At 39.3% G+C, this 72,089-nt stretch overlaps 1 protein-coding gene across 1 annotated transcript; it reads left to right on the forward strand.

The window, feature by feature from the left end:
* The first annotated feature begins 16,451 nt into the window (after positions 1–16,451).
* FSCN1 (fascin actin-bundling protein 1) lies at positions 16,452–55,188 on the forward strand. The gene is made up of 5 exons (XM_074281239.1): positions 16,452–17,530; positions 43,062–43,218; positions 44,748–44,869; positions 45,985–46,152; positions 52,115–55,188. Exons 1-5 carry the CDS (start codon positions 16,696–16,698, stop codon positions 52,315–52,317), a joined length of 1,485 nt encoding a protein of 494 aa, XP_074137340.1. The 5' UTR covers positions 16,452–16,695; the 3' UTR covers positions 52,318–55,188.
* Positions 55,189–72,089: the final 16,901 nt, after the last annotated feature.

The raw sequence follows: 72,089 nt of genomic DNA on the forward strand, positions 1-72,089 counted from the left end.
AGTCTCAGGGAGCTAGTCTTGGATGGTTGATTAGCTCTTGTGCTTAAGAGAGCCACAGATGAAGACCAAAGGACATATAGCCCAAAGGACAGTTCCACTGACATCACTGGCCTCCAGCCTGTAAGAAACAGAACAGTCCTGTCAGACTCAGATCCAAGCAGGGGAAAAACGACCCTTCTCAGGGAAAGGTAATGCAGGGGATTGTCAAGTGATTGCAGAATCAGACAATAGTCAGGGGTTTAGTTCTGGATGTGAACAATGCCCAGAGCAAGTCTAGAGGGAATTCCCCCATGCCAGATTCTGCCAAGGTTGCCTCTGTACTGAGATGCCACAGAGACTTAAGTCCTCAACCTTATGGTTTCACTCCTCCAGGGATAAGCATTCCCTTTAAAATGTCCCTTAAAAATATGTAAGAAGAAACAATTAAGTAATGATGAGAAAAGATGGGGACGGTTAGTGTTAGAAGGACTATGGAAAGAAAGATATGCAGTGTTGGTGGAACTAAGGATTTGATATTTTGGAGAGCAATCTGAAATTATGGTAAGAAAGTGACTAAAATGTCCCTACCCTATCACTCAGAGAAAATATTGTTGGGCACATATGCCAAAGAGGTCAATGATTTTTTTTAAAGGTCCTAATTACACCAAAACATTTATTTATTTATTTATCCATTCATTCATTCATTTATTTATTTTATTTTATAATTATAAATTTTTTTTGACAGTATATATGCATGAGTAATTTTTTTTATAACATTATCCCTTGTATTCATTTTTCCAGATTTTCCTCTCCCTCCCTCTATTCCCTCCCCTAGATGACAGGCAATCCCATACATTTTACATGTGTTACAGTATAACCTAGATACAATATATGTTACACCAAAATATTTATAACAGCACTTTTTGTAGCAGCAAATAATAGGAAACAAATAGAGAATCACTGAACAAAGTGCTGTAAATGATTATTAAGGGAATTACTGTTCTATGAGGATCAATGATTATGAAAAACATAAAGAAGCATGAAAAGACTTCAGTGAACTGATGCAGAATAAAGACACAAAACTATAATAATACAAATATAAAGAACAACAAAAGCAAACAAATCCAACTGAACTCTGAAATTAAAATGACCAAATGTAGCCCCCAAGAAGAGATAAGAGTGCATGTACCTTTTATCTTTTGAGGAGGTAGAAAATGAGAAACTATGCTTGTGGAATACTGTACATAAAATGTTGAACCAAGATAAAGTGTTAAATTTATTGATCAATTTTTTTCTTTCTTTTATTAAAAATATTTTTTTTTAAAAATAAGACATAATTTTATAGTTTTTCTTCTTTTTTTATTTTATTTTGTTTGTATTTTCTTTTGCAACATGCTAAAATGGAAATCCATTTTATATGATTTCACATTTATAATCCATATCAAATTTCTTGCTTTCTAAAGGGAGGGGGGGGAAACAGACCTCTTTCTAGAGGTGGGTCTTGGAACTCAAAATTTAAAAAAATGATTGTAACATTTTTTTACATGTAATTGGAAAATACTTAATAAAATAAATAAAATAATTTTAAAAACCAGAGATGACTTTCTGGGAAGGGTAGAGGACAGAGAAGCATATGGGAAATGAAAACCAAAACATTTATAGAAACTTTTTTTTTTAATGACACAGAAATGGAGATTAAGAGTATATCCATCAGTTGGGAAAATGGTGTCTAAATGTAATGGAATAGTATTTTATTTAAGAAAGATGGAAGGGAGAGCTTCAGAGAAACCGGGGAAAACACCTGAAGAAGAATGAAGTATATTTATATAAATTATATATGCATATATATAATTTATATATGAACAGCTATACTATAAAGATAAATAACTTCGAGAGACCTGAGAACTCTGGTCAATGTAGTGATCAACTGTGATTCCAGGGGACTGAAGGTGAAGCATGCTACATACCTACTGAAAGAGAAGGAATGGTCACAAGGTGCAGAATAAAACTTATATTTTTGGACATGAACAATGAAGGAATTTGTTTTGCTTGATTATAAATATCTGTTACAAGGGATTTGTTCTTTTTCTTTTCACTGAAAATGAAGTAGAAATAAAATTTTGTTCACTGAAAAAATTTGTAGGATAAAATATAGGTAATAAAAATATATCCATAAAAATATAGGGATAGGAATGAGTCCTTGTGATTTTGTTAGTAAAGAAAATTGCTGATAAGGAGGCAATGAACTCAAGTTATATACTTTTGGAAAAGGGCAACTTATTTATTTGCTTTGCTTGGCTATGCATGGTTGTTACAAAGGTTTTCTTCTTCAGTGACGGTTGGATGAGTTTACTGACAATGTCAAAGGCTTTGGTCAGATCTACAAATGTTATTATAAACCTCCGTTTTCCTCCTGGCATTTCTCCTGAAATTGTGCAGCAAACACCATTATTGACTGTTACTCCACTCCTTCTGAACCCACACTGGCTTACAGGTAAATGACCTTCCAGGTGTAGGGCATCCACATATGAAAAAACATTAATTAGGTACCTATTAAAAGCCAAACACTGTCTGCTTGAAGGCTAGAGTCTTCCATGCATTTGGTAAGAGAGGAGCTTCAGCCTCCACATAGCACTAATCCATATCTCTGTGAGCATCATGAAAGGGCTTTTAATACTTCCAATTCCTCTGTGGTTTCTCAGGTTATTATTCTTGTTCTGACTTCCTCCTTCCTCCCCAATCTCAATCCTACAGTTAACCAATTCAACTCCACACTGGCATCTACTTTCAAATCTCTTGTCACTTGTCCTAAAGGTTTTCTTTTAATTTTATCAAAATACAGCCCTTCATTATCTCTTCCTCCCTACCCCCACTCCTCACAACTTCCCTTTCATGCTGCTAATCTAGCTGAAGGAACACATTTGCTGACAGGATCCTCTACAAATTTATGTTATACAATCTTAACTGAGCCCTCACTACAGCATGGCAATTGGTTTTTGTTTTTTTTTTTTCTTTTAATATTTTTTTCCATTTACATGTAAAAGTAGTTTTCAACATTCATTTTGTAAGATTATGGGTTTCAAATTTTTTCTCTCTCCCTTCTCTTCCCCCTCATCAAGATAGCAAGCAGTCTGATATAGGTTATACTTATACAATCATTTAAAACATATTACATGTTGTAAAAGGAAAATCAGAACAAAAGAGAAAAAAATCATGAGAAAGAAAAAGCAAAAAAAGAGGTGAAAATAGTATGCTTTTATGTAGCTTCAGCCCCCATTATTTTCCTTCTGGATGTGGATGGCATTTTCCATTTCAAGTCTATTGGAACTACTTTGAATCACCTCATTGTTGAAAAGAGCCAAGTCCATCATAGCTGATCATCACACCATCTTGCTGTTACTGTGTTCAATGTTCTCTTGGTTCTGCTCACTTCACTTAGCCTCAGTTCATGTAAGGCTTTCCAAGTTTTTTTTGAAATCAGCAGGCTCATCATTTCTTTAAAATAATAATATTCTATTACCTTCATATAACTTAACTTATTCAGTCATTCCCCAAGGGATGGGCATCCACTCAATGTCCAGTTCCTTGCAATCACAAAAAAAGGTGCTATAAATATTTTTTCACATATGGGTCCTTTTCCCTCATTGGGATACAGAGCCAGTAGAGATATTGCAGGATCACAGTTCTATAGCCAAAGGGTGTAGTTCTAAATTGCTCTCCAGAGTGGCTGGATCCTCTCACAACTCCCCCAACAACATTCATCATTATATTTTCCTGTTATCTTAGCCAACCTGATAGGTATGGGAGATTCCTTGGAATTGTTTAAATTTGCATTTATCTAATCAATAATGATTTAGAGCATTTTTTTCATGTGAGTGTAAATGGTTTTAATTTCTTTATCTGAAAAGTGCCCATTCATATCCTTTGACTATTTATCGATGGATATGACTTGTATTCTTTTAAATTTGATTTGATTCTCTATATATTTTAGAAATGAGGCCTTTATCAGAAACACTGACTGTAAAAACTGTTTCTCAGCTTTCTGTTTCCCTTTTAATTTTAGCTGCATCGGTTTTGTTTAGCGCAGCAATTCTTTTACTCTTCCTTAATTGATTATTCCACCCCCCACAGATATAGTTCCAAACTTTCTTTTCTCTCCTCAAACCTCCCATACCTCTTCTCCTTCCATCCTTTTAGTTAAGGACTCTTTTATTTTTTAATTTTATCATCTTTTTATATTTATAATATAATATTTGTATATATTTATATCTTTCATTTTATCCATGTGCAGTAAGGTTCCTTCACATCATCCCACTACTTTCTTTTCCTTTCTCTTAGCCCCTCTATTCATGTCCTTAATCCCTTCTCTTCTTGTCTTGTCTAAAAGACTGCTGCCCAATTACTGCCTTCAACTCTAAACTTCAATTTCTCCTTTTCTACTGATTCTTTCACCATTGCCTTCATATATGCTCAATCTGGGCTTGTTTCCAAAAGAAATCATAAAGGAGGAAAAGAGACATGTGCAAAATATATCTGTGGCAGTCCTTTTTGGAGTGACAAGAAGTGGATGCCCATCAGTTGGAGAATGGTTGAATAAGTTATGGCACCTGGAATGTTATGGAGTATTATTGTTCTATAAGAAACAAACAGCAGGATGATTTCAGAGAGGCCTGGAGAGACCGACAAGAACTGATGCTGAGTGAAATGAGCGGACCAGGAGGTCATTATACATGGCAACAACAAGACTATATGATGATGGATCCAGCTCTTCTCAACAATGAGATGATTCAGGCCAGTTCCAATGATCTTACAATGAAAAGAGCCATTTGCACTCAGCGAGAGGACTGTGGGAACTGAGTGTGGACCACAACATAGTATTTTCACTTTGTTGTTGTTGTTTGCATTTTGTTTTCTTTCTTATTTTTTTCCCTTTTTGAGCTGATTGTTTTTGTGCAGCACAATAATTGTGGAAATATGTATAGAAGAATTGCACGTGTTTAACATATATTGAATTACTTGCTTTCTAGGGGAGGAGGGAAGGAAAACATTTGGAACACAAGATTTTGCAAGGGTGAATGTTGAAAATTATCCATGCATATGTTTTGAAAATAAAAAGCTTTTATTTAAAAAAAAACACAAAAAAACAAAAATATGCTGTCTTCCCTACTCTTTCCCCCATCCTTAAAAAATCTCCACAGAAGCTTATCATCCTATCATGCTGCAATCCTATATCTTTCCTCTGTTTCATAGTCAAATGAATTTCTAGGATGTTGAATCCATTTCCTCTTGTACTCACTCACTTCAATCCTTTGCAATCTGGCTTCTGCTCTTATCACTCATTTGATCCTACTCTCTCTAAAGTTACAAAGGATCCCTTAATTGCCAAAGCACTGACCTTTTCTCAGTGGTCTTCCTTTGTGACTCTTAATGTAGGAGTCCTTTATATCACTTGGTACTGGTGACCACATTCTCCTAGATGGATTCCTCTCTGGGCTTTCTGGACATTGTTTTCCTAGTTCTTCTCTTACTTGTCTCACTGCTGTTTCTTGATTTCCTGTGCAGAATTATCACCTATCCCCCAGCTATCCCAGGCCTGTCCTAAACCCTTTTCTCTTCTCTTTCTTCACTTTCTCAGTGACTTCATCAGCTTCCATGGGTTAAATTATTATCCCTTTGTAGAAGACCCTCAATCCTAGTCCCAGATTGCCGACTATGTACTCTAACTGGATGTTTCAGAGACATCTCAAACTCAACATGTTCATTTTTTCTTTTCCCTCCACAATCCCACTCCTCTTTCAAACTTTCTTATATATTTCTATTTTTGTTCAATTGTGGCTGGCTCTTTGTGATCCCATTTTGGGTTTTTCTTGGCAAAGATACTACAGTGGTTTGCTGTTTTCTTCTCTAACCCATTTTACAGAGAAGGAAACTGAAGCAAACAGGATTAAGTGACTTGCCTAATAAGTATTTAAGGCTGGATTTGAACTCAGAAAGATGAATCTTCCTGACTCCAGTCCCAGCATTCCATCCATTTTTGCAACCTAGCCACTCCATATCTTTCTAGGGCAAGATAATTTCTTTAGTCACCTGGGTTTTCAATTTAGTGTCATCCTCCATTCCTAAATTTCCCTGACTCCATATATCCAATCAGTTAACAAATCTTGTCATTTCTACCTTCCCCAATTTTTGACACCCAATCTCTACTCTCTGCTCATACTGCCACCATCTTAGTTCAGTTCCCAGATCTTTCCTAGCTATTATAATAGCCTCTTACTTGGTCTCCCTGACTCAAAATCCACCCTTGCTCCAGGCCATCCTACATATAGGTAGCTGCCAAAGACATTTTCTAAGTGCAGATTTAACCACAATTCTCCTTTCTCAATGTCCTCCATGATTTTCTATTGCCAGTGGGATAAAAATGTGAATGCCTTTAAGGTCCTTTATAACCTGTCATCCTTATTGCACATTAAACCTCTTCCTGCATTCTAAATTCCAGCCAATCTGTTTCTCATTCAGAGACCCCCATTTCCCATCTCTGTGAACTCATCTCCAACCTTAGCACTGGCCATCTCCCATGCCCTGAACGTACTTCTTCAAGGATTCCTCATTACCTTGGAGATGCAGCCTGTACCAGGCACTGGGGATACAAGGACAAAGAATCAAACAATCCCTACTTGCAAGAAACTTCTATCCTAATAGTCCTAAGTGAGAAACAGCATAAAGGCTGTTTGGTTGGACCACAGAATAAGTGAAGTGAAAAGGTAGGTTAGGACCAATTTGCAAAGAGTTTCCTATACCAAAGACTGCAGTACGGTTTTTTTGATCCTAGAGGAATCCCTGGAGTTTTTATTAAGTAAGGGGAGTGACCTGGGGGAGGGGAGGTCAACCTTTGATTTTTTTGGATAGATAGCTGCTTCTGGGTCTATAGGTATTTTTAAGCTGGACTTAAAAATCAGAATGTCAAGCAGGTCTCTGCACATACAAAGAGATCCAAAGTGCAAGTCTCTAGGGTGTAATTGATAAAGTCCACCTACCACTATATAAAGAAGATGTTTGCCTCTAGTAGCACAGGGAAAATACTGAGCTAGGAGAGCAGAAGCTCTCAGTATTAGCCCTCTACCAAATTATTAATAAAAAAGCAGTATCCCAAACCCAAATTTAGAGTCCTGAGATATGAATCAAACCAAAGTTTAAAATTATACCCACAACCTCATCCCCCATAACAGTCATTCAGAGAATTTCTTCTAATCCATATATCTATGCACATACACACCTATTTATGGCTAATGTTGGCCATCTCTAGGGATAGAGGGAAGATAAAAAGGAGAAGTAAAAGATGTTTACATGAAAAAATTGCTGCATATTTAAAAAGAATAGCAAGCTGTACATAGATTTTCAGTTTCATGTATAGTCATCTTTGATTGTGTTATGTCATAGAAATGTTTGTTTTATTCCATAAATAAAATTTAAAAATAATAAAGTAAAAAACCAATTCTTTAGTATACATATAATCTTTAACTGTTGCCAAATTTTTCGAAATCCCCAAATTTAGTTATACAACCCCACAGTTTAAGTAGCTGACCTAGCCTAAGCACCAGGCCTGGAGTCAAGAATACCTAAGTTCAAACCCATCCTTAGTTACTAGATGTGTGATCTTAAGCGAGTCACTTCACCCTATTTGCCTCATTTCCTCATCTGTAAAATAAGCTGAAGAAAGAAATGGCAAAAGTACTCCATTCTTTGCCAAGAAAATGTCAATAGGCTCGTGAAGGGTCAGACATGATTGAAATGAATGATTAACAACAATAATGAAGAAACTCCCTTCACTAACAGTGATTGATAACTGTTTTGTAACTTCTACTCTTAGAATTGCCTGAGAAAAAGGGTAAAGAATCTGTCCAGGTTCACAGAGAAAATATTTGTCTGGAGTCAGGTCTTGAACCCTGGTGCTTTTAATTCAGAGGTAACTACCCATTATATACCTTGTTTCTACACTCTATATTTTATAGTGACAGCAGTTCACATGTATCTAATAGCATTTGTAATTATAAATTACTACACAATCATTTCTTCTGACATCAGTAAGAACATGCTTCTAAGGTCTTTTAAGATTCACAAACCACTTTCTTTACAACAATCCTATGAAATAGAAACCCAGTTTTTATTTCTAGTTTGAAAATAAATAAATTTCAGCTTGGAAAAGAAAGAATTTTCCCAGAATCAAACAGCTAATTAGTCACTGGCAAACTTAGATCTTTTCACTCTAAATCTGGCACTTTATGCACCATATTGTGCTGCCCACCAGGGGAACAATATACTCAATGATCACAACAATGTAAGATGAAAGGACAATAAAACTAAAACTGAACTCTAGTGATAGTGACCAATCTTGGTGCTGGAGAGAGTGGAGAAAATATAAATCCCTCCCTTCTTTGCAAAGCTTTCCCTCACTCAGATTCAACTCACTTGCATGTCACAGCATCACCTGCTTGATGTCATGGTCATCTCCAAGAACAAAGGACAAACAACAATAACAAGAGGTGGGACACTATGGGTATATAATGGTGTATATACTGGAACACTCGGATGATGGGTTGATTGAATTTACAGAATCTTTCATTTTCTTTTTCATTCCTTGCATAAGTGATAATTCACTAGGTGGGGGAAGAATAGAGAAATCCATTTGAAAATGAAGGTAATGAGGGAGAAAATTAAAGGCAATTAGGTTTAACAAAAAAAAGAAAAATGATATAAAAACAAAATACCAAAATAAAATTGATATGTAGGTTAAAGATGAGAGGCAATCTGGCTTAATGAATAGAAAGCTGGCTGTTTAGGGGAAGATGTGAGTTCTTGTCTTGCTTCTAACACATATTGGCCGTGTGACCTTGAAGAAGTCACATAACTTTTTTTTTATTAAAACTTTAAATTTTCAAAACCCATACATGGATAATTTTTCAACATTAACCCTTGCAAAACCTTGTGTTCCAAAATTTTTCCCCCCTCCCTTAGATGGCAAGTAATCTGCTATATAGTCACATAACTTCTTAATGTTGTGGTAACCTCTCTAAGATCACAAATTACTGAGAAGCTACTGTCCTGTATTGGTAGAAGGAGTTTCTTTACTTTAGCTTCCTAGACTAATGAAATCATAGGTCCATTCCCTATCAATAAAATAAGTATATATTCCACTGCCTCCCACACAGTTTCCTGTTTTTCCAAGCTATTGAACCAGAATAAAACTGGAACGCCAAAATATTCTCCAGACCCAAAGTGAGTAGAATAAATATTTCCTGTCTTGGCACAAAAGTGATTTTGACATCTCTAAACTTGTGTTTCCTCACTGATAGAATAGAGGGCATGGCCTGTCTTTACCTCAGTGTTTATACAAACGAATGAGGCTGTGTCTTCCCTTGTAAGGAAGATGCTGCATAAATTACATCAAGAGTACCAGTCACCTTCCCAAACTATTCAGTTATTCCATCTTAACTCCAATCACAACAAAGTGCGCTGACAAATCTCCAGCCCAGCTGTCCAGACTTGTGTTTTTTCCCACTGATAAGGTCTCCACCAGAAATAACAAAACTTTTGTGGATCCAAAAAGGAGCAAAAGGGGCAAACAAATATCTTGCTAGCCTTCAGTCGTCACCGCCTCTCCATCCCTGTTGATTAAAAATGCCAAGGACAAAGCTTACATTATAAGGTTTATCTTTGTCTTCAAAGAAGGAAATAACCAACAAGTCTAGTGTTCTCTTTCACCATCATCACTGGGAGATGACAAAATTTTCAGACAAATGTACTGTGACCTTGAGCTCACCATCATTCATTTGTTCTGTGATTTCTCTTAGCAAGAGTAAATTGAAATCAAATCAACTTTTACCATGAGTTAAAAAATTACTGTTTAGGATTGTTTTCATTCTGTTTTTAATGAAGGTAATAGGGAGAGGAGGAAATAAGAATGTTAATAATAATCAACCCCCCCAAAAAAAGATCACTGAAGCTTTTTTTTTTTTAATGCACAGAAAAGAACATAAGGAAATACAGATAAGCAGAAGTTTTGAAAGGAATGTGGGGGATTTATGATATATTTTACAGCTAGGTGGCCAGCCTCAGACATTTACTAACTGTGTGACCCTGGGCAAATCATTTCACTCTTTCCCCTCAATTTCCTTATCTGTAAAATGATCTGGAGAAGGATCTGGCAAACTATTCCAGTATCTTTGCCAAGAAAATCCCCAAAAAAGTGTGTGAAGAGTTAGACACAACTGAAAATGATTGAACAAAATTTTAAAAAGTGACCTAAAATGGAGATTTGTGGCTTCATATATAACCCTTTTTTAATATTCTTCTGTTTATATGGGAATTCTCTCTTTTTCTGATATTTAAGTTCAGAACAAAATGAATAAAATGTAACTAAAAATTAAAAAAAAATTATTCTGATTGGCAGAATCAGTGCCAAACAACAATCTCCTGGGCCAGTTAAACCAGCCTTAAGAGTACTTCCAACTTTCAAGACATATCAGTGATCAACAGATCATAGATTTAGAGGTAGAAGGAACCTGAAGAAATCACTTAGCTCAACTTTCTCATTTTAGAGGCAAAGAAACTCGAGTCCAGAGAGGATATGCAGGTAATAAATGGCAATGCCAGAGCTTGAACTCAGGTCCTCAGCCCAAATCTGAAATGATTTCCACAGCACTCCCATGCTTCTTCAATCAGATCTGAGGAATGCAGCCAAATAAATAGGTTATAATTGATTTCAGTAGTAATTAAAAAACAAACAAACAACTTTCATCCTTAAAACATATACTGCATTGATTGGCATTAGTGGAAATCCCATCATCTAAGTTTCCTAGATTCTAAATCTAGTTCACTACTACAGTTTAACAATCTGAGTCTCATAAAATCAGAGAATTTTGGAGTTAGAAGGCACTTAAAAGATTATTTGAACACAAGAAGCCCTGATTATAACAATTTAAGCAAGTGGCCATTAAGGCTCTGTTTGAATACCCCTATTTTTTTTTTTTAAAGCATTTTATCTTTTTCCAAATACACATAAAAAAATTAGTTTCCAACATTCACCTTTGCAAAACCTTGTGTTCCTTTTTTTTTTTTTTTTTTTCCTCTCTCTCCTCTCCCCCACAAGACTGCAAGCAATTTAATATAGGTTAAAAATGTGCAATTGAATACCTCTAGTTAACAGGGAACTCACTACTTTATGGAGCAACTCAGATAGCATTATCTTTGATAGAGAAGATGAAAACAGCTTCCAGAGAATTTCAATTCAACAAACACTAAGTATCTGTTTAGTGCAGAACACAGTCCTGGGAGATACAAAATTTAGATAAGGCATAATCTCTACCCTCATGGAGATAACCTGTCTCTCAACCTACTGGTCTCAGTTCTGGAGCCAAACTGAATAAATCATTTTTTTCCCTGAACAACCCTTCAAATAGATTAAGAAATAAATACCCTTTCACTACCCTTTCACCCATCTCTCCCAGTCTTCTCTTGTCAAGAAAAAGAGTGGACTTTAGTTCAAATCATAGTCTTGATATAACAGGATTTGGTAATTCGTGACCTTGATAAAATAAAATCCCTCAGTTCCTTGGTATCCTCCTTAGTAAAATGGGGGAGCGGGAAGTATTAGATTACATTATCCCTAATGCCCCTCCCTTCTAGCTTTGAATTTATGATCCTAGAGGCATAAATATTTCAAATTCCTTCAATTTGCTCATCTATAAAATGGGGCTAATGAAACTTGTTCCGTCTGTCTCAAAGGATTTTTGGAAGGGAGAAAATGTGATAGTAGTTTTTAGTGCTTTGCAAAAGATAGGAAATTTAAAAATTCAGATAAGAATATAAATAAAAAAGAGCAATTTTATGAACACCTTGTTAAATTTAATCTAAACTTAAAAAATAAATTGAACTTAACAGAAGTTCACTGTTCCATATAGAATTCTTCTTTCTGTTCTTTGTATTTTAGAATGTTTTTGTTTCTTGATGAGTGTCAAGTTCATCGTTTTTAAAATAAAAAAGAAATTATAAAGTACTATATGGAATTCAAGAGTTGTTACTGAGGTGGTAGCACTGGGTAGCTTTCCTTGATACTAATTAAATAGTTATTTCCTGATCTTATTCCATCTTCTTTTGTACCTCTTCCTATTTTTATTATTTGGTGATCCAAATGTTAAAAAATGATGATTCATGTTAAAACACTTAAGACATCAAATTGGACTGGCCTTGTTTCAGTCTCATTTCTTCAAAACTATTATCTTCTGTCTGACCAATGGGACAGAGCTGAAGATCCTTATTCTTTTCCTGTTGAGAATCCCATGTCTAATTTTCTCAAAATGTTATGATCATTACTGGGGGATCAGTGGAGAAGAGTGTAAGAGTGACTTGGGGAGAGAAAGGGCAACTGCCTGCTTTGTTTCCAGATTTGGGAAACAGACACTAAATGGAAGAGATCTGCCTAAAAAAAAAAGAAAAGAAAAGCAGTTAGCTGGTATAACAGACAATGTTGAATTTGGAGTCAGGAACATCTGAGTTCTAACACTACCTCAGATCCTTTGTAGCTATTTGTGTAACCCTTGGTAAGGCACTTAAGTCCTTTCAGACTCAGTTTCCTCATGTATAAAATGGAGATAACAAAAAGCATTCCTCTCCCAGGGTCATTTTGAAGATCAAATGAGATAATATATGTAAGTGCTTTGTAAACCTTAGAGTGCTATAAAAATGTTAGCTATAGTAATCTATTGTTATTAGCAATAATTGAAGAGCCACTATATCTGGACTCTACTAATTCAATACTTGAGGGCACTTTTAAGTTGGACCTGGTCAAATGTATAAAGAAATATTACTGGAGATCACAGAATCTTAATTACATTTAGGAACCAGGTCCAAGATGCCTCAAACAAAAAAATTCTAAAAGAATGAAAAAAAATCATTGACAGAACTTTAAATAAAAAACATGTTACTGGGAAGACATCATTAATTACCTATTTGCCTATTTTCTTATATCTAAATGATCTTTATAAGAACGGTCTATTCAAGTGTGAACAGTATCCTTGATGAAAACAAAAACAAGTAGACTTTCAGAAATTAATTTGTACAGCATGCCACATCTTCATGATCACAAAACTGACTGAGAAATAAGAATATAAGATTGAAGGATTGTTCCTTGATTTGGGGGAAGAAAAAGAAGAATCATAGATTCAGGCCTGGAAAAACCCTCAGAGGTTATCTAAACTAGAGATTTCAAACATACCTACTGTAGCCTGAAACCAGATTAAAATATAACCGGGAAATATTTTACAAAACAAATAAAAACACAATAGAATACAGATAATGTTAACAAGCAGTTATCTAAGTTAATATGTGGCCTGGAGGAATCCTTATGTATGATTTAGTAGTCTCAATTCTATTCGTTTGGCACTACTGATCTAAATCATTCTTCTTATTTTACAAAGTTGCCTCATACTGCCACTGACTTTACAAGTTTAAAAAGTTTCAATTCATTTTACAAGTACCTTATCAAAGTCACAATATCAAAGCCTAGATTTAAAATGTTAGGTCCTTTGTCTCCAAAGAGACTTTCATTCTCTAGCTTAGATCATTTTTTTTATCATTTAGCTGTTTTCTCAGTCTTCAGACTCCTTATGACCCCAGGTGGGTTTTTCTTGGCAAAAATACTGGAGTGGTTTGCTATTTCCTTCTCCATCATCTCCTGTTAATTCATAAAGAGAGAGAGAGAACAAACATAATCTTGAAGGCTCTCTTCAAAGGAGAGGTGTCAAAATTACACAAGATCCTGAGACGGGTTCAACTGTAATTTTGTTCAGATATCTCCCTATTACTGATATCAGGCACAAGGTTAAAATAGTTATATACTCAGCTACGATGTATTTGATAATGTGCAAGATTCCTTGTGAAAAGCTGGAATATATGCAAAATTCCATATAAAGATTCCATGCAAAGTTCTCCCAAAGTAGGGCTCCTACTTATTGATGACATTAAACTAACTGCACTGGGCCTCCAGCTGTGAAATATTACAAAATCTCCTTGTGAAATCCAGTGTAACCATTCACATTAAAAAAACAAAGAGGATGAATATAACTCTGGTGTGTGTGTGTGTGTGTGTGTGTGTGTGTGTGTGTGTATAGACATATACATTCTCAAGACTATAACATGTACTTCATTAGACACAGGAATCACAGAATTTGAGAGTTGGAAGGGATTATTAACACATTTCTTGAATAGAAAATAGAAAATAAATTGAAATCATAATTGAGAAGGCAAATTAGATTGCACCACTTTTGGAACACAGTAGAGTTCTTCCTTCCTTCCTTATTTTAGTAATTCCTAACAGTGCTTGATACTATAAAAGTCCATCTTCCTTACATGTTCTTACATCAATGCTATATTTTTTCAAATCAGGTCATTTTATGATCTCAGAAAAACCAAAATGACAAGTAACCCAAAGAGGAAGAGAAATAGATCAAACTAGACTTCAGCATATAATTTTGCTTGTGAGGATACAGGACATATATGATCAGAAAAGAACACATAACTAGAACTAGAACTGAAGACAAGTTTAAAAAAAAGTGTAAAAGTGATATATTGGAATTATTAAAAGAATCAAAACCAGGCTTCTAGCACATTGAATGAAATCTCTAAAGAGCTTGAAAAGGAATAGAAGAATTGTGATCCTATAGTCAGAAAGATGTGAGTTCAATTTTGGCCTTAATAGTGGTATAACCCTGTGCAAGTTACTTTAATCTGTCTGCTTCATCTTTCTTAATTATGAAATGGGGATAATAATAGCACCTATTACCCAAGATTGCTATGAGGATCAAAAAAGACATTTATAAAGCATTTAGCACAATGCCTGGCATATAGTAGATGCCTAATAAATGCTTATTTCCTTTCTTCCTTCCACCAATGAAGTAAATGACCCATATGCCATCTAGGTATTACAATCCCAAAAATAGTACCTTACTTATAATAGCTAATAGGAAACCTTAAGGTTTTCTAAGTCTTTTACATGTATTATCTGATGTGATCCTCACAATTCTGGGAGGTAGGTACTATCATTACCTCCAGTTTGCATATGAGGAAACTAAGGCCCAGAAGGATTAAGTCACTTTCCCAGGATCACACAGCTAGCAAATCTTATGGCAGATGTGACCATGGCTCTTTCTGATTTCAAGTCTGGCACCTTGGCTTGGAGATGAACCAAGTAAGGTTTCAAAATCAACCAGTGGGCACAACATTAAAGCGGAAAAGTTTTGAGACACCAAGAGGTTCTAGGGGAAGTCCCACAGAATCCCATGTGGAATCTACTTCTGAAATCTAGGGGACTTCTAAAAGTAGTCAAAAAAACCAAAACAAAATAAAAAGGGCATGGAGAAGAACCATGAGGGAATATCCAGGGGGAATTTGTAGATAAGACAGCTTGGGTTCTGGTAAAATAATTACAGAAGGGAAATTTTACTGAGGCTAAGTGAAGAAACTTGAAGGCACTAGAAAAAAGGCTACTATTTTAAGATAGAATATCTTAGGCAAAGGGTGGATGGGGTTAAAGGATGGATGGTGGTGGGATCTAGTGTTTTTGAGAAGGACCAACAAACCATGACACCTCGGGCTGCCTGGTTTCGGAAAATCAGATCTAACTTTAGAGATTTTGGATTAGTCTGGGTAGTTCCATTTTACTTAGGTAGGGGGTGTGAGCCCAATTTGATTCTGTCCTTGAGATTTCTGTAAAGAAAAATTTAGATACTCTTTCCTAGCTAGCCACCCTCTCCCCTCCCCCCTCAAAAAGGGTGGAAGCAGGTCAAAAGCACCATTGTGAACTCTCAGGAAGCTCTGGGGACACCTCTTGACCCTCAGCAATGCTTACATTCTCCTCACTTTAGCCGGCCAGTTTGGGCAATAAGGGTAGGTAGAAACTAGGGTGTCTAAGTAATCAGAGCTCTGCAAAAAGAAGGGGCCAAAGGAAAACAGTCAGAAAGACTTGCCCACTTAGACAAGAGGGAGAAAAAAAACAAAAGTAAAACCTGTGGCAAAGAGCCCCCCTCCAATTTGTGGATTCTTCCTCCACAAATCCCCCCACGGATCAATGAAAAGGCTTCTTTAGAATGAACCTCCGCCTCAGATTTCCCGCCTTGCCCAAGCCTTTTTTTTTTTTTTTTTTTTGCAAGACACGGGCTGGGACTCGGAGGGGCTGGCTGGCTAGGGGGTGGGGAGGGGGATCTGTGGGCTGCATTGTGCTTGCCCCCACTGCGAGCTGCAGCTGCAGCCTCCCTCCCTCGCTCCCTCCCTCCTCTCCTTCCCAATCCCATCTCCATCCCCATCCCCATCCCCAACCCTACCGCGGGGGCCGAAAGGCTCCGTCGGGGGGCGGGGCCGGCTGCAAACCCCCTGACATCATCCTGTCTATATAGGCTGCAGCTGGGGCGGTGAGAGGCAGGCTTTGTGGAGTGGAGGGAGCGGGAGCACGTTCCAGGCGAACAAAGGACCGGGCTGAGCTGCAGGGGAAAGGCGAGGCCGGCGGGAGGGGATTCGCAGACCGGAGCGAGGCCGCAGCCAGGGGCTACTGAAGAGCCAGCCCTCCTCTGCGCCCCGCGGCTCATCTCCGACGCCCAGGCCCCCCGTCCCGCCCGCGCTCTCTCTCTTTCTCCCAGCCCCGAGCATCGCCTCCCTCCCGGCGCCAGCATGACGGCCAACGGCACGTCGGAGTCCTTGCAGATCCAGTTCGGGCTGATCAACTGCGGCAACAAGTACCTGACGGCCGAGGCCTTCGGGTTCAAGGTGAACGCTTCGGCCGCCAGCCTGAAGAAGAAGCAGATCTGGACGCTGGAGCAGCCGGCCGACGACGCGAGCGGCGGGGGCCACGCCGTGTGCCTCAAGAGCCACCTGGGCCGCTACCTGGCGGCCGACAAGGACGGCAACGTGAGCTGCGACAGCGAGACGCCCGGACCCGACTGCCGCTTCCTGATCGTGGCCCACGACGACGGGCGCTGGTCGCTGCAGTCCGAGCCCCACCGGCGGTACTTCGGGGGCACCGAGGACCGGCTGTCGTGCTTCGCGCAGACCATCTCGCCCGCGGAGAAGTGGAGCGTCCACATCGCCATGCACCCGCAGGTGAACATCTACAGCCTGACCCGCAAGCGCTACGCGCACCTGAGCGCCCGCCAGGACGAGATCGCCGTGGACCGGGACGTGCCGTGGGGCGTGGACTCGCTCATCACCCTGGTCTTCCAGGACCAGCGCTACAGCGTGCAGACGGCCGACCACCGCTTCCTGCGCAATGACGGGCGCCTGGTGGAGAAGCCCGAGCCGGGCACCGGCTACACCCTGGAGTTCAGGTCGGGCAAGGTGGCCTTCCGGGACTGCGAGGGCCGCTACCTGGCGCCGTCGGGCCCCAGCGGCACGCTGAAGGCGGGCAAGAGCACCAAGGTGGGCAAGGACGAGCTCTTCGTGCTGGAGCAGAGCTGTCCCCAGGTGGTGCTGCAGGCGGGCAACCAGAGGAACGTGTCCACCCGGCAGGGTAAGGGTCCCCGGCGCCCCACTCCCCAGACCCCCGTACTCTCCTCACGCTTGGTCTCGGCGTGGCCACTCCCCTTTACTCCCGCCCTTTCTTTCCCTTCTTAGGGCTTCCAGCTTGCTTAAGCCTCCCGGACTTTCCTTTCTTTCCGCAGCCTCCACCCACCCACCCCTCCCCGTATTCCCCCCGCCAGCTCTCCCCTCGGCTGTGAGCTTCCCCCTCGGAGTCTGCCTCCGAGGACGGGATGGGGTGGGGCGGGGGGAGGAGAGGAAGTGGAGGAAGGGGGGAGGGAAGGGTGGCTGCTGCCTTGGGGCTTAGCCCCATTCCCTTACTCTGCCCCTCCTTGGGGGGAGGGATCTGCGGAATGATGCGTCTGTGGTCGGTGGGGAGAGGGTCACAGCGGAGAAGGCTTTGCAGTCTTGGGACATTCCTGCTCTTCCTTTCATTTCCTTACCCCGGGATCCCAGTTCCTCCCAGGTATTCAAAAGGAAGCCCCTGGGGCAGCTTTGGAGCCCCAGATGCACCACCCTACTCTGTGGAATGCAGAAAGGCCTCCCTTTTCCTTGTCTGGGAACTGGGGAGACGCCAATCCCCCCCTCACCCTAACTCTCCCCTCCTGGGGGTAGAAGGAACGGGGCCGGATTAGATTGGGGGGAGGAGTGGAATACGTGAAGATGCTTCCCGAAGTGCCTTCTTCGACTTCTATCTAAAAGTGTCTGCCTCCTGGGGCGGGGGCGGTGCCTCCATCAGCCATTCTTTGCTGTTTTGGTCGTGGTCTCTCCCCTTTCCCCTCCTCTTATCCTTATTTTCTTATGCCTTAACTTGAGGAAGTCTACTATATCTTTTTTACTTGCCCAGGTAACTCTGCTAAGCCCGTTATCCGCAAAATTCATTGTTTCACCTTCTAAACTTAAAAGTAACAACTGACTAAACATTTCCTCCCTAAAGAGAATGTGCAAACGCCACATCAGCTCACGAGGGGGGCAGGTCTCCTTCCTGAGCCCTCTGACTGGTGGATGGGGGGAGGTACTGCATACAGCTCATACTCTTGTCCCAGAAGGTTTCCTTTCTTTTGATGGACAATATTTCCTTCCTATAGCTGCCACTCATCTTAATTCCCTTTCTTAGTGTCTCTTGAAGCCGGATCCCCCAGGACTGCCTTTGCCCTTCCTTCTCTAACTTTGAAATAGGGGCCCTTGTCCTCTACATTGACTTTGGACATGAGGAAGTGATTCTGGGTAGGTTGGGATGAGACAGGAATGGCTTCCCTCAATCACTAAAAAAACAAACAAACAAACAAAAAAAACCCAACAAACAAACCCAATAAACAGCATCTTTTTAAAAAGCCAGGAATTCGTCTGGATTCAAAGGCCGGTGTATCTTTCTACTGTACCTCCTTTGCAGTTCGCTCAAATAAAACTTTGGATTCTCTTTGTACATTCTGAAATCTAAACTGTTACATGTTGATGTCTTTGGGTATTAAATAAATCTTTTGTCTTTGTGAGGTGGGCGGGAGAAACCAGAGCAGGATTGTGGGGCCTGGAGAATTTGAGGAGAGGGGCTGGCTGAGCTGCAGTTCCGTTCATTCAGCTTTGTCACACAGTTGATGACATAGTCACACTGCAGATGAGAAAACCAGATGTGTCGCGTGGAAGGGAAAGGGAGGAGTGTTAGTGTAAAGGTCAGGGATTTTTTTTTTCTTTCACTGGGACCATAAATCCTGATGCTTCCCTTCTGTATTTAAGGGAAGAGGTAGGGTGGTAGGATCTTGCCCCTAGGAGGAATGAATAATTATGACTTGGCTTCAGGGCGTGTCCTGCAGATTTAAATGTTAGGCTTAAGCAGTTTGGTCTGGGATCTTCTCCAATGGGATGATGAAAAGGAGCTTCCATCTAGGGAAGGAAGAGACCCTTCCTCACCCCTGCCCCACACTTAAAAAAAAATTTACTTGCTCTGAAGGAAAAAAGGGGATGTATGGAGGTGTAATGTATGTAGAATTCAGGATCAAACAGGCAAGACTCCCCAACCTCCATTGTGTGATTCTGACTTCCAGAGTCTCAGAGCTCCTTTTTAGTCTGTTTTAATGCCAAAGGTCTGATTGAACTGGGAGAAGATAAATGGTTAGGGACCTCAAAAAGACCATGGGTTTAGAGGTGGGTGGGGTTCCTACTCCACCTCCTTAATTCTGAAAGCTCTTTGGTGCCAATGAAATTGCCAGCCCCAAACCAAAAACCAAATAGTGACTCCAGGGGCTCTTGAAGGAGGCAACAGTGGTCCAATTAACTGCAATATGATCTCTTGTCTTAAGTGCATTTCAGCTAAAAAAGCTGTTTCCGTTCAGCTAGTCCTGGCCAGGAGCAGTATTCACCAAGCAGTTGTAGAATTGCAGCTGAGACTTTGCTAACTTAAAAAAAAAGAATTTTTAACCTTTTGCTTTCCAGTAGCTTTTTTGGTTTTCTGTAATCCATCTTCTTCAGCACAGCAGATGGATCTGGTTTCTGGACAATGGTGAACGCCCATGCTGAGTTCCAGTTTCTGAGATAAACCCTTTGCTTAGGCTGCGGAGTAATAACTGGATAAGATAAGAGGCTGACTCCCTGGAGGTGATTTCCTGATTGAGCCACATTGCAGCACCCTCAAAGAGAGAAGCTTTATATCTTCTTTCCCTTTCATCTTTTCTTCCGATCTTTCTCTTTTTCCTTCACTCTCATCCTCCTCCCCCAATTCTTTTTTTTTTTCTTTCCAACCTTTGCTTAAACCAAATGAACAGGCTTTTTTGCTTGATAACAGACTTTTTGTCCCTAGGTATCAGGGTTGCCCTCTACCTTCTCCCTTGAAGCCTACCAACTTGTACTTGCCTCCCCCAAAGACATGGGGGGTATGCTAGCATCTGATTCCCTTACCTGGGTACATTGGAACAAACCCTAAAACCAGGGCCTCCGTTCAAATTCTACCTGTGGCATCTGGTGCAAGACAACTCTTAGGGAATCATAGATTTACATCTGGAAGAGACCTTAAAAGCCATAGAGCCTAATTCCTTCATTTAATAAAATTCATTTTATTTTTCAATTAACAAGGATTTATTTTCTCTCCCCTTCCCCCATTGAGAAGAGAAAAGAGAAAACTATTACAACAAATATGCAAAGTCAAGCAAAACACATTTACTACATCCAAAAAATGTATGTCTCATTCTGTACCCTGAGCCCCTCACCTCTCTGTATGAGGTTAATCATCAGTTCTCCAGAATCATAAATCTCTATTTTTGTACAGATGAGGAAGATTATTTTAAAAATGGAGTGGTTCAGCAAGGTGATCAGCTAGGTTCTGTCCAGCTCATATGACCTGGCTCATGCCTACTGTCTCTTAGTGCTAGACTTCCAGGCACAAATCTGTTTGACCAGAGGGACTCCTTACTTATTTTTACTTTCTGTTTCCTTGGGGTACATGAGACTTACAATGATTTTTTGTTGAAAGAGAAAGAAAAGGTCACTCTGATTGGGAGGGCTATGTATCCTAGGGAATCTTGCAATTGAACCAAATTCCCAAGCCCATGTGGCTGTTCTTAGTTTTTTCAGGCCCCACAGGTGAATTAGAATGACTAACCATGATGGGAAACAGGAAATGATGGGGTGTTCTTGCCAGCTGATGAGCTGTGCCTGGTGACTCTTTGGAGGAAGAACTTTTCCCTTTAGCAACCTGGATAGGAGGGGCCCTGGGCTCAGCTTAGCATGAATTGGACTTGACTTTAGTCTCATAGAGCAGATCCAGGAACAGTTGGAGGAAACTGCAAAGAGGTCTATGTAGGCTTGCTATCCAGAGAAACTTTAATAATTAGAGCTATCCAAAAATGGAATATGCTCTGCCTAATGCATGGTGGATTCTCTCTCCCTAAAGGCTACTTGTCAAATATTTCCTAGTGGGGATTCCTTTTGTGTATGAGTTGGTCTAGATGATCACTGGAGTCTCTGTCCAATTCTCAAATTCTGTGATTCTGGTTGCATGATCCTTTAAGCCTAAACAGAGAAAGGAGACTATGCTCAAGAAATTGTTGGGAGAATCCCATCCATCTTGAGAATTGATGACTTCCTTGCTGATCCAAAAAAAAAAAAAAAAAAAAGATAAAACAAAAACTGGAGCCTTTTAACTTCAGGACCAGTTTTCATTTGGAGGAATCATCTGAAACTCTATATTTCTTTTGCCTCTTACCCTTCTTGACAGTCTTCACAGAAAATGCCAAAATAAAAGAGAGAGAAGAAAAATTAATGTTTTCCTAGCAGTCAAAACTGAGAGCTGACCTGGAAAGTTACAAGAATGGGATTAGGAAATCCCAGCTTATTTTTAATATTTGAATGAATGGAAGAGAAACAGTCACCCATAGGCTGCTCATTTTCCTTTCCTCTCCTTTCCTTTCCCCTCATTCCCAAATGATACCTTCTGTCAAGAGATTAAAATAGTTGGTCAAATGTGGAAGACCAACCTTACTTTCTGACGTTGACATTTTTTTAAGAGACAAAAGTTAGGTAGCTATTGTCAGAGGGGTAGCTTGGCTTTTATTTGAATAGGTCACTGGCTGTAGAGTTAGGAAAAACCTTCAATTAGTTGGGTGACTTTGGTCAAGGCATTGTAACTTCTATGCTTCATTTTTCCTTTTCTATAAAATGAAAGGGTTCAATTCAGTGGCCATTAAGCTCTCTTCCAGTTCTGAATCTATCATCCTATGATCCTCAAATGAGCAGAAAATCTTCCCCTCTTCCTCCCAAAATCTTTTTGAATTAAAACAGACTGCCTTACAGGAAATTTGGAGGCTGAGAAGAAATAAAGAAGAAAACCAATCCTCTAACTAAGATTATCTTTTTGGGGAAAATTTATATTTTATTTTTAGTATTTTTTAAATTACATGTTAAAATAATTTTAAACATACTATTTCTAAAATTTTGAGTTCCAAATTCTTTTCCTCCCTCTACTCCCTCCCCCATCCTTGAGAAAGCAGGCAATTTGATATAGATTATACATAAACTAACTAGGATTATCTTGATAGACTTAGTTGAATCATTAATAAGTGTAAGAGACAGATGAGGGAGAGAAGTATCCAGCAGTGGTATTCTTTTATAAAGAACATCCACAGAGACATGAATCTCCAAAGCTGCAACATTGGCTTCATCCCCAGTCTTTTAATTGCTTTCCAGATAGCTCCTTGTGCCTGGTCTTATCTTTAGTGTGAGACTCCCAAACAGAATTCTAGTTTCTTATTTAAGTAAAAAGGATGCTGAACTTAGAGCCTGGGTTCAAACTTAATGACTGTAGAACTGTGCTTCAGAGAGCTTCTCAAGGATTTAGAGCTAATAAATCTTTTCCTTACTGGAAGTTCACTAAGCTGATAAAATAATCAGTTCTTATATTTTTTGCCTTTTAAATATATCCTGTTGGGAATTGAAACTGTCCCACACATTTTTCTCACCTTCCCCCTTTCCTGTTCCCTAAAGCTTCATAATTTTCTAGTTACTTGTGATTCATCCTCTTCTAGAACTCAAAAGCCATGTTTCAGAAGTCAGGTAGTAACACTCTTACTTGTAAGGACTTGATGGGTTTAGGCAAGTGAGTTCTCCAAAGCCTTCCTGTATATAATGGGGAATTACTGGTCCTGGGAACATTGCCCTTCTCCAGATTGTGACATTGGCTGATTTCCGGGGTGAGAAATCAGGGTGTATGGAGCAAGTATTTACTTGCTAAGCCAGCCCCTAGTACAATAGTGTATGAAGTATATGGCATGGTTCTTGCAACTCCTGAGATGCTATTACTTAGCTTCCCTGCAGGACTTGGTCCAAAATTAATTCTCTTAGCTACCATCAAAAAAGCAAAAGGAAAGATGAGCATCTAATCCTTTTCTTTTAACAACAGTAATAATAACTGGCACTTATGTAGCACATACAAAGCACTGCACTTAGTGCTTTGACAATATTATCTCATTTTTATCCTTACAACAACCTAGGAAGTAGATGTTAGAGGAATACCATTAAGGAAACTGACAACCAGAGGGTAAGGGACTCGCTCAGTGTTTAAATGTCTGAGGTTTGATGTGAAATTTGGGTTTCTCTGACCTCTAAGTTCTAAATCTCTGTGAATTTCTCTTAACAATCCATCATAGGTCCTTTTCTGGGAGATGATCCTAAAGCCTCTGCCTCTATTGAAGTAATGGGGAACGTCTTGTCAATTGTAACTTGGTTTTGTGGAAGTGGGAGGGACTCTGGAGTTGGTCTCTCTTTGGACTAGTCTCATTGTCATATCCCTGTTGGCAATCATGCCCCCTCTGGAAGAACACTTGGTCTCCTCTTGCAGAAATTAACGAAGGACAGCGAATTATTTGACTGTCTTTCATGGCATTCTTGTGGACAAAAAGGAAAAGTGGCAATTAGCTACCAGTAGAGTTGGTTAGTAAGAACAATTAGTATGGCTTCTTAAAAAGAAGTCTCTGGTAGAACGTATGCTTGGCCCTTGCTATTTAATACATTTTAAAAAGATTTAGATTGAGCCCCAAGAATGTTTCTCAAGCTTGTAGTCCAGATAAAACTGGAAGAGATAACCTAACACAGTGAATGACATTGGGGTTCCAAAAAGGCCTCAGATTAGGATATTGAGCCAAACCTAGCAAGGTGAAACTTAACTGATAAATTGAGTTCAAAAAGTCAACTTTTAAGTAAAAGGAGAGGGAGATTTTTTAGATAAAGTATTGTCTGGAGGCTTTAGTAATAATATTAATAGCTAACATTTATATAGTACCTTAAGGTTTACAAAGCCCTTTACCTATATTATCTCATTCAGTCCAAACAAGAGGTTCTTATCATTGTTGTTTAGTCATCCAACTCCTTGAGATACCATGGACCACACTATCCATGGGTTTTTCTTGGCAAAGCTAGTGAAGAGTATTGCCAATTCCTTCTCCGGTAGATTAAGGCAAAAAGAATTTAAGCTCATTTGACAGATGAGGAAACTGATGCAGACAGTGTGAAGTGGCTTGCCCACTCTCTATCCACTGAGTGATCTAGTGCCTCACTAATAAGAAGTAGCTAGATGTGATTGTTATTCCCATTTTACAGATTAAGAGAGTTAGGTTAGTGGTGGTTAAGTGCCCCAAGTCACACAGTAAACTAGAGCAAATCTGAGGCAGAATTCAGATTCGGGTCCCAAGTCCAGTGTTCTGTTCACTACATTTCAGACTCAATGAGTCATAGATATGATGAGATAGCCAAAAAAACAATACAAAACAAGCAAACCAAAAAAAACTCAGCCTAATATGATAAAAAAAAAAAAAGAATTGAAAGGAAAGAATAGTGTTCATAACAAAGAAAGCATTAGACCCTCTGTTCTTCTGCTCAGACCAGCATGGTCCAATATATCAAGATCAGTTCTGCTCACTACATTTTAGCAAAGATTCTGGACAGAGTCCAGAAAAGTAAGAAGCCTAGAGACTAGGCCACATGAGGCCTGGTTAAAGGAACTTGGAGTTGTAGACTAGTTAAAGGAAGGGTGCTAAGTGGGGATGTCATTATTGTCTTGAAATATATTTTCCTCTTGTGGAAGAAAGGTTATATTCTCTCTGGTTCCAGAAGGCACAGGGAGGAATTATGGACATGTTACAGAGACATTCAAGCTTGATGTTTAAAAAAAACAAAACCCTTTCTAACAATTAAAACTATCCAAAAGTGGATTTGTGAGAAAGGAAGGACATAAGCATTTATTAAGCACCTACTATGTACTAGGGCACTGGTATCATTTGATCTTTTCAACAATCCTGGAAAGGAAATTATCCCCATTTTAGAGTTGAAGAAATAGCAGGCAAAGGTTTGTATGACTTATCCAGCATTCCACAACTATTAAGCATCTGAGGTTGCATTTGAACTTGGGTCTTCCTGACTTCAAATTCAGGGCAGGGCTACATGAACATGTGTTGGATGTCATCGAAGGGACTCTCTAAGCAGATATGTTGAACTAGATGGCCCCCAGGCCCTTTGAATTCTGTGATGTCACAACCATAGAAATCTAGAATTGAACCATAGAGGAGTCTCCCTAAAAAGCAGTTACTCTGTACAAAACAAGGTCCTCAGCTTAGGCTGAACCACAGACTTCCCTTGCCGTGTCTTTGCCCTAATAAATTGAGGATTGTTATAAGTAGAGACATTGGTCCACATCTCACTTGACATTTAGAATCTAATCTTAAATCTACCCTCAGTCTTAAATACCGGTAAGGAAAGATGGAGGTAATGGCTTCAGGAAGTTGGTAGGGCTAATGTCTCTTAAAGCTTAGAAAAAGTTTTAACGTGGCCACCTCAAGGGACTCTGAACTAGGACAGTCTAGAAGAATAGAAATGATACAGGGATGTTGGGCCTAAAGACAGCTGAAGCCCAGGAGGTTTCTGCCAGGCGCGGGGCCAGGGCCATCATTGGGGCATTCTGCCACTCTCCTCTTGGCCTTGAATTTCAAGCCACATGATCCTTCTGGCAACTCTGAAAAAGGGTCACCGGAGTAGAATTAAAACTCTTTGTTGGTAAATAGTCCAAATCAGGCTAGATAGGGAAGCTCCCTAGGGAAGCTCATAATTAAATTAGGTAGAGTGTCCAGGAGAGCCTGAATTTTTCCTGAAAAAAAAGCTTGTAGACTAGTGGGCTACAGGCAAAAGCTTATCTCTTAGAGAGAAGCAGCAAGTATAACATGGGAAGATGATCTTTTAAGACGTTTTCAGATTTTTTTTTTTTGTTTTTATTTTACCTTTATTTCCAAATATATTCTCTACCCCAATCTGCCATCTTGCCAAGGAGCCATCCCTTTAAAAAAAAAAAAAAAGTGGTGAAAAAGACTGGGGATGGGAGGGAGGTGAGGGTGAAGAAAAAAGGCAATTCATTCAGTATTGTTCCACACCAGAATTCCTTTTATTTAGTCATTTTTTAGTCAAGTCTGACTCTTCTTGAGCCCATTTAGACTTTTTTTGCAGAGACACTAGAATAATTTGCCATTTCCTTCTCCTGCTCATTTGACAGATGAGGACACTGAGGCTTACCCAGAATTACACAGGTACTGATAAGTTGTCTGAGGCCAGATTTGAACCCAAGATTTTAGTTCTTCCTGACTCCACGCCAAGCTCTCTATCCACTGCCCCAACAAGCTGCTCAAAATCCTTCTCTTTGCAAATATGAAAAAAATAGTTAATTCCTTCCACATTGTGGATTGGGGCGTAAGTCTCCTAAAATCTGGAAAATCCAGATAAAATTACTTGGCCCTCCCTTAAAATCAGAGAAGACAGTTATTATGGTATTTAGAAGATAAAAATTGTTGGGCTTATGTAATATTATACAATACTACAAATATATAAAAATATACAAATATATATGTATGTGTGTAAAATTCTCATTTAATTTCTTATGCTCACCCATGATACATTGAAACTGTGATAGGAAAGGTCACAATGTTAAAGGGGTAACTATAGCTGCATTTTTTTCTTTTGGACCAAACTAGATTATAATAAGCCAATCAGTTAAAAAAAATTTAAATTTACCTTGTCATTTTGGATATAATTTTTCTGATTCTGTTTACTTAGCTCTTTTGCATTAGTTTGTCTTCCTATGCTTCTCTGAATTTTTCATACTAATCATTTCTTATGGCACAGTAATATTAAATATACCATGATTTATTTAGCTATTTCTAGTTCATAGGTATTTACATTATAGTATTGCTATAAACATTTTATTGTATATGAGGCCTTTTTAAATTTCATTTAAGTACTTGGGTATGTGCCCAGTAGTAGGATACTGGGGTCAAAGAATATGGACAATTTTGTCATTTTCCTAGCATATTATCAAATGGTTCCAGAATGGTTGGACCATGTCACAGTTTCATCAGGATTATATTAGTGTGTCTGGAAGATGAGTTTTCAAAAGAAGTAATCATTTTGTCTAATGGGGGGCATAGAGAGGATCTAAGAGCTTTCCTTTTGAAGAATCATTAAAATGTCAAAATCTGAAGAGATCTTGATAGTTATGTAATACAGCCTCCAGGAAAGGAAGTGACTTGCCCACAATCACTAGCAACAGTCAGTAGCAGAGCTAGAATTCCTACTTGGGTTTTCCTGCTATTAAGCCCAAAACAAAAAGTTGCAGAGAAGTTGCCAACCTATGTGAGCAGAGGAGTTTCTCATTTAAGATCATCCTGTAGTAGGTGGGATTCTTGATCTTTTTTGTGTCACAGATCCCATTGGGTAGTCTGGCAACACACATGGATCCCTTTTCAGAAAAATGTTTTCCAAATCATAAATAATAGTATTACAAAAGAAACCCCAAAGTGGTAAAATAAACAATTAGTTTGAAAAATTCAGAGAAGTATAGGAAGACATAAATTGATGTAGAAGAGCTAAGTAAGCAAAATCAGAAAATTAATATCACAAATGATGACAATGTAAATGAAAAAATTTAAGCTGGATGGCTTACATTCATCCAGAGAAAATTGAACCTATACTTACTCCTTCCACATCACAGCTTTCCCATTTAAATTTATTGACTCTTTGGACCCTAACTTAAGGACCTCAGCCTTAAAGCAATGAAATAACAGATCCAACCTACATCACTTTTCTTGATGAATAGTCCCCTCTTATGAGAAGGGATTTATTTAAATGAAGAGCTACAGGGGAAGGATAATGGTTGAGCTTCCTTCTTAGTTAGGCATAATGAGGTAGGGAAGTATGGATATTAAAGTGGTCTCTTTTTTCTTAAGCAATGGGTAGTATTATATAGGCTTCTTTTTTCTCTCTTTTTTAAATTTCAATATTGTTTTATTTTTTGTTACTTGTAAAGATAGTTTTCAACATTCATTTTTGTAAGATTGAGTTCCAAATTTTTGTACTCCTTCCTTTCCCAAGATATAGGAAGCAGTCTATATAGATACAATCATTTTAAACATACTTCCATGTTAGTCATGTTGTGAAAAAAAAATCAGAACAAAAGGGAAAAACAAAGTGGTCTTTTAAAAAATATATAGCATCTTCCTAGGTTGCCTGTAGCTCCGTTTGCAAAAGCTTCCTTTTTGTCCATGATTCCAGTAAATTGTAGAATTTTAGAGCTAGACAAGACATTTAACAATTATCTAATCAAACACCCTTTTTTTAGTTAGTGTGGAAGAGGAGGCTCAGTGATTTTTCAGTACATATGCCTAGTTTGTGTCAGAGCCAGGACTAATCTGTAGATCTTCTGATTCCTAAACTAGTATATTTGGGAACATTATCTTCTATATAATTGAAATATGATTGGGGGATGAAGTGTGGGGTTGGATAGAATTGGAAGTAACAGTGTTAGAATCTTGCTTCTTTTAAAGTATCTTTTTCTTTTCATCCAGTTCAGATATTTGGATATGATTAAAAATCAAATTATTAAAAAAAATCCAAATACTAGGATATCTCTAGAACTATTCATTCAATAAACAACCTTAGATCCTTGATTGATGTCAGATACTGTGCAAGATGATGGAGATATGTATGCAAAAATAAACATTGCTTTCAAGTAGCATTACTATAGAAGAAGATGTGGGGGAGCAGGGAAGAGGGAAGATATCTTGGGCAAATCACTTTTTTGTGTGTGTGGGATGCACTACTTGACTGTCAAGATCTCTTGTAGCTTTGACATTCTAGTGCTTCTCCATGAAGTCCTGTGTCTCCTATTTGGTAGCAAGAGGATTGCTTCTTTTGAAAACGCATCTTCCAGACACACTAAGATAATGTGTGTATGTATGGATCTGAGATGTATTGGAGATAGAATCAAAAGAATTTGATGACTTGATTGGATTTGAGGGATGATGGCAAATGAGGAGACAGATGATTCTGGCTTTTAAGCCTGGGTGAATAGAAGGATGGTTACCCCCTTAACAGATACGGGGGGGGGGGGGAAGTGATTGGAAAATAGATAGGTTGGAGGGGAAAGATGATGAGTTGTGTTTTGGATTTTTATTTGAAATGTCTATTGGGAGTCCAGTTGGAAATGGTCAATATGCAGAAGAAAGAGAAGAGGAGGGTTGGATATATGGATCTGGGAATCATTTGGAAAAGAGTTAATTGAACCAAGAGAGAGAAGATGGAGAGAGAAAAGAAGAAATGAGGGACCTTAGGGGATACTCCCATAATTATGGGGCAAAAGAAGAAAGCCAGCCTGGGAGAAGTACCAAGCAGTAATTGTGCTACTGATATTTGAATGGGAATGTCTCTCCAGTTAGTAGTTGTCTTACCACTGCTGACATTCCCTATGGCATTTAAAACATGAAAAACATTCTTGAACCATCAAAGAGTTGCTGAATTATCTAGATGTTGGAATTGAATTGAACATCAATTTATTCAGCTTCTACTGTGTTGAGAGCACTCTGTTAGAAAATACAAAATTTAGAAAATATGATCCCCGAACTGTAGTACAATAGGGAGGGCAGTAAGATAAGTGGAAGGAAATATTTGGACAGATAAATACATAATGAATAAAATATGAAAGCAAAGTTCCATAATAAGGAGGGGGGTTATTATCTTTGTGAGGGGAGGTGGTTATCAGAGAATGCTTCTTGAAAGACAGGGCATCTGAGTTAGGTTTAAAAGAATGGATATGAATTCAACAAGTAAGGAAGAGGATGTTAGAGATAATGGATACCTTCTGCAAGAAATCTTTTCTTATTCTTTCCAGCTCCTGGAGACTCCCTTCCAAAAACTACTTTGTATTATTTTGCATAATTTTTTATACTTCTCTTTGGAGGGATTGTATTTACAAGGACAGGTTGTTTCTTTGCCTTCTTCCCCTCCCTTCCTTTACACCCACAGAAGGTGAGCTTCTTGAGGGGGAAATGGCTTGTTTCCCTTTTGTTGTTATATCCTTAGAACTTGGTACATAATAGCCACTCACTAAGTGCTAATTGATTGGGAATAAAGTGAGCACAGAAGAACAGATAGGAAAGTATGGAATGTGTATAATGAAAAAAATGTAGCAACCAAATTTGGATGCAGTGTGTTAATAATAAAGAGATAAAGACTGTTGTTTTGCTTTTGTATGAGTGAAGAGCCTTTGGCTCATGATTTAAGAGCTGGAAAAAGGCACCTGTTTAGATTTAGTCCAGCCCTTTCATTTATTTGAATGAGGAACTTTGAGGCTCAAAAGTACAGGAAATAGTTCAATATCATATTATTACTTAGTGATAGAGTCTGGAATTAATATTCGGGGTTTATTTTGTCATAAACATCTTTGCCCTCAGCACAATGTCTGGAATATAGTAGGCGCTTAATAAATATTTATAATGATCAATTAGAGAAATATTGGCTTAAAATTTTTTTTATTAAAGCTTTTTATTTACAAAACATGCATGGGTAATTTTTCAACATTGACCCTTAAAAAAACTTTGTGTTCCAAATTTTCCCTCCTCCTTACCCCCTCCCCTAGATGGTAGATAGTCTAATACATGTTAAATCCAATATATGCATACATATTTATACAGTTATCTTGCTGTACATGAAAAATCAGATCAAGAAGGGGAAAAAAACCTGCAAAAGAAAACAATGCAAGCAAACATCAACAGAAAGAGTAAGAATGCTATGTTGTGAACCACACTCAGTTCCCACAGTCCTCTCTCTGGGTATAGATGGCGTCTTCATCACTGAACAATTGGAACTGGTTTGAATCATCTCATTGTTGAAGAGAGCCACGTCTATCAGAATTGAATATCATATAGTCAAAGGATTGGCTTTTTAAAATTGCTGCCTTTTGTTTTGACAGTAGCCATTTCCAGATGTATTCTATTTTTAATAGAGAAAAACATTGAGCAAAACCAACTGATAAATCAACTGAATAGAAGCTTATAGTATAGCCTCCCATCATTGTAACAGGGATGGATACTTAAATTCTGCTTTCTGGGGCCAAAATTGATCATTAAAATATTGTCAATTTTGGCTTCACTTTAACCATTGTTTTCATTGTTCTCTTGATTTTGCTCATTGCACTATGAATCAGTCCATATGTTTTTTCCTTGTTTCTCTTACTTCCTCATTCATTGTTTGATACGGTTCAATACAATTCTTTGACATTTTGTATATTCTGCTAATTATCTCCAAACTTGTGCTGTACATAACTTGTTTATGTCCAAAGCTGTGTCTGTGTGTCTCCCCCACTACACTAAAGCTTCAAATGTCTTTTGCCTTTTTTTTTGTATTTCCAAGTTATCCCTATATTCCTGACACATGGTAGATTCTTAATAACTGTTTATTAACTGAATATACACAATTTATTTGGTTATTCTGCAACCAATTGGGACCTACTCTGTTTCTAGTTTTTTGCTAGAAAAGTGCTGCTTTGAATTTTGTGTTATATATAGAGTTTTTGTCAAAAGGTAGCTTTTTGTCATGACACTGAGAATTCGGATCATATAAAACTCATCACATACAGCATGCTATTTCTTCCTCTAGACCAAGGGTTCTGACCTTTTCAAGTATAACATACTCCTTTTAACATCAATTTTGGGTATTTACATGAGTTAGATATGCAAGCTACTGTGAATTCCACAAAGCTTTTAAGTGCATTCATATTTTATTAATCACAACAGCATCTACATACATTTGTTAAGTAGCAGTACATAGGGGAGACATTTAGACCACAGAGGATCTGTTTAATTTTTTTGGAGCAAATTATCAGTGGTTCCTACTTTGGAAATTGTTGCTCTAAGTGTTTGTATGCCTAGAGTTTCAAATGGCCATCATGGGTTAGTTTTAGTAGCCAGACTGGCTCTCTGAACATTTAAATCTGTGCTTTTGCATTAGCTGTCCGAGGTTCCTGCCCCCTCCTTATTGACTCCCCTCAGAGGCTTTCTCTTTCTTTATAATATACCTCAAGCATTATTCATCTTCTGCATGAAGTATTTCCTAATTCTTCCCTTCCAGACTACTTGTGTTTAAGGTGGCAAAGTGGATAGTGTTAGGAAGACTTATTGTCCTGAATTCAAATCTGTCCCCAGACACTTACTAGCCGAGTAACCTTGGGCAAGTCACTTTATTCTGTTTGCCTCAGTTTCCTCATCTGTAAAATGAGTTGGAATTCATTATACCCATTCTGGTGTTTTTTGTCAAGAAAACCTCAAATGGGATCACAAAGAATCAGAAGTGACCGAATATGTTGTATACAGTCGCATTTATTAATTTTATTTTCTGTACTTCCAAATACACTTGTTATCTTTCCTATTAAAAGATGAGGTTCTCTCACAGTAGGAATTGTCTTTGAACCTTTCCACAATGTCTAGCACGCTTAATAAATATTTTGTTCATTGATTAATTGATATTCTGACTGACTTCCCCCAGCCCTGTTGCCTAAAAATTGCTTTCCCTACCACTCTTGACCTGAAGAAGGTAAACTACTTAAAAGCCCATGACTCATCAAGTCAAGGTGTATCTGGAGGGGAGTTGGGAGGAGGGGGAGAATTGGGGCAGGAAGACCAGTCTTCTCTCAGCCACAGCATAGCATGTAACCCTCTAGCTGTCTAAGCCTCTGACCCTCAACAGAAGGGTAAAAATAGCTCTCACATGAAAGACACCCCCAAGAGCAAAGTAATGAAAGCCTCCCATGGTACTTGGGGCAGAAGGGATCCAAAGAACTGGGGGAGAGGGAGCCCTGGAGGTCCTGCTGTTCCTGAGCTACCCCACCCTCAGTAATGAATCCAAGATCCCAAGGGCTCTTCTTTCATCTCCCCACATGTTGCTCGCTGGGTGTCCCTGCAGGGAAATGAGGCAGATACCTCCTGAAGTACCAGGCTAAGCTTCCGAGGGGGTAATGCAGAGCCGGCCTCCTGGAGGCTGCCAGAGGAGTAATGCCATCTGCCAGCCAGTGTTAGGCCCCAAGGGGAGGGGCAGCCCATGTAAGGGCTTTTGATTTTTTTTCTTTCCCCTTTGTTTCACGGATGGAGCATCAGAATTGCAGATGCCACTTGTGAATAAACATTCTGGATTCTCCTGATGTTGCTCTACTGGGCAGCATTTCTTTATTTCCACAGCTTGAGCCCCAATGGAACCTCCTGTTTGGTCTCTGTTTCAGCCCCTTTGAAGCCTTCCTCTACTGGAATGGAGGGTTTTTAAAAATTATTATTAGTACATTTCTTTTTCACTGAGTCCATGTAACCCAATTCTGCGCTTAACTTTAGGGGTTTTTACTTTTATTTTCTAAAAAAAGTTGTGGGGGGTGTTTTGGGTTTTTTTTTTTTTTTTTTTTTAATCAAGGTGCTCATAGACTATAGGTGTATGTGTGAGAGAGACAGAGAGAGAGAATATATGGATGTGTGTGAGGGAAAGATTTTCCCTTCTTTGTGAGCCTGAAGTAGACCTCTCTCCCCTAAGGGCGAATCTTCTTACCCTGGTTGGTAATCCATGTAATCTGAGGTTCCCTCCTTTTGTCTTTCTTCTGTGATGTTCTAAATGCCTGTTATACCACTGTCTGGATGGTAATTAAAAGTGTGAAGAAGCCTTAGTCTCAAGGATATCTGAAGTGCTTTTTTTTTTTTTTTAATAGAGGGGAAGAAAACCTGTTTCTATAGTAACACTAGTCTCTTAATTAGGGATTTTAAGACCAAATGGTGCCAGTTTATCTCTCTCTCATCAAGAGGTGTTTTCCTCTCACCTAAAGGAGAGAGAAAACCAGACAGGAAGCACAAGGCTTTACAGATTCTCCAGTTGCTACTGTTGGGAGCATCCAGATCAAATACTGCTGTTTGCAAACTGGGGGATATGAAGATTGGTGTGTGGGGAGGGGGGGTGAGAAGGAGATGGAGAGAGATAGGAAAGGGAATATATAGAGAAGGAGGAAGGGAGGAAAGGAAGGACTAAAACAGAGAGAGATATCCAGAAGGGGAGAGAAAAAGGGGGGAGGAGGAGAGAGAGAGACTGATGGTGGGAATTTGTCTAAGCATGGATTAAGTACTTAAGCTCAAAGTCCAGTTCAGTCTCCATTGCCAGATATCCTGAGATCTGCTCTCTGTGGAAAATGAGCACAGTTGGAGGAGAAATCCAGATGGTGCTGAAACTAATCTTAAAGTGGGATGGAAGAGTGTCCTCCTGGCTCCAATGAGAGCTTTTATAGAGCTGTAGAAACTGCCCACTGCAGCCCCCCAATTGAGTGTGCCCAGGATGAGATGCCCTAAAGGGATGCAGTGTACCTCAGCCCTTAGGGAGCTTGGTCATTTACTTAACAATATACAAGTTTCTTATTACTGAAAGATGTAGGGACCAAGGGGAACTTGTTTTCTGGTTTGCATTCCACATATATACAATCAGGATTAGAAGAATTTTTTTTAAAAGATAACAGCCTTTTATTTTCAAAATACATGCAAAGATAGTTTTCAACACTCACTCTTGTAAAACCAAGTTTCAAATTTTTCTCCTTCCCTTCCCCGACTCTCTCCCCCAGATAATAACAAGGAATCCAATATATGTTAAACATTTACAAATTCTTCTGCACACATTTCTACACTTATGCCACACAAAAGAAATCAGACCAAAAAGGAAAAAATAAGGGAAAGCAAGCACACAACCCCCAAAAAGATGAAAAAACTATGTTTTGATCCACATTCAGTCTCCATAGTTTCTGGGTGCAGATGGCTCTCTCCATCATAAGTCTATTGGAATTGGCCTGAATTACTTCATTGTTATAGAGTCAGGTCCATCACAGTTGATAATCATAATCTTATTGTTCCTATGCACAATGTTCCCTTGGTTCTGCTCATTTCACTTATCATCGGTTCATGTAAATCTCTCCAGGTCTCTGAAATCATCCTGATGATTGTTATAGAACAATAATGTTCCATAACATTCATATACCATAACTCATTCAGCCTTTCCCCAACTGATGAGCATCCATTCAGTTCCCAATCTGGAAGAACTTTTAAAGGTTCTCTGGACCAATCTTCATTTTATAAGTTAAAAAACGGAGGTCCTTAAGAGGCTACATGATCACATAGTAAATTAGAAGCTTTTCTGAGCTCTAGAACCAGAAGGGACTCAGGGGCTATTTGGTCCTACTCTTAAGAACATATATGTGGAAAAAAAACCCCAGCAGATTTGGGCTTGAAATTAGTAAAAAGAAACAGCTGTTAAAAGTTTACAGAGCATTTCCATAAATTTTCTCATTGGATCCTCACAACTACCCTGTGAGATAGGCACTCTGGGTGTTATTGTTCCCATTTTACAGATGAGGAAATAGAACTAAGGAAATTAATTGACTTGTTCTTTGTCTTCCCAACTCCAAATCCAACATTGTATTTGCTAGGTTATGATGCCTTGACTTTGTCATCTGGAAAATAAGAAGACTGTAAGTGATCTAAGGTCCATTTCAGTTCAAAATTTTTAACACTATGATGCTGGCTTGTCCTGGAAGGACTTAAGTCCCTTCTTGACCTAAATCCTATTTTATCCTAAATGACTGAAAAAGAATTTAAGTCTAGATCTCGACTCCCAAGTCTAAATGTTTTTTTCTCTCCCTATCAAGTGGTTTCCTACATTGTCTTGCTTGCTTATTCTTGGGGATTAACCATGCATAGAGAATAGAGATTTAAAAATGATTAAGTGAATCCAAAGAAAGGAGACAAATTTATTGTTTAGTAAATCCCCAAACAATCCTCCCCAAGTACAAATCTTCAGTGAGTTCCCTGTTCCCCCTAAGATAAAATACAAACTATTTAACCTGGCAGGTATAGCTTTACATTAATTATACCCTTTCCTCCTTCAAATTCTCCCTCCTCCCCTCTGCTTCCTTTAAAGCAGAATTCATGTGTCTTTCCAAATGGGAACTCTTCTCATTTCTTTTTTTCCTTTCATCCTTCCCATGTCTAAATTTACCTTAGATTAAACATGCCCGAATCAGTGTTGTGCCTCCCAGTAAGCTTCTTGAGGTTGGAAATTCTTTTCATTTTTGTCTTTGGGTCCCCCAGGACTTAACACAGTAGTTAGCAATACTCAAATATGTGTTTGTGGAGTAAATGAATGGTCACACAGTCTGTGCCGAGGAATGGTTTCTATGAATCTGTTTGACCAGGGTTTCTGTATAGATGGATGCTTCTTGCCCATCCTCTCATGCACAACCCATCTGGCAGGATTTGCTAAAGTGTATGGCATGTGCTCTGCTCGTCTGCCTAGAGGTGGGGAGCCCTTCACAGCTGGCCCATGGCCCAGTGTACAACTTAAGCTAAACCACACAGATATCTGTGATCTAGACCTTATTCTAGCCTTGCCAAATAGGCATTTTACTGGATGAGTTGCAGTTGTTATGCAGTTAGTGGAAGATTTCCACCCCGCCCTCACTACCTTACAGAAGGCTGTAAAAAGACAGATTGACAGACTTTCTTTTTAAGTAGGCTAGTGAGCAACATCTGTCTTTGAAATGCTGTATTAGAACCTCCATCCAATATGAAATAAACACTACAGGACAAGTAGATGAGAGCCTAAAAATGGAACTTCTCTTTCTTGCTTTCTCTTAGGATCACAGATTGTTACCAGGAGAGTCCATCAAGTCCAAATTAGCCTTTCCCACTTATCCAGTCCCCCATTTGTAGACGAGGAAACCGAGGCACATAATTGTGTTACAGTGGCACATAATTGGAAATGATTTGAAACAGAAATTAACTTTATCCAGATTCCAAGTTCATTGCCATCTCTGCTTTGTTGGACAGTGCCTAGCTGACCCAGTAAACCACCTGGTTTGTTTTATCCTTAATTTTGACCACCCAAAAGTCCAGTAGCACATTCTGGTCCAGCCTTATGATCATGCTTGCATGGGGGTGGTTCTCATTACCTAGAAGTTCATGGTGGGCTAGTTCCTGGGCAAACCATCACATGTTTGCACAGCATCTGGAGTATGTGATGGCACCAGATGGGCTAAAATCTCATTTTCATTCCCTAAACCTTTTTCTAAAAGTTCTCAGTTGGAATAGCAAGACTTTTGGCATTGGTGGAGTTGATTTGGGTTTTCTGGATGATTCCCATTAGTTTAACTTTGTGTGTGTGTACATGTACGTACGTGTACTCGTGCATTCGAGGTGTGTTTTCCTTTTTTAAAAAAATCACTTATTGGTTATGTTAGACCTCACTACTACCCCCACTCTCCACAAGGGAGCCAGTGCCTGACTCAGTGCATTCTTTGGGTCATACCAATTACGAGTTGGCGGTTCCACCAGAAACAAAGGCTCCCAGATGTGAACAAGCCCCTTTTGGTTCTTTTGTATTGACCTGCAAAAATGAAACTTAATCTCAGATTTAGTGCTAAGGGAATAATAGAGGGGAGGGAGGGAGGGAGGGAGGAGGAGAAGAGAGATTTTGGAAAGGGGAGAGAGAGAGAGAGAGAGAGAGAGAGAGAGAGAGAGAGAGAGAGAGAGAGAGAGAGAGAGAGAGAGAGAGAAAGAGAGAGAGAGACAGAGAGAGAGACAGAGAGAGAGACAGAGAGAGACAGAGAGAGACAGAGAGATAGACAGAGAGAGACAGAGAGAGAGAGAGAGAGAGAGAGAGAGAGAGAGAGAGAGAGAGAGAGAGAGAGAGAGAGAGAGAGAGAGAGAATATGAAAGAGAATGAAGTTAACAACTTAGTAAAGCCATGCTGTAAACCCATGGAAAGCCATATGTGTGACTTGGCCAGAACCAGCTTATCAGCTAGGTGGGAATTTCAAATTCAACTTCCTTGACTCTAAGCCTTTCCCACTGCTAATTTAAGAAGGGCTCTGGGCTGCTTTAAAGTTTTGGAGGGAGAATAGGTTTAGATTAGGAAAGAGACCTGAGTTTTACAAAAGCTTCCCAGTGAGAGGCTCCCATCTCCTAGGATAACAAAACCTGCCGGCAGCTGCAGGGGGTTAGACAACAATCCCCATGTCTGTGACTGATTGAGAATGACTTCATTGCATAGCAGCTCTCCCACAAACCACCCTGCAGTTTTCTATGGTATTCACAGCAAGGCAAGGAGGCATTATTAGCTGGCACCATTCACGGAGTCTTATCTTTGCTTTTCTACAAATAAACAAAGGCTGTCGGTCAAAGGGTATACAAAGACCAGTTTCCAGGGTATTGGAGGCCCTGGCTGGGGGGCCAAATGGCCAAAATTCATTTCTGCTCCTTGAGACACAGGTGATAATTAAGACTAAGAACCTAACCCTGGGAAGGGAGGCCTGAGAAGATTTTGGACACAGAGGAAAGCAGATCAACAATCAAAATCCAGAGCAAAGTGTTTGAATAGAGGAATCAGTCATTTGTTAAGTACCTTGGAGGCATAGAGGGCTGGAAAATCTGAGTTCAAACTTGCCTCTCATGCTTATCATCACAAGTCACTTAACCTCTGTTTGCCTCAGTTTGTTTCCCTTACTGTAAAACAGGACTAATAACAGCACCTCCCTTGCAGGGTTTTGAGGATCAAATGGAATAGCATTTGTAAAGTGCCTGGCACATAGTAGGTATTATATAAATACTTATTCCCCTCCCTCCCTACTGTATGCTAGGCTTATAAGCTCTTGGGGAAGGAAAAGAAGGGAAAAGGTGGTGCCCTCAGGAAAACACAATGCTTAAATGCAATTAGATAATTCCACTGAGACCACAAATTGATGCATCTCGCACAACAGCTGCAAAGGCAGTTGTTGTTTTTCAATCATCTTCAGTCACTCTTTGTGACCCCATTTGGGATTTTTTTTGGCAAAGATACTGGAGTGGTTTGCCAGTTCATTGTACTGATGAGGAAACTGAGGCAAACAGGGTAAAGTGATTTGCCTAGAGTCACACAGCTGGTAGATGTCTGAGGTCAGATTTTACCTTGGGAAAATAATGAATTTTCAAGCCAGGTACTTTGTGCACTATGATGCCACCTAGCTGCCCAAAGACAGAAGAGGGAGTTATTTCTCCCCTAGCATGGCTCATTGAATTAACGGAAGATGCTTTGGTAAGAGAGAGGAGAGAGGGAGAAGGGAGAGAAGAGAAAGCTTTTGTCAGTGGGGATTTGTTCAGATCTTTAGGGATAATGTTGAAAAAGTTTGCTCCACCACACTGAGTAATTACAATGACCAATCTTGGCCCCAAGCAGAGATAGGGAAGTTCTCTCCAGAAGCTATGGGTGCAAAATGTTGTCATCTACTCTCCCAACACCAGTAGGTTGGTTGGTCTTGATTCCATGGGAAGGTTCCTTTGGAAAGTAAAGAGGGGAGAGATGTTGATCTAGAAGTAACTGATAGAAGAATAAAAGGTATCAAACCAATTTTAAAAATTCACGCCACACTTTAGTTACTTTTGTTGAACTTTTTTTATTTTTAAACTTTTTTGTGAGATTTTCCTGGGGAGAAAGAATTTAGAAAAGATGGTTATGTAAAAACAAAACATATAAAAATCTTTTCTTTTTTAAATTGATGCAGACAGTTGTTAAATTTTCTTAAATTTTATAATGAACTATTTTCAGGTTTTCATAATTGTTATTAAATGTCTTTCTGTGTGTGGTGGGGGGAGGTTAATAGAACATCATTTGGCAGAAGGAAGCTCATTTGGAAAAAAAGGTGATAATGCATGATGTGAAGTTGATTGCCTTTTAAAGAAAAATGGAACCCAACAGCCTCAGCCTAGTTTTTGACTCCATGCAATTGAGGTTTCCTATGTCAATGGCATTCTCCTGATTATAAACTAGTAACCCTGTAAAAAAGAAATAAAGACAATTTGGCATGACCTATTCTGAAAGAAGCCTTGCTGGTTCAATCAACCATGCTTCCCATTCTAAATGATTGCAGTGATCTAAATGCTCTAGATTTTTGTTAAGACCAAGTCAGGTTCATTAGCAGTGGTACTTAAAAACAACAACAACAACAACAAAAAACTCAGTACCTCATCCATTCATAAAGTTTTTTTTTTTTTGTTTTTTTTTTTAGATTATAACCATCACAACCCTAAGTTTTTGGCATCCTTAGGAAGTAGTTCTGGGTTATTTGAAATGACTAGGAGCAGCAATTCATGCTTTTACCATTTCCTACTCTTTCTTGGGTTTCAATTTCCTGCTACCCATTTTTGTAGATCTTCTTAAAATGACAGCTTTCCCTTCTCACTAGGGCCCTTGCCAATCCTGAGTGTTTTTCTTGGCATAGTAAAAGTGAAGAAGTTCTGCCTTTTGTCCACAATCATTGACCCATCCTCCCCCCTTCCTGGCTCAAATGTAGTTTATCCTTTTTATTGTCATTTGTATTCATTTGCCAAACTTGGTTCATTCATCCCAAGCTTTTATATTAATGGTGGCTGGACATTTTTGCAATAGCTCAGGCTTACCGAGCACTTGACATAGATTCACATTTTATCCTCATAATAGCCCTGTAAGGTAAAGGTCATTAGTAATCTCCTTTACTAAGAAGGTTTGAAGTGAGGGAGGATACAAATGTAGTTTCTTTCCTGATTCCAAGCCTAGTAGTTTTTCCTACAAGCTGCCTTTCCAGCTCTAGAACTGATGATAAAATTCTTAGTGTTGCTGTTGTTGAATCGCTTCAGGCATGCCATGATCCCATTTGGAGATTCTGGAGTGGTTTGCCGTTTCCTTCCTTCTCCAGTTCATTTTACAGATAAGGAACTGAGGCAAACTATTTGGAATAACTTGCCCAGGATCACACAGCTAATAAATATCTGAGGCCAGGATTTGAAGTCAGGGAGGGCGAGTATTCTTGATTCCCCCCCCTTTTTTAAAAGCATTTATTATTCATGTATTACTTGTCCTTACTCCTATACTTATTGGGGTTTTGTTTTTTAATTTTTATGAATGAGTTTCCTGTGTGTATTCTCTGTCTCTCTCTTTCCCTTTCTCCTTCTCTCCCTTCCTACTTCCCTCCCTTTCTCTCTTATGTTTTCCTCCCCTTCTTCTCAAATGGCTGGGTTCTTCTCCCTTTTCCTTCCTTGGAGTTCACCCATTTTATACCTGAATTTAGTGCAAATATCTGCTTGATTTAATTAAAATTAATAATTCCCTAACTCGGCCAATCTACCAGTCTCAGCCTTCCAGAAGGGAAGAATTACAGCATATACATGTCCTCCCATTGGGACAGGTAGGTGATACAGTGGATAAAGTGTCAGGTTTTGAGTCAGGAAGACCTGAGTTAAGATCCGTGTTTAGATACTTACTAGCTGTGTGAACCTGAACAAGTTATTTCACCCTGTTTGCCTGTTTCCTCGTCTGTCAAATGTAAGAATTATATAAACATATATGCCATAATATGTAATAGTAATATAAGCTGTTACATATGTATTATGTGCAACATGTAATGTTACATTAGATAATATAAGCTATAATAGCTACATACTATATAAACTATATATACATTATATGAAATATGAGCTTAAATATACAATTACATTTTATGTAAGATATAATGGAATCATATAAGCTATTAAATATAATATATATAAAAGCTATAATAGCTAGATAAAAGATATATATGTAATTGTATGTACTTACTTTATGCTATATTAATTTGTGTATGTATGTGAAAGTTATAATAGCTAAATAATATTAAAACTTTTGAGACACAATAAATTCTCCAAGAAATTAAAAAAAAACAAACAAATCCAACTCCCATTGACTTGTGTGTCAAATAGCTTGATAAGGTAATTCTCAGATTGGAGTGGGAGTGGTGGGAGAGTTATATAGTACCAGCAGATGGTGCTTCTGATCCTTTGACCTTTCATTCATACTTTACCTGGAGGTCATCTGTCTTTCAAGGGTCAGGAATCTCCAGAGAAGCTGTGGTGAGAGGTTGGAGCTAACACCCTGCCATGCAGGGATTTTAGTTAGCCACTCTTGCATGTACCCTACATGTAGGGATCACCTCTCAGCCTGGATTATTTTCTAAGGAGAGACCTCTGTGGTGTTGGGGCTATTTAGGTGGGGAAGAGACTTCTGACAAGGATGAAAGAGGTGAAAAGCAGCCAGTATGGGAATTTGTTTTGCTTATGTCTTTTTTTTTTTTTTTCTAAATGGAAGGGGGGGGTGTAAGATATCTGAGGGAGAGAAGAGAGGGAAAGCTACGAAAAACAAAAGAAAGAAAAGAGGATTCTTAAAACATGTTAAAATGCATGGAAAAGAGCAAAAGGAAGCTGAAAATCAGAACAGCTTGGAAAATTACATGTTGCACTTATATTTCAAAAGAATAGCAAGCTCTGTGTAATGTAGAGGTTCATAGTTTCACTTAAAATCTTCTGAAAAAGAAAAATTTTTTAAGGAGAATAGATAAGGAAATTGACCTAGTTTGGAGAGTTTCTAGCCACATGTAGTCCCATATCCCTGTGATAGATCATTGTTAGAATTCTTAGGACCAGTATTGTTCCTGTTGAGGTAGAATGTGTGTGTGTGTGTGTGTGTGTGTATATATATATATATATATTTTTTTTTTTTTTTGGTCTTAGAAGATCTATCATCTACTTATCTACATCTTGTGCGCTGATTAGTGTTCAGATAGATAAGGGAAACTGATTGGGCTCTAGAGGATCTTACCTTTCTTTTTCTCTATGCAGGAATGGACCTCTCTGCCAATCAGGATGAAGAGAGTGACCAAGAAACTTTCCAACTAGAGATCAATAGGGACACTAAGAAGTGTGCTTTCCGGACCCACACTGGCAAGTACTGGACCCTAACATCTAATGGTGGAATACAGTCTACTGCTTCAACCAAGTGAGTAGCTGGGCTAAGGGGGGGGAGGGTTTTTTTGGGGGTTTTTTTTTTGTTGAGATTGGTTTTCCCTCTTTTTCCATGCAGTAGTCACTCATAAGCTTGACCCTGATAGTCATGGATGTTTTAGGCTGCTCCTTTTCTGACCTGGCTAGTTTGCTGCTTCTTGAGCAACCTAGTGGCCCCTTGCTGGTAGAGCCTCATCATATTGTTGTCAGATTTAGTGCAGACATGCAGGTAGTTGTAGTCCTGCTGTAGCTCAACTCCTGAATTCAAATTTGTAAGTAGTATAACTACAAACTCCTGGCATGGGCCATCCTGTGCATGGTCCTGAGTAGCCTTTCTAATATAGTTTCTTTCTTTTTTTTTTTTTTTCTTTTCTTTTTTTTGCTGAGGCAGTTGGAGTTAAATGACTTGCCCAGGGTCACACAGCTAGGAAGTATTAAATTATGAGACTTGATTTGAACTCAGGTCCTCCAGACTATCAATTCCACTGTGCCATCCAGCTGCCCCTCTAATATAGTTTAGGCAACATGGGCCGTCTAAAAGTTCAGTGGGCCACTGACTAAGAGTAGCTGTGCTTCTGATAAGGAAAGAAGAAAAGCTATCCATTGCTCTTTCTGACTATCTTTCTTCATTGGCTTTTGTGATCAGTGTTGAACCCTTCTAGCTGCCACTGACCACCAGCCTGTATCCAGGCTCTTGGGCATAAACCATATTCTTATGCTTGCAGTAGAGATTTAATGGAACTGAAAACTCAGAAAGAAGTCTTTATTTTTCCTTCATGTGTGGGAAGACAAATTGAAAGCTTAGAATAAGGGTTCTTAACCTGGGACTCATGAACGTGTTCTTAATATTAGGTAACTATTTTAATTGGCTTTCTTTTTAATTTACATATTTTATCTAATGCATTTAAAAACATGAGGAGGGGTCCATAGGCTTCTGCCACGATGAGTCAAGGCCTAAAAGAAAGTAAAGAATCCTTAGTTTAGAGCAAGTCCCCTTGGTCTGTGTTCAATATAGAAATAGGACGGAGCCAGAGGCATGATGTAGACCAGATTTTTTCAGAGAGATTGAACCTTTTGGGATCATAGTGTCTTTTTTACAGAAGAGGAAACTGAGGCAAATGGGGTTAAGTAACTTGTCCAGGCTTGAATTAGGGCCTTGCTGACTTCAGGCCCTTCATTCTATTCACTGCCCTAGGTGGATTCTAGGTGTATATTTCCATACATGGTCAGTAAAGATGACTTGTTTTGCTTAAATGCATTTATTTGCAACAAGGTAGGATTGTAAGGAGTGGTATATGGAGGAGGAATTCTTTGGAATGATAGTAATACTTTTATGATTTTAAAGATTTGAAATTTGAAATTTAAATTTAAAAAATTAAAATTAAATCATAAGATCTAAAATCATTTAGATTCAGGACACAGTCATTTATTGCCCTTTTCCATATTTGAAGGTAGGGATGTGATATCCTGGGGCTTGGGTAGACCCCCATAACAGCTGCTTCTGCTTGGGTCCTTGGTCCTCAGGAATGCCAGCTGCTACTTTGACATAGAATGGTGTGACAAGCGGATCACTCTCAAGGCTGCCAATGGGAAATACGTCACTGCGAAGAAAAATGGACAGCTGGCGGCCTCTGTGGAAGCTGCAGGTGAGACTAACTCTAGGAGAGTGAAGGAGATAAAGACAAGGGGGTACCCTTAAATTTCATTTTAAGAAGTGTTAAAAGCTTTTTTCCCATTTGTCATTTTAAATTTAGTTCAGGGGGAGAACTCACTGAGTCAGACCAAGGGGGAAAAAAAAAACAACCATTAAAATCCTCGAAAGTTTAAAAAAAAAAAAGTACATGTTTTCTTGGTAGATATATATAACATGTTGCCTTTCTTAGCATGATGGCTGAGGTCACTTTTCTTTTGTTCTATTTGTATCTATTGACAGTAAAAACCACCATTTGCAATTAACTTTTTCCATATTTACATCTGCTGATTTAGCATGCAGATGCCTCTTGCAAGAGTGGTTTTTTTCATCCCTAAACTATTCCTAACAGTCTGTAGATACTAAATAGGGATTTTTTTCCCCCCTTATTTTTTTCTTTTCCTTCAAGTTTGGGGATTTATTGTCAGTCTTTTTTTTTTTTTTTTTTTAACCCTTTAGAAGAGATGGAAGAAACACTTTCCACCTTTTACTTTCCAGATTTCTAGAACCTTTTCTGATTAATATTTTTGGTTTGGGGAAAGTAGAGAGGACACGATTCAAACCAGAGGCTCTCCACTCTATGCTCTGTGATAGGGGAAGTAGAGAAGACAGAACTTACCCCCCAGCAGATGACAATGCAAATGGACAGATGAGATAAATGCTCCTCACAGAAGGAAAAAAGCTCCACCTAAGTTGTGATTTTGCCGGGAGAATAGTCATAGGCTTCCTTGGAACCCACAGCTTGACCCTTGCCTATGCAAGAATGTCATTCATGTTACCAACCTCCAGCTCTTCTCTTGTCCCCTCGGGATCCCCATCTCTCCCTTCCCACTTCTCTTACAAAAATTCTCCTTTAAATCATTAGGTCCAAATAAGTCTGCATATCCAATCTCATCACTGATTTCATGATCCAAAGAACCAGCAGACAGATATCTCCTATGTTAATAAGTCTTTGGGACTTTTGCTTAGTTGATTACCCCTCTCTTTTCCCCAATCCTTTTGGCTCCAGATTGTGTCCTAGAATCTTAACTATGATTTTCTTCCATTTTTGCTTTTTTCCTTGTTGAGTAGGAGAAACTGAGTATTTCTTGATGAAACTGATCAACCGGCCCATCATCGTTCTCCGCGGGGAACACGGCTTCATTGGATGCCGGAAGGTGACTGGGACCTTGGATTCTAATCGATCCTCTTACGATGTGTTCCAGCTGGAATTTAATGACGGTGCCTACAATATCAAAGGCAAGTTCTGCTCTTGGGGAGGAGCGCAAGGCTTAGCCACACTTTTCCACTTCAGTCCTTGCTGCTCTTGAATAAGTAACAGAAAGCAAGCAGAGTGTCTTCTTGTTACAGGATCATAACTTTAAAGCTAGAGTGAATATAAAAATAAAAGATAACCCTTTCATTTAACATTTAAGGAACTAGAAGATTTAACTTAGAGAGAGTCTCATAGGTAGTATGTGTCAGAGGTGAGATTTGAACCCAAATTTTCTGACTAAATCCATTCTTTAAAATTCTGTTAAAATAATTTTTAATACTCATTTTTAAAACTTTTGAATTCCAAATTTTTTCCTTTCCTTCCTCCCTCCTCGCCCCTTCTCATTGAAAAGGTAAGCAATTCTATTCAGGTTATACATGTATAGTCATGCAAAACATTATGCATAATAGTCATATTGTTAAAGAAAATAGACCAAAATTTAAAAAAAAATCATTCTATTTTCTCATAGTAACTCAAGATGTGGTTCAGGATAGATTTCAGTTGTTGGTTTCAGCTTTTTGGTCTGTGGACTACTTAAAAGGGGATTATCTCTCCTATCTATTCAGCCATCTATAACATAATTTTCCTATAATTTCCCACATTTAAAAAAATGTTTAAAGGCTCAGAGTTGGAAGGGATTTTAAAAAGTAATCTAATCCAGTTTTTATCTGACAAAGAAACTCCACTCTATTATCCAATAGCTATGCAAACCTTTGCTTTGAGATGTTTAGGAAGAGGAATAATACTGTTTCAAAGGATTCTAGCGAAGAAAGGACCTTGTTAGTCCAACCTAACCCTCCATTTTTTTATTAAAGCTTTTTATTTACAAAACATATGCATGGGTAATTTTTCAACATTGATCCTTGCAATATCTTCTGTTCCAAATTTTTCCCTTCACCCCCTCTCCCCATCCCCTAGATGGTAGGTAGTCCAGTACATGTTAAATGTTACAATATATGCTAAATCCAATATATGGATACATATTTATATAGTTATCTTGCTGCGCAAGAAAAATCAGATCAATAAGGGAAAAAACCTGAGAAAGAAAACAAAATGCAAGCAAACAACAACAGAGAGACTGAAAATGCTATGTTGTGATCTACACTCAGTTCCCACAGTCCTCTCTCTAGGTGTGGATGGCTCTCTTCATCACTGAACAACTGGAACTGGTTTGAATCATCTCATTGTTGAAGATAGCCACCTCCATCAGAATTGATCATTGTATGATCTTGTTGTTGCTGTGTATAATGATCTCCTGGTTCTGGTCACTTCACTCAGCATCAGTTCATGTCTCTCCAGGCCTCTCTGAAATCCTGCTGGTCGTTTCTTACAGAACAATAATATTCCATAACATTCATACATCATAACTTATTCAACCATTCTCTGACTGATGCATCTTTTTTCTATACAATTTTTGGATGCACATTTATCTGCATTATTTCATTTAGTATTTATAGTAAACTAGGCAGGTATTTCTAGTGTCCATGTTTTACAGATGAAGAAGAAGGATTTCACTGGGGTTTTTTTTTTCCCCCTGAGGCTGGGGTTAAGTGACTTGCCCAGGGTCACACAGCTAAGACGTGTTAAGTGTCTGAGGTCATATTTGAACCCCGGTCCTCCCGAATTCAAGGCTGGTGCTCTATCCACTGCGCCATCTAGCTGCCCCAGACTGATGGGCATCCACTCAGTTTCCAGTTTCTTGCCACTAAAAGAGGGCTGCCACAAACATTTTTGTGTATGTGCTAATCCTCCATTTTTAACAAAGAACCTGAGGCTCAGAGAAGTTGTGAGTTGTCATGATCATATAGATTATAAATGTCACCTGGACCAAACCTCCAGGTCTGTTGGAACTAAACAGACAGAGCAGGCAAGAACAAACATGCAAAGACTTAAGACGGAATTTTACTTTTTTTTTTTTTTTACAGATTTATTTTTTTCCAATAATATTTTATTGTTGTAAATACATGTAAACATTCATTTTTGGAAGACTTCATGTTCCAAATTTTTCTCCCTCCCTCTTTTACTTCTCCCTTCCCCAAGACTGCAAGCAGTCCTTTTAAACATATTTCCATATTTGTCATATTGTATAAGAAAAATAAGATCAAAAAGGAAAAAAAAAACACAAGAAAGGAAAAACATAAACAAAAAGGTGAAAATACTGTGCTTTGATGCACAGTCTCCATAGTTCTCTCTCTGGGTGTAATTGGCATTTTCCACCCCAAATCTATCATAATTGTCTTGAATCACTATATTGTTGAAAAGAGCCACGACCATCACAGTTGATCATCACGTAATCTTGTTACTGTGTTACTGTCTTCTGATTCTGCTCACTTCATTTAGCATTACTTCATGTAGATTTGTCCAGACTTTTCCGAAATCAGTCTGCTCATCATTTCTTATAGAACAATAACGTTCTATTACCTTCATACACCAAAACTTATTCAGCCATTTCCCAACTTATGGGCTTCCACTCAATTTCCATTTCCTTGCCACCACAGAAAGTCACTATATAAACATTTTTGCACATATGAGTCTTTTCTCTTTCTTTATTTTCTCATTGGGAATCAGACCCAGTAGTGAGACTGCTGGATCAAAGGATATGTACAGTTTTTTAGCCCTGACCAGAATGGTTGGATCATTTCACAACTTCATCAACAATGCATTAGTGTCCCAGTTTTCCCATATCTTCTCCAACATTTAACATTATCTGAGTTCAAATCTGGTCTCAGACACTTAACACTGCTTAGTTGTGTAATCCAGGACAAGTCACTTAACTCCAGCTGCCTCAGCAAAAGCAAATAAATAAAATAAAATTGAGATTTGAATCTACATTGTACTATCTTATATTACTTTTTTTCCTTGATCCATATGTGATTTAATCGGCTTTGGGAGCTTCCAGTATGGAAGTGCCTTTCATCAATGCACACAAGCAATAGCTTTGTAAAACTTACAGACTTAGAATTGACTGGAGGCATGAATGACTTGTCCTTGATGTGATTTATAAAAACTCTGTTTTCTTACTTTCTGGTAATGTCTGATATTACAAAATACTTTGAGAATATCTTTTAGGCCAACTTGGGATTTTCATAGTATGGAAAGAAATTTTCATTAGAATTCATCAAGTCTGGATCCTAATTTTGCCATATATTAGTTGGGTGTCTTGGAAAGATATGTTCATCTCTTGAGTCTTATTTCTTCATTTGCTTTTAAAAAATATGGACGGATTAGATTTTTTTTTCTCTATAATTTTTTTATTTTGTTTTCCTATCACTTAGATCTCTCCCCCATGTTCATCACCCTGCTCGGAGAGCCGTATCTTACTACAAAACTGTAAACATTGAAATAATCTGATGTTATATGCAGTTGTGAACCCCAGACCTTAATTTTTGAGATTCCTTCCATGGAATGCTGGAAAAGAGGCTAGGATTTGCAGTGTGAGAATTTGGCTTCTAATTTGAACAGCCACTTACTTCTTAGAAAAATAACAGCCTATTTGAGCCTCAATTTACTCATCTTTCAAATAAAGGCGTTGCCCTAGAGAAAGGATTCTTTTTTTTTTTTTTTTTTAATCTTTTTATTTTCAAAGCACATGCATGGATAATTTTTCAAGATTGACCCTTGGAAAAACTTTGTGTTCCAAATTTTCCCCCCATCCTCTTCCCTAGATAGCAAGTAATCCAATATATGTTAACCATGTTTAAATATATATGTTAAATCCAATGTATGTATGCATATTTATACAGTTATCTTGCTGCACAAGAAAAATCAGATCAAAAAGAAAAAAAATTAGGAAGAAAGCAAAATGCAAGGAGAGTGAAAATGTTGTTTTTTGATCCACACTCAAGTTCCCTCTAGGTCTTTCTATCACAAGATCATTGGTATTGGCCTCTTTCATTAGAGAAATGATTCTTAACATGGGATCCATGAACTTATTACACTTAATATTTTGTTAATTGAATTTCCATATAATTGGTGTTCTTTTTTATTATTTCTTATCTATAAAAACTTTTATACTTATTCTTATCCTTTTATCTTTTATTTGTCCTTTTGTTTTATTTTCTGAATTTAAAAACACTATTTTAAGAAGGGGTTTATGGGCTTTACCATCCTGTCCCTAATGACACAAAAATAGTTAAGAATCCTTGCATTAGAGGATCCGTAAGGGACACATTTGATTGACTTGTGATGTGATTGATCCCTGTGTTTCTCAAAGGCATATCTAAACAGATGTTAATGACATGGTTGAACTGCCTGGTGCTTCTTATCTCTCTTTCCTGAAACTTCACTAGGCTGGGAGCCAAGGACTAGAGAACAGTGGAATGTTTTCTTATCTGTTTGCTGGAGTCCCATTCTATCAGCAGAAGTCACCCAAAGTCCCATTTCTCCTCCAAGTAAAATCCTCCACTCTCCCACTGGTACCATTCACTGAAAATATCAGTCAATGGGCAACACACAATTGTATGTGACTAGTATTTTTTCTTTCAAAGTACTGTAGAGATATTATGTGATCATTTTAGTCACTATTTCCAAGGGAAGTTAGGTTAGAGGAAGACAGCCTTTAAAAAAATTATAAAAGATAAATTCTTGAAGGGAGTAACATTAATTTACATTCCAAAATGCAGGAAATAGCCTTCACAGCTACTCCTTGAAGTGTGGGTAATTTAATGCAAAGTGCTGGCACTTGCAACTTGCAATTAAATCTTGTCCCTGACATTAACTAACTCTTTATCTTGGGCAAGTAAAATCACTTCCTTTTTGCAATTCTACCTCTCACCTAAAGGATCTGAGGGTTCTCTTCCAATTTTGAATCTTTGACATGATGAAAAGATAAAGGAATCGCACCACATTAGAGGGGAACGAAACTTTAAAACTTCCTTTTTTTCAGGAAGTATCATTGACTGAAAACAGCTCAAGGACAGCCAATGGTGATAGTTATGGTTTGTCAAAGAGAAGGTCAGCATTTAGGGAGACTGTCATGATTTTTTTTTCCTCCTGACTTGCTTCTATCAGAGAAAGATTCCTGGGCTAGTGAGGAAACTTGAGATTGAAAGAAAATGATACAGGATTTCCACTCCCTCTGTTTTTGTCCACTTGTATTTTTGATTTCCTTCTCAAGTTATTTTTACCTTATTTCTAAGTACGATTCTTCTTGTGCAGTAAAATAACTATATGGACATTGTATTTAGCACATACTTTAACATTTAACATGTCAATATTGGACTGCCTGCCATCTAGGGGAGAGGGTGGGAGGAAGGAGGGGAAAAGTTGGAACAGAAGTTTTTGCAAGGATCAGTGTTAGAAAAATTACCCATGCATATGTCTTGTAAATAAAAAGCTATAATAAAAAAAAAGAAATAAAATTATAATTCAACTCAGCAAATTCTTAGGTATTGTTGTGTATGGGGTACAATACTGAGAAGTTTGGAGATAGCAAGGAAACACATAGTTTATGCTCTTGAGAAATTTTTATGTTCTATTTTGGAGATACAGGTTCATAGAGAAGCAAACCAGGAGGCCATTTGAGATGGGAGAAAGCCTTAGCAACTATTTTATTAAGTGCTTACTGTGTACTAGGTACTGTGAATACAAAGAAAGGCAAAAAATGATCCCTTCTTTCACAGAGCCTACAACCTAAACAACATCCAAACATAATATATACAGGATTACTTTGGGGCAAAATTGGAAGAAATATTTGTGAAGTAATGGTTGGAGTGCGGAATTTGAAGTTCAAATCCTGTCTCAGACATTTATTTTGTGTAACATTAGGCAGTCACTAAACTTTTGAGGAGGAGGCACCTTTAAAAAAGGAGAACTTTGGGCTCTTTGACTCTTACACATGTATTTCAGTTCTTAATTGATATTTGGGAGGTGCCTAGTAAATCTCTCTAGCAAGATCGTTTGGACTCCAGGTGACAAGGATTCACTTCTCTTTCTCTCTCTCTGCAGACTCTACTGGGAAGTACTGGATGGTGGGAAATGAATCATCTGTCACCAGCAGCAGCAGTACTCCCGTGGACTTCTTTTTCGAGTTCTGCGATTATAACAAAGTAGCCATCAAAACCAATGGCCGGTATCTGAAGGGTGACCATGCTGGGGTCCTGAAAGCTTCCACAGAGGCCATTGACCCTTCCACGCTCTGGGAGTACTAAATGCACTTTAGCGTTGGGTTTTCCCACCTCCCACCCAATCCCCTTTCCTCCCCAACCCAATTCCCATTTCCTGCCCTGATGATAGTTTCGTTTCGGCCCTTTTCCTTTCATCCATCTTGCTTCCCTCTGCTCCTTACCCGGCCCCCACCTCTATCTGTGGAAGGATTTCAGGATGGCTTGCTATATTCCTACCTTTTTTTTTAATGTCCCCTTCCTTCTCTGTTTTCAGGGGTGTGTTTGGTGTGTTAATGGTGTGGGGGTGTGGGAAGAAGCCTTTTGCCTTTCAAACTGGAAAATCCAGAGAAAATGGTGCATCATCTCATGCCTTTGTAGTTTGCTTGGTTTGGGAAGTTTTCCTCTCCGCCTTTTTGGAATTGGGGCAGGAAGTGTCATCAGCCTAATCCCATCCGAGCAAACACAAGGAGGAATTTTAAGAATCATCTCCACCTTCTCTCCTGTGCCATAGTATGGTGCTGGCACCTTTTTTTTTTTTTTTCTTTTAAAAATTCTGACCTCTGGTGACTGTCTGTGCTGCTGTTGAACCTTACTGCCTGCCCGCTTTGACTCTGGCAAATGGTGCTACGAGTAGGCTTTCAGGGCTAGGGGGACCAGCGTTATCTTTAACCATGAGTTAGGATGGAAGGAGCACTGAATTCTAGGACCAGGCCTCCTCAGTGACAGCCTGCGCGAACCTCCCTGGACTTGGCTAGCTTCCTCAGTCCCTGGGGGACTCACCGGTATGGCGATGAGAATGAGAAACCCGCGAGCAGGTCACTTCCTGGATGGGTCCACTTTTTTGTAGGAGGTACAACTAGAAATTTGCTCATAGTCTTTTAGCCCCGAGGATATCACCACGGAGGATGGTGCTTTTACTAGCATCTTCTGCCCCAGATTACCACCTTCCTTCCCCCTCAAAAGGAAACCGTAAATAAACCAAGTGATCTAGAAATGCCAACTTTTACCAGATGCTTCCCTAAAGCCAAGCTCCTCCAGTGGCTAAGAGAGCATCCCCTCCTGAGCGTGTGTCCCGATCAGACTAACTGGGCACTATTGGTCACATCCACAGCCTTTTCTCTCCATGGGAAGGGGGACATCTACCTCTGTGGTGGCACTAGACTCCCCCGGGTGCCTTCCAATTTTTCAGCCAGGTAATTTCCCCACCCCTCCACACCCCCAAGGCTTTAGGAGAAGGAATGCTATTGCCTTTGAGCATGGGATAGGACACCCCAGCTTAGGGTGTGCTAAGCTTTAAACTTGGGGGTAGAAGCTAGCCATATGTTCAATTTTCTTTTGGCTGGTACCCAAACTCTTGGAGCTGCTACAGGAGCTTTAGATATAGTGGGCTGGATACCCTTTGGTTGGAAAGAGCCAAGCTAACTTGTTTTTTAGTTCCCTTCTCCCATTTTCCAGGAATAATGGTTGGAATTGCAAAAAGAAGGTAAAAATGTCCATTTGTAGATCTAAAATCTTGCTTGGCGAACTTTGCACAGTGGTGGTGGTTCGGTCTTTTTTTTTTTTTTTTTTTTTCTTTTTTTTTTTTTTACGTGTTGCTTTTTTTCCCCCTTCCCCTTTATATAATCTACTGGAAACCTCGAACCTAACTGCACATGTTTTGTTTTAATTGTTAGATGCCCATTCCCGATTGTACCTATGCCCTGTGACTAGAATGCTCTTTGGGATTGACTCAACCCTAATTTTCCCAGCCCTCCTTCCCCTTTCCCAGGGGCTCTCCCTTCTGCAATGATGGCATGAAAATATCCTATGTTCCTAGATGCAGAGAAATGACCAAAACAGTATTTTTTTTATATCTATTTATATAAGCTCTCCGTGGCACTATCAGATGTTGTCTGTAATTGGTCTGCATTAGAATTTAACAATGTGAACGTCTGTAAGAGGTGATGCTGAACCTTCAGGGCTTTTGCAGGCACTTTCTGGGGAGCACTTCCCAGAGAGCATTACTTCTGCCTGCTGATACCCTGTCTGCTTGCTCTCTATGCCTTCCCCCCACCTTGGCTGCCTCCCTCCACCAGCTAGAGTTGGAATGTGAACCCCCCCCAATATCTCCTTTCCAAGTTAAAAGTAGTTGCAGCCCCCATCCTGCTTACCATCGGGGGACTTCTTTCTTTTAATGCCCCTCCCTTTTCTGGTGGGCTTGACTGGCTCCAGTAGGGACCCCCCCCTTCCCTGCCCTATTACCTGCTTCATCTCAAACCTTGCCCAGCTCTCAAGTTTGCTTTCCTGGCTCTTTCTGCTTGAGGGCCAGGAAGGAATATCCTAAGAGAGGACTGCTACCTATGATGGGGAGAAAGAAGAAGAGCACTCCCTTAGAAGCCTTATACCCTTGTTGCTATTATGGAGGTTGCCTCCTCCCCGTGAGTCGGTGCTAAATGTCTGTAACTGGAATCTGGAATTCTTGTGGAGGAGGCGGAATAGAACCTTCCTTCACCGTTGTATGTTGTCAGCCCCTTGGATCTCCAGGGGCCTCAAGATAGAACTTGTGGGAGACCAAAGCCATGTCTGAAAGAGAGAATTAGGCAATCTGAAGTCACCGTGTGCTTTCTGGCCTTCCCTCGGCCTTCAGCTTTGCGCCCCTAGCCCCGCCTCTGCCCCCATCCATTCCCAAGTAGCCACCTGGCCCCTGGCTTTCTACTTGCTGGCTTCTCCCTGTGAAAGTAGGTCGAGAATCCTTTTTTTTTTTTTTTTTTTTTTTTTTATCTCTTGTATCAGGTGTTGTGGCTCCAAAAGCAGCCCATTCGGGTGGTAAATTTTCAGTTTTTAAATTTTTTGTTTTCAAGTGCCATTTGTATAACTTAAATCACAAATAGCTTCAACTGGAAAATAAAAAATTAAAAAAAGAACAATAACCACAAACGTCTCTGCCTGGTCCTTGTGCTTTGTGTGTTTGAGAAGAAAGATGGGAGAAAAACAAGTTGTCCAAGACTGTGAAATGGTGTGAGGGAGGGGGGGCACGTACCAGCAAGCTTCCTTCCATGGACCAAAATCGTGTAGGTGACATTTCAACCCAACAAGTATTTATTAAGTGCCTTCTATATGATTGACATAGGGGGGGATACAGAAAGAGAAAAGCTTTTTCCCAAAGGGGCTGTGGAAAACTGGGAAAACATTTATGCATATAAATAAATGCATGTGTGTATATATATTCAGAAATAATAGAAAATTACATGGGAAGAGCAGAAATAACTGAGCAGAAAAGTACTTTTGTTAGGAGGTGATAGAAGATAATTAAGGATTTCAAGAAAAGATTGGGAGGAAAACATTCTAAGCATGAGAGGACTTGCCTATGTAAATGCATGAGGGCGAGGGATAAAATAATGATGGAATATTGGTAAAGGAAGTGGTCTTTAAGCCACTGTTTTCCTATTGAATTAGAAATCTTTCTTCCCATTGAAGAGTGAATTAGATAAGCAGAACCAGGAAAACAATCTATATAATGTGACAAAAGCAAATAACTTTCAAATCAGATTAATAAAAAACGACTAACCAAGATTCCAAAGAATCAGTGATGAAACATGCATCTTTTTGATAAAAGTGATATGGTACACATTTTAATTATATGCATGTGTATATAAATTTGTATGTGTAGAGTTTTATAATTTATAGATTTAAGTTTTAACATTTTATAACAATATATATAACAATACACATATGTAAATAAACACAATTTTTGGATTTAGCCAGTGAAGGAATATATTTGCATAACTTCATATGATAAAGCTTTCATTTTTTCTTTTTCCTAATGGGGAAGAAATATGAGGGACAGAAAATAGATTTTTATTCATTGAAAATATTCTTAATTTGCCGGCAGGGGAAATTAGAAGCCTAACTCTTGGTTTAGAATAATGAGTTAATTTTGAAATTATTTTCTGAGAAGAGGGTAGAGTGATACTAGCCTTTAGTATTTGTACACTGCTCTGGCTCACATATATATTATTCATGGATGAATTGCAGTGTATCCAGACAAAGATGATCATGGAAATGAAGGACCTAAAAACTTTCAGGGGGAAAGAAACTGAAGAAATTGGATATGTTCAGTATCTCCAATGTGAAGCATAATATGAGCTGGCAGACACAAGATAACTAGGTGCAAAAAGGGCCGATTCATGGAATAAGGCTTAGAATCCTACCACCATCTGCATGAAATGTGAGCTACTCCCCTCCATGGGCCGCAACCTTATATAGAATTTGAATGACTTCTAAAATCTCTCAGCTCTAAACTTTTTTTTAAAATAGTATTTTATTTTTCTAAATACAAAGATAGTTTTAAACATTGACCTTTGCAAATCTTGTGTTCTAAATTTTTCTCCCTCCCCCTCTCAGACAGCAAGCAATCTGATATAGATTAAATGTACAATTCTTCTAAACATTTCCGTGTTCATCATTCTTCCCAAGAAAAATGAGATCAAAAGGGAAAAAAAACTCGAGGAAGAAAAACAACAAAAAAGATGAAAATACTATATTTTGATCCACATTCAATCAATCTCCATAATTCTCTCTCTGAATGACTGGCATTTTCCATCCCAAGTCTATTGGAATTGCCTTGAATCACCTCGTTGTTGAAAAGAGCCAAGTTCATCACAATTGATTATCCCATCATCTTGTTGCTGTGTACAATGTGTTCTTGGTTTTCCTCATTTCACTCAGCATCAGCTCATGTAAGTCTCTCCAGGCCTCTCTGAAATCATCCTGCTGGTCATTTCTTACAGAACAATAATATTCCATAACATTCACATATCATAACTTAACCATTCTCCAACTGAGGGACATCCATTCAATTTCCAGTTCCTTGCCACCACAAAAAGAGCTGCTACAAATACTTTTGCACAAGTGGGTCCTTTTCCCTCTTATGATGTCTTTGGGATTCAGACCTAGTAGACAAACTACTGGATCAAAGGGTTGAACATCAACTCTAAACTTCTGAGCCTGTGTTTTTTCTCTATCACTTTAGAGGGCAAAAACAAGACCAATAAATGGGAATTGTCAATCCAATGTTAAGGAACAACTTGGTAAGAGCTAAGAGCTGAGGAAAAACCAAAAACACTTTTGGTTACCTAGAGCTGGAAGGATTAATACAAATACTGGTTGATCAGTATTTGCCAATGGTTGATCATTTGTCAAGCATGGTGCAAAGGGGATTCTTGTGCTGAGTGGGTCCAACTTCTAAAACCCTGCCCATATTATGTTTCAAAATTTATATCTCGGGTTAGCACTACCCCTCCTTCCTTTAACTGGAAACATAGCCTCAGTGCAAGGCAATTAGGGGATTTCAGAGCTACAGTGTGTCATCTGAGAAAACATCCCAAGGGGTTCTCATTCCCTCTGCCCATCCATCCCACCCACCCACATCCATTCTGGGGTATAGCAGTTTACAGAGTTGTGAGGCAGGTGTTCCTGCTGTTTCTAATTAGCAAATTGGAATACTAGTCTTTCCCTGTCTCTGCAACTCTGTACGGTCTCATTCTAATCTTTCCTCCATCAGTGGTTCCAAAGTAAGAGTGAAGAGGAAAAGGATGTGATTCTCATGAAAAGAAAAATGGCGGTCCAGTTTGCTATCAGCAAGCCTACTTATATGCATGGTACATCACCAGGACTATAACTAGGGCAGGGTGACTGTACTTCAGAGCGATGTCGTTTTCAAACCTTTAACAGCCCAGGAAATAACTATCTTAACTACATAATTAGCAAGAATAATATGAAGCAGTAAGCTATGAAATGGCATTAACTCTAATTGTGGCAGTCTGAAAGTAGTTTCCTCAAGAGTGTCTGCCCCACCCCTCCTTTAAAAGAAGTTGTCTTAAAAGTTGTTTTGAAATTGCGCTTTTGCCTTTTGTCCCAGATATAAACTTATTCTTTACCCTCAAGGAATTTACAAGTTGAGGATAGAAGACATACATGGATGTATTAGGTAATAATACTTCACTGGGACTATAAACGACAGGGAGGGAGGGATTTGAGGCTTACAAAACATTTACAAATATCTTATTTGATCCTCACAATAACCTGGGGAATTAGGTGATGTTATATAGCCCACCTTCTTAAACTGTGCTTCAAGATCCCATATGGGGTCTTGACACCAAATGTAGGGTATTTGAAATTATCAGTAAATACATAGTTTGTATACCTGCTTTATATGCCCAGTGCCACATAAAATTTTCTCGGAGGAAAAGAGATTGTGAGTGGGAAATGTTTAAGATACTCTGTTATACAGGATCCCCATTTTCTAGATGAGGATGTTACTGTGTACAATGTTCTCTTGGTTTTCTTCACTTCACTTAACATCATGTAAGTCTTTCCAGGCTTTTCTGAAGTCATCCTGCTCATAATTTCTTATAGAATAATAAGATGCCATTGCACTCATATACTATAACTTATTCAGCCATTCCCCAATTGAGGGACATCTATTCAATTTCCATTTGTTGCCTGGAGTCACACAACTATTCTGAGGTCTTTTTTGAACTCAGTTTTCCTAACTCCAGGCCCAGAGCTCTATCCCTTACACTACCTCCCTGTCTTATCAGTGGGTGTGAAATATTAAACATGATGTCTCAGGTGGATGTTCCAGTTAGTTTTGTTGAATTGTTTTCCCCCCTCTTTACTTTTTGTTATAAGGGATGAAAAGGGAAGGGATATGTTGGGGAAATGTAGGTGACAGAAAAAGAAAAGATAACATTTTACATTTTAACAGATTACATTTTAAGAAAAGATGTCTTAGAGTTTTCATTTGAACTAGATAGGCTTTAGGTAAGGGCAGCTAGCTGATGCATCAGGACCCGACAGGGATCTCAAAGTCCTGAGTTTTGCTGTCTTGGGTTTTTAAACTGTAAATAGCTGGAACTGCACAAGGCAGGCCTAAAAATCAAGATAATCACTTTCAGAGTGAGAATACGGTTTGCAAACTGGAAATTCTTCTGGGTGGAAAACCTGTTGTAGGAAAGGTAGAGATTTTATACACAAATCATAAGTGAAAAGGAAGAGAGAAGGTGGGTTACAAATCCATGAATACATCACAATATGGGTGTTCTCTAGTTCTGTAGGTATGGTTCATAAGTGATTGTTTCAAATCACAGTGAGGTTGGAGGACAGGACCAGAGTTCTAGGATGAGAACAGGTTCTACAATCTTTGATTCACTTCATTTAACATATATGGGAGAATGTAGCCAAGGATTAATTGATTGTTTCAAGATGCATTGTAAGACTGACTCCCAACCCCAAAAAAAGCAGTTCTGAGAAACTTAAATTATTAGTATATTCATGACATATATCATCTTTTATTTTATTTTTAATAGTACTTTATTTTCCCCAATGCATGAAAAGATAGTTTTTAACATACATTTTTTGTAAAACTTTGTGTTCTAATTTTTTTTTCTCTCCCTCCCTTACCTTCCCCTACCCCAAGACAGCAAGCAATCTGATAATAAGTTAAATAACACATAGCGGATTAATTATGAAAATCATCATAACATTTCCTCAACACACACCTCATATTTGCTTGTTGACCAATGAATACCCCAAGCTCTCACATCTCAAAGAAGAGGACCCCTGATCCTGTCATCCCTAACTGTTTGAATAAATCCTAAGGCTCTCTTGCCAAAAGTGAAGCTTGAGCCCTGTGTGGTGGGAACCTGGACTTCTGAGCTTTGGCCTGGAAGAGTGAGGGATGCTCAGGAGAATCAGGGAACCGAGATTGTCCACATGGCACCAGAACCTTCCCTATATACTGTCACCGGAGCAATCTCCAATATCCATAAAATCAGATAGCTTCCTGCTTTTCTATCACCCCAGACCTAATGGAGGACATTATGGTACAGAGGTTACAGGACTGGGGTCCTGGAATCAAGAAGACTTGAATTCAAATTCAGTCTTTAGATTCAAATTAGTTATGTGAGCTTGGGAATGTTCATGACTTGACTTCTCCCACTTTCAATCTCTTTCTCTGCAAAAGAGGGATAATAATAACTATTTATCTGCCAGAGTTATGATGATCACATGAGATGACATATGTAAACCTTATTTGATGCAGCATATAAATGCCATCTTCATCACCATCAATCATCACCATTATTATAATAATTACTGTCACCATTATTATTATTCCTGAAAGAAGAGATCTGAGCATTCTTCAGATTTTCCCAGTCATCACTACCTCTGGTCTGTTTTCTGTCCAAGTTCCCCCACTAAAGCGGTCATGCAGCATCTCTGGGAGTCAGACTTATCTTGGTTACCATGGTGATACAAATGCAGAGGAGCCAGGGAAAATGCCAAGCAGCTTCTGAAAGACCCGCTGACCGCCATGGAGGAGACTGGCTAATTGGGAGGCCAGGAAAGCAGGACCAGCCTCTGGGATATTCAGAGACAAGGGGTCCTTTGAGGAAGGGGATAAGAAGGAGGCCCACGAGTTCCATTGTGAAGGAGGGAGAGGTCTTTGCATGGAAACCTACCACCCCCAACAGCATCCTCCCCCTCCAACCCTTTTCCTTAGAAGCTACAGCGTGGGAGCAGATCCCAGAGAAAGCAGGAAGAGGGCTGCTTCCCAGATTGGCACAATCCCTGGCACATAGTCGGCACCTGATAAATGCTGATTGATTGATTTGCTTGTTTGCTTGCTTTCTTCATGCCCCTTAGTGTAGGAGGGAGTGGGCAAAGCTTGGTTGGGGTCTCATCCAACTCTCCTGGCAGAATCTCCTGCTCTTTGTGCCCACCCCCCATTCAGGCAGCCAGCAGCTGAGTCATGATAAGCAGCCCACCTCCCATTCAGGCAGCCAGCAGCTGAGTCATGATAAGCCCACGTTTCTCTGGAACTTTATCACTCTGTCAGCAAGCATCTAAGCTGTGTGTCAGGCACCCTGCTAAGGGCTGGGGATTCAGAGAAAGGTAAAAGCAGCCCTTTCCTTCAGAGAGATCCCATTCTATGGGAGAGACACTGTGCAAGCAGCTTTGCGCAAATTGGATCTAAGCAGAGAAGATGAGAAGGTCCCACTGTGGGGTGAGGGGCGGGGCTTCGGGTGAGAACTTGGGTAGCAGGAAAAGCTTCCTGGGATCTGAGCTGAGCCTTAAAGGATGCAGCAAAGCCAAAATTAGCAAGTAAGGGGCAGAGAATGCAGGTCTTAAGAAGGTCATTGGGGGGAGCGGGAGAAGTGGCGTTGTGTTTGAGGACTGCCTGGTAAACCTATATGGTATGCATATGTGGAGGGGACTTTGTAAGAAGATGGGAAACGTGGGATTGGTTTTAAATTCCAAACAGAAGGTTTTCTATTTGATCCCTAAGATAATAGGGAGCCAGTGAAGTTTATTGAGGAGAGCTGGAGATGGTTACAAAGGACTATGTTTTATCATAAATCCTCTGGAGAGGAGTAGGGCAGCAAGTCTTAAAAACCTGGATTCAATCTCTCTCCACCCCCTACTCCCAGCCCATAATGGCTATGTGACCCATTTCAAACGACCTCCTCTCAGCAAGCAGCATCTCAAACTTTGCGTTATTGGAGGGATTGCCTTGGCAGAGGATTTTCCTCACTGAAAGTTCCTTATATCACAGGTCCAGTAGAAAAAAAGACAAAAACATTTAACCAGAACCCTGGTTAAATTAAGTAGTACAGGTGTTGCTAATCCTGTTTTACAGAGGAGACTCAAAGAAATATTGAATGGCCTGTTAATGGTCACATGGTGTTGCCCACTAGTGGACCAAAGCCCTGTATGCAGTCTTCTCATCTTCTCCTTTCCTTATCCACGGCTGACTCACAGCTGAAGGTTCTGGGAGTTACCTGAAAGATTAAATTTACACCAAGGTGCTAATGACCAGAGTTACTTAATGTGTTACCCTTCAAAGGGATATTTGCATTTTTTAAAAGACACAGCTGGAGGGAATAGACATCTGCTTTGAGAGGGAATCTTCCCTTATTTTATGTCCTGGATCCCTCTGGAAGTTTGGGGAGAAGTCGGTGGACCCCTTCCCAGAATACTGTTGTCATTGATTTTAACTCATAATTGAACAAAATGCTAAATTTCAGTTAAGGGTTAGTGAAAATAATGATGTAATGTTTTTCCCATCCAAGTTTATGAATCTCAGATGTAGTAAGGATAAGTTTTAGTACTTTAGTAAGATAGTAGGAATATGTTTGTCAGCAGTATAACTGACTCCATTTTCTTAGGCTTCCTTTTTGTGATTGAGCTGTTTTTGAATACATTTTTTTCCTTTCTGTTTTTCAAGAATAAGAACATGTAACCCATGTTGTAAGTTAGAGTAAACAACATGTGTGTATTCTTAAACAATTGATAAACATATGGAACCTCTTACAGGACAGACTACTAATGAGAAAGTATTATAATCAACTTTATTAGTAACTTTGAAGAAAACTATTAATCAAATTATGGGGTAAACAATGTAGAAATACCCATTTTGTTATCGCTAGGTCATTCTTTTCAATTGTGTCCAGCTCTTTGAACCCATTTGGGATTTTCTTGGTAGAGATATTGGAGTAGTTTGCCATTTCCTTTTCTAGTTCATTTTGCAGATAAGGAAACTGAGGTGAACAGGATGAGGTGACTTGCCCAAGGTAAGTGTCTGAGGCTGGATTTGAACTCAGTAAGGTGAATTTTTCTGATTTCAAGCCCAGGTCTCTGGCCTTTATGCCATCTAGTTGCTCCCAGAGATACATATAGTTAAAAGTATTTTTCCTTCCTTCCTTCCTTCCTTCCTTCCTTCCTTCCTTCCTTCCTTCCTTCCTTCCTTCCTTCCTTCCTTCCTTCCTTCCCTCCTTCCTTCCTTCCTTCCTTCCTTCCTTCCTTCCTTCCTTCCTTCCTTCCTTCCTTCCTTCCTTCCTTCCTTCCCTCCTTCCTTCCTTCCCTCCTTCCCTCCTTCCCTCCTTTCCTCCTTCTCTCCTTCCCTCCTTCCCTCCTCCCCTCCTCTCCTCCCTCCTTCCTTCCCTCCTTACTTCCTTCCTTCCCTCCTTCCTTCCTTCCTTCCTTCCTTCCTTCCTTCCTTCCTTCCTTCCTTCCTTCCTTCCTTCCCTCCTTCCCTCCTTCCCTCCTTCTCTCCTTCCCTCCTTCCCTCCTCTCCTCCCTCCTTCCTTCCCTCCTTCCTTCCGTCCTTCCCTCCTTCCTTCCTTCCTTCCTTCCTTCCTTCCTTCCTTCCTTCCTTCCTTCCTTCCTTCCTTCCCTCCTTCCCTCCTCTCCTCCCTCCCTCCCTCCCTCCCTCCCTCCCTCCCTCCCTTCCTTCCTTCCTTCCTTCCTTCCTTCCTTCCTTCCTTCCTTCCTTCCTTCCTTCCTTCCTTCCTTCCTTCCTTCCTTCCTTCCTCCCTCCCTCCCTCCCTCCCTTCCTTCCTTCCTTCCTTCCTTCCTTCCTTCCTTCCTTCCTTCCTTCCTTCCTTCCTTCCTTCCTTCCTTCCTTCCTTCCTTCCTTCCTTCCTTCCTTCCTTCCTCTCCCTCTCTCTTTCTCAGACTCAGCTGTAGCATTGCATAGCTAAAAGCATTTAAAAAAATCTCCTTGAGGACTCAGTCATTATCCTACTTGTTCCTAGGCTACTACATTCCGCAAATTTAACACTCAAGCAAACAAACTGTCTTCGTTTAAAGGAAATACTGATTGTTGGACACAGCCAACTTGGAGGGAGATGTATGACTTTGGGCTGGGGAATATTAAGAAAGAATCCTATGGTAACCTCTAAGACATTAGAGTGCTGATTTAGTGTAGATTGTTTATATGTTTTAATTAATAGTTTGATAGCATACAGTAAAAAAATCTAATTAGAGGCTCTATTCATTAGTTAGCCTAAGTAATGATAAATTGGTTATATGTATGCACCAAATTAAGAACTCCCAAGTTACAGGTAGATTTGTGGAGAGATTTTTAAAATTAATACTTTATCCCCCACACACACACACCAATTGCATGTAAAAACAATTTTTAACTTTTTTTTAAATTTTGAGTTCCAAATTCTATCCCTTTCTCCTTCCCAGAGGCAGTAAGCAATCTGATAAAAGTGCAATCATATAAAATGTTTCCATATCATTTTGTGGAAAAAAAAAACTGGAAGGGGGGTAAAGAGAGAGGGAAAAGGAGAAAGCTAAGAGAGACAGGCAGACTGATAGAGAAAAAGAGAGACACAGAGAGAGAAGTAGAGATAGAAGAGATAGAGAGGGAAAGAGGGAGAAGAAGGAGGAGGAGATGGAAGAAAAGAAGGAAGGAAGGAAGGAAGGAAAGAAGGAAGGAAGGAAGAAAGGAAGGAAGGAAGGAAAGAAAAAGGGAAAGAGGAAGAGAGGAAGGGAAGAAAAAAGGGAGAGAGGGAGGAAGAAACAAATAGTTTGCTTGGGCCTGCATTCAGACTCCCTCAGTTTTTTCTCTGGAAGCAGATAGCATTTTTTATCATGAATCCTTTGGGATTGTGTTGGATCATTATATTGCTCAAAATAGTTCAGTCATTCACAGTTGGTCATCATGCAATGATGTATACAATGTTCTCTTGGTTCTGCTTATTTCACTCTGCATTAATTATGTAAACCTTTCCAGATTTTTCTGAGATCATTCTACTCCTCATTTTTTAAATAGCACAATAAAATTCCATTACAATATTAGACCCAAATCCCCCAGTGGATGAGTACCTCTCAATGGAGAGATATTTCTGAGTATCTGCAATCATTTAATATGCATTTATTCTTCATAATCTTCAAATCATATCACTGGAAAAGATACTTCTGCCTCAAAGTCCATTCCCCTTGAAGGCCAGGGTATAAGGAAGGCCTTGATGATCAAGGGAGACCTGGGAGATGTATATCATATCATAATTTTTACTATCAGCCTTACAGAATTGAGTTATCTCTTCTTTTCCCTTTTCAAAGGTCTTCATTACTTTTTTTTAAATTTTTATTGTTGTAAGAGCAACTAGTTAGCCCAATTAATGATAAATTGGTTATATACATACATCAGGATAAGAATCCTTGAGTTACAGGTAGATTTGTAGAGATCTTTTAAAAAATGATATATTATTCCACCCCTCTCAATTATATATAAAACCAATTTTTAACATTTGGGGTTTTTGGTTTAATTTCTATTCCTTCCAAATTCTATCTCTTTCTCCCTCTCCTCACCCTTCCCAGAGAGAGTAAACAATCTGATATATATCATGTAAATCATGTAATCATGTAAATCTGATCTTAGGATCTTATATCTGAAGGAGGTCTAAAAGTGAGTGTCTGAGACCAGATTTGAATTCAGGAAGATGAGTCTTTCTCCACTAAGCCACCTGATTGCCTTAATATTGGGGCTAAAAATATAGATTATATAGAGGAGGTAATCCAACCTTTGGGAGCAGATGTGATTACCAAAGAAAACCAGAGTTTCAGAGGTAAGATTCCCCTGATACCCTCCGAGGTTCATCTTCTTCTCAATGCTCAGGGAGCTCAGAATTTACACTTATGCCTCGGTCCATGATAAATAATTCAAGAATTTCATTTCCTTGAGGGCAGGTACCATCTCAGTGTTATCCACCCATCACAGTGCCTGGCAGATAGTATACATACACAAACACACACACACACACACACACACACACACACACACACACACACACACACACACACAGAATGAATTTCCTTCTGCCCTACTTGAGGGTTAGAGGTCAAAATTTCCCAAAGATTGTGCAATGCTACCAGCTACTTAAATGCTAAACTAGTCCGAGGTTCTTTAAATACAGTTCTTCGGATAATTAGTGATTTCTAAACACAAGAGATACCCTGCCTGGCCCCCAAAACTTCCAGCAATCCCCCCAGTCCCCCCCTCTTATGTACTTCAATTGTCCTTTCACAAAAGGAACTTGGATTTCCTCACCACCACCCCCCCTCCAAAGCCCTGAACTGTTCATTGGTGAACTCGCTCCCTGGGAGGTGGTTATGACCTGGTCCTGTGAGCAGAGAGGAGTGGGGAGTGTGTAGGGGGGCTGGAGAGAGGGTGGACTAGTCTGAATTCCTCCTGACAGCAATTTCCCCTGGCTGGCCAGACCCTTTCCCCTCCCCTTCTTTCTAATTCCTTAAGTGGCCACACTTTTACCAGCCCCATCCCCATGGTTCCCATCCTTGAGACAGGAGAGTGAGTAGGAAGGGGGGAATATTGAATAAATATTAGGAGAGGAGACTGAGATAGAAGGAGATGGACTGATAGAGTCCGAGATAGGGAGACAGAGAGGGATAAAGGCAGGAACCAGGCCCAGCTTTGGAAAGCTTTCCCACGACTGACCTTTCTCTGTAGTCAATGGGCAGAGCTGTTTGACCCCAACACAGGAAGGCAGGCCCCCATGAGGAAGAGGAACTGGATTCTAGCAGTGGGAAGGAAGGAGTCCTGTTCTTTGAAGGCCATCCAAGCAGACATAATTACATATTCACTTCAGAACTTCCTTCACTAATCCCCAACCTTTCTCTGTTAGTGCACCAAGGGAGACCCTGTAGTTTACCCTCTTTAAATATTTGTATCCTCAGTGTCTAAGGCAGTGACTGGCACATACTAGGCATTTCATAAATGAATATTAATTGCCTCTCTTTTTTTCTCCACCTATTTCTTTCTCTTTCTTCTTTCTTTTTTTGGACTTTTCTGATTTGTTCTCAAAAATATCTATCTACAGAATGTGGAAGCCTTTAACCTAACATGGGTGGCAGGAGGAAGAAGGGGTGGGCTCAGTGTTATACTCACCTATGATAAGTAGTAAAGAAAACAGCATAGTCTCATACCTCAGTTTCCCCTGTTTTACTCCTTTAGTTTTAGAGGATTAAAACTGTTTCAAGGGGACTTGGGAAACCTGATTACAGAAATCAGTCTGTGAGACCTGATTTATTCATTTATAGTTTTTAAAAGAAAATTTAAAAAATTATTCTAAACTTAACCATCAAATAAAATGGTTATCTACAAATAAATAATAGAGTAGGAAAAGAGTAAATGAAATCGCAAGTCTCTTTCAGACAGCAGGCTTTTATCCTAAAATATAAGTTCAACTTGTAGCTTTTTGTTTGTTTGTTTCTTATATTTGCATTAACTTTTTAAATATTAATCTTAAAATTATTTATTTTTTCTTGTTTCTAACGTCCCCTTCTCCAAATGAGATAGAAAAACAAAACAAAACCTTGTAACAAATGCACATCCTGAAACATATTCTTACAATAATCACATCTAAAAATGGATGTCTCATTCTGCACCAAGTCCATTTGCTTCTCTGTTAGGCTGTGACTATGATGCTCTAGATCTGTGATTAGCCATTGATCAGAATTCTCATATTTTTCAAAATTTTTTTTAACTAGTAACTTTCAAAGCTGTCCTTTTGTCTGGTCTTCTTGTCTTTGCTTCTTCTTCTTCTTTTTCTTTTTCTTTTTTTTTTTTTGGCCTGATATAAAAGGTCATCTTCCTTCATAAAGATCTAGCATATGTATCAAGAGAAAGGGGAGGGGAAAGTGGGGGAAAGTGGGACCTCCCCACAAGCTTAGATTCTTATGTGCTTGGGAGGCCACCTTTGTTTTCCCCAGGGGCCCAAGGTAAAGCATGAGAGTCCTGGTCTCAGCGGGACCAGCCGTCAGCTTAACCCTTTGTAAAAGGTCATGGCAACTTAGTCCATTTATTTTTAAATAATTAAAAGAAATACCATCTAATCAGGACATGGTAATGACCAGGGGCTCCCCTGCTTTCCCCAAGAATGCTGACTTCTGCTTCCTTCTTGAGAGAGGGATAAAATAGGAGAAAGGGCAGCTGGGGATGCTTGGCGTGGGGGTAGCAAAAGAAAAAGATACCATTCCTCTCCTTCGGGCGCTTTTGTCTTCCCCCTGAAAAGCCCCAGATGGACTAGGGAGAGGGAATGAATGAGGAACTACAAGTTTCAGTTTGTTCTGAGGGTAGAACATTTCAGGATAGATAAGAAGGCAGCAGGAGGAAGAGGGGAATGATTTCAAGGGATAGATGTCTTCATGGCCCTGGAACCAGATGTGTGACAAGAGTAGAGATCTGAAGATTAAAAAAAACTTTCCACTTTTCCAGTTTCTGCCTTGAGATTACCATTCCTGTCTCTCAAGACCAAAGTTCTAGTTCCTTACTCCAAATTTTTCCACTTCCTCACAATATCGCCAGTAAGGCTAGATGGACTAGGTCTCAGAGGAAAGAAGGAAACAAGCATTTATTAAGCATCCACTATATGGCAGGAATAATGCTAAGCTCTTGACAAATATTAAGTCATTTGATCCTCATTACAAGTCAGGAAGATCTGAATTCAAGTCTGAGCTCAGACACTTACTAGATGTATGGCAAGTCAGTCAAACCATTTTGCCTGCTTACTACCTGTGTGATGTTGGCCAAGATTGCTTTCTTCTTTGGACTGCAATTATCTCATCTATAAAAGGAGGTTAATGGACAGAAGATCTCTAGAGTCCTAAGATCTAAGTTTATTGTCCCCATTTGACAGATCTAGAAACTGAGCAATAAACCAATTCATCCTAAGTCTGACAGCTAATAAAAGCATCCCAGAAAACTAAGGCCAGATCTCCTGATTCCAAGCCCAGGGCTCTTGCCGTGACACAATCCTGGTTCTTCCAGATTTCTTCGGCCAGTCCATGTTTGTTTTTCGTACAGTCAGGGATGTATACAAATCAGTTCAATATCAGCAACTGTAAAATTTTTAGTGTGAGTATTTACCCCAAAGGAATCATAAAAGCCACAAATCAGGGCTTGATTTATTACTTTGTTGATTGCCTAGACTTCAGAAAGTGATGGTGAAAATGTTAATAATGCAGAGTAAACTTAAAAATGTATTATGTCCTGTGGATTCCCTTTGATCTAGCAATACCACAGTGGTCTGTATCCCAAAGAGATTATAAAAGACAGAAAAGAACCCACTTGAGCAAAAAATGTTGGTAGGAGCTCTTTGAGGTGGCAAAGAATTGGAAAATGAGTAGATGCCCATCAATTGAGGAAAATAACTGAATAAATTATGATATATGAAAGTAATGTGTTAGGATTACTAGGTTAGAACTCAGGTTGTCTGGACAGTGACAAGGTGAGAATTCAGGTTGTCTGGACAATTACAAGGTGAGAACTCAGGTTGACTTGACAGTTCTCTGGCTCAGACCTTTGGTTTGGGCCTTTAAAGGGAGTTTACACCTTAAGAATTCTAAGAGGAGCAAGCTCATTGGTTGGAGTACTTCTTCCCAGAAGCCCTTGCATTATCCCACGCCCATTCTCTGGGAGGATAAAAGAGGACAGCACTCCAGAGATGAGAGAAGTCTCTGCACTACATCTGGCTTGACGCGGCTCTCTGGGAAGAGATCTGCTGTGTCAACTCAAATCTCTCGGACAGATTCTTCTTCCTGTAGAGATCCGACTTCCCTTCCTGCAGAGAGCCGCATCAAGCCAGATGTAGTGCAGAGACTTCTCTCATCTCTGGAGTGCTGTCCTCTTTTATCCTCCCAGAGAATGGGCGTGGGATAATGCAAGGGCTTCTGGGAAGAAGTACTCCAACCAATGAGCTTGCTCCTCTTAGAATTCTTAAGATGTAAACTCCCTTTAAAGGCCCAAACCAAAGGTCTGAGCCAGAGAACTGTCAAGTCAACCTGAGTTCTCACCTTGTAATTGTCCAGACAACCTGAGTTCTCACCTAGTAATCCTAACATCTCCCCCTTTCTTTTGATTTAGAACATAGGATAGTCATGACCTTGAGACATAAATCCATCAATATGGGAGGCATTACACATAATTACATAGATTACATAAGTACATAGTAACATAGTAACATAATACATGCTAGAAGTATATAACAAATAACATGATCAAATAATCATAAATTGAGATTTTATAAATGTCCATAAGTCCATTGTCCATTAGCCTCATCCTGTGTTAGGAAGTCCAATGATTCCTGCTGGTTTTTAAAGTTCTTTAACAGTCTTCTTATTATCCATGCTCTTTCAGTGCCAGATGTTTCTTAGATTTTCTCCTTTATTTTGAGGTCTTTCTCTTTTTCTGTCTCTCTCTGATGGACAAGGCGAATATGACTCGTTGGCACCCATCTGATTCCTTCTCCTGCTGAAGAAATACAAGCAAACCCTCTCCCCCAGGCAGTTAACCTATCTGGTCCCTTCCATTCACCACTGTAATGGAATATTATTATTCTATAAAAAGCAATGGATGGGCTGATTTTAGAAAAGCTTGGAAAGATTTACATGAACTGATGCTAATTGAAACAAGGAGAACCAGGAAAACATTCCACACAGTGTCAACTGTGATGGTCAACTGTGATAGATTTGGTTCTTCTCAGCAATTCAGTGATCCAAGGCAATCCCCATAAACTTTGGATGGAAAATGCCATCTACATCCAGAGAGAGATCTGTGGAGACTCAATGAGGATCAGCACACACTATTTTCACCTTCCCCCCCTTTTGATTTTTTCTTTTGTTTAGATATTTTTCTTTCAACATGACTGATATGGAATGTGTAAAAAATGAATGTACATGTAGCCTAAAAAAAAAAAAAAGAAAGAAAGGTGTTATGTCTTTTCAGAGAGCTGGTTGCTAAACATTTACTAGTATAACCCCTGTATTGCCTAACAATTTCCCAAATCTTTAACTCTGGTGTCAAGCAAACCCTCCCTTGAATGAAGTGATTGATCTTTGAAGTCCCTCTGAATTTATGGTTATCTATTCAGTCAAATTCTTCTCTGAGTTCTGGACTTGGAATCAGGAAGATTTGAGTTCAAAACCCATTTCAGACATATACTAGATATATAATCTTAGATAAGACATTTTGCCTCTTCTAGCCTCAGTTCCTTATCTATAAAATTAGAATAACAGTACTTCCATTCTCTACCTCACAGGGAACTGTGAACAAAATGTTTTGTATTAGAAATGTGTTTCATAAAATCATAGTTTTAAAGTTGGAAGGAAACCTAAAGGTCATATTATCCAGTTCCCTTATTTTTTTTAAAGCGCTATTGATATCTTTGTGCTTTTTGTTTTGGAACAAATCAATAATTTCTGTTTATAATCCTTTCTGAGAGAACCTTCCCCTATAATAAAGAGAAAACAAGTTAAGCAAAACTACTATGTCTGGCTATACAAACAATATTCCATACCCACAGTTCTGCACCTGTCTGTTAAAAATAAAGGAAGGTAATGCGTCCTTCTCTTCTCTGGTTCTGAGTTTGCCATTAATTTCATTAGACAAATGAGAAAACTGAGGCCATCATAGAGAGCGTTTTGTAACAGAGTCAGATTTCCCACTAAAGTCCTTTTTCTTCAATTGTAATACTCTTTCCCCAACCCCCCAAATGCCATTATTAAGACCCTTCTTATCTCAGGCTTGGTAGATCTGACACAGGAAATGGTACCTTTGTACTGCTTAATAGACCAGGGAGATGAACGTTCAATTAGAAAGACCCTTTCTTTGAGAGAGGCTTTAAATGTAATTAGACCTGACCCCATCAGACCCATTCCCTCCCAAGGCTCCCCTTCCCCCCTCTCACAGCTGCTATACAAAGTCTCTCCCCATTCCTAGGGGATAGCAGTTAGGAGAAAAGCCAGGGCTCCTGGGGGGAAAGGTTATGAGACTTGGGCACAGCTGGTGGCAGAGGCCAGGGATAGGGGAGCAGACTGGACAGGTTGTCCCAAACGGAGGGAGAGGAAAGAAGCAGGAATAGAAAGAATACTCAATTTGTCGACATAGATGTTTGGCTGATGGGTTTGGACCCATTGGATCAGGACAGGACAGAGGATGTCTTATTAGGAAGTCATTTGTTGAACCTTTC

Source organism: Sminthopsis crassicaudata, chromosome 1, assembly GCF_048593235.1.
Source record: "Sminthopsis crassicaudata isolate SCR6 chromosome 1, ASM4859323v1, whole genome shotgun sequence".
Lineage (NCBI taxonomy): Eukaryota > Metazoa > Chordata > Mammalia > Dasyuromorphia > Dasyuridae > Sminthopsis > Sminthopsis crassicaudata.

Excerpts from the sequence above, each read along its gene's own strand:
- FSCN1 (XM_074281239.1), top strand. The coding sequence starts at position 16,696 with ATGACGGCCAACGGCACGTCGGAGTCCTTGCAGATCCAGTTCGGGCTG. Across the intron at positions 43,219-44,747 it reads CAGTCTACTGCTTCAACCAA|GAATGCCAGCTGCTACTTTG; the intron begins GTGAGTAGCTGG and ends CTTGGTCCTCAG. Across the intron at positions 46,153-52,114 it reads CGGTGCCTACAATATCAAAG|ACTCTACTGGGAAGTACTGG; the intron begins GCAAGTTCTGCT and ends CTCTCTCTGCAG.